Source organism: Schistocerca cancellata, chromosome 10 (assembly GCF_023864275.1).
Source record: "Schistocerca cancellata isolate TAMUIC-IGC-003103 chromosome 10, iqSchCanc2.1, whole genome shotgun sequence".
Lineage (NCBI taxonomy): Eukaryota > Metazoa > Arthropoda > Insecta > Orthoptera > Acrididae > Schistocerca > Schistocerca cancellata.
The window spans coordinates 62,998,406-63,070,494 of NC_064635.1; the positions used below are offsets into that span (position 1 = coordinate 62,998,406).

General features: G+C 41.9%; 1 protein-coding gene across 1 annotated transcript; it reads right to left on the reverse strand.

Annotated features, from left to right (window-relative positions):
• Nucleotides 1–19,802: 19,802 nt before the first annotated feature.
• On the reverse strand, nt 19,803–45,971 carry LOC126106821 (dnaJ-like protein 60). The gene is made up of 6 exons (XM_049913216.1): nt 45,612–45,971; nt 45,443–45,536; nt 41,153–41,337; nt 31,336–31,509; nt 26,677–26,958; nt 19,803–21,940 (listed from the first exon to the last, which is right to left on the reverse strand). Exons 1-5 carry the CDS (start codon nt 45,683–45,685, stop codon nt 26,679–26,681), a joined length of 807 nt encoding a protein of 268 aa, XP_049769173.1. The 5' UTR covers nt 45,686–45,971; the 3' UTR covers nt 19,803–21,940; nt 26,677–26,678.
• Nucleotides 45,972–72,089: the final 26,118 nt, after the last annotated feature.

Genomic DNA, 72,089 nt, shown 5'->3' on the forward strand with positions numbered 1-72,089 from the left:
TTTTCATTTGTAGGCACCTTATTCATTTTTAATTACAGGTATGTCATGTTCATTTCCACAAGGATGATGTTATTTGGGAAACACACATTGTGGACAAAAGGACTGGTCATTTATTAAAAGCCCCCCCCCCCCAAAAAACCACATTCAAGACCAGATGCAGGTCCATCACTACTCCCAAACTGTCCTTCCTACCTTTCAAAGGAAGAAAGCAGATGTGAAGGGCCAGAGGAGAAAAAGCAGAGGCTTGAAAATCAGCAGTTAGCTGCAGTGTTACAATATAGTTAAGCATCACAGAAGGACTATGAACACACTTTCAGCTTCAGTTCTTTAGAAGAGTTGATGATGCGTATGATGGAAGTGGAATTGCCCAAAGAGCGGAGTGTGATGGAAAAACAGTGATTTTGTGCGTTTTTTGAAGATAACAAGAAAACCAGCACCATTAATCACACATTCTGTCATTATAGATAGTAATTTAAATGTTTCATTGTTTAAGAAAGATGTACAAATTAAGACATTAAGAAAAAGATCTTTTCCTGTAATTGTAACCAATATCCATGAAATTGTCAGTATACTGCAGGAGTTTTCAGAGACAGATTGTGGGCACTCAGACACTTCTATAGATAGTGGTTGTAGAGATAGTTAAAGACAGTATAGGAGTGCTGAAAGACAGTGTACAGGAGAGTGAAAAGGAGATGGTTGACTTTATACATGAACAAGTTAGTCTCATAAATGTCAAGAAATTTAATCATAGATCTAGTTCTACATTTATGATACTGTGTTGTTTGTTATTTTCAATTTCATCTCATGCTTATAATTTTTTACGTAGCAGTTCATTAATGAAAATGCCACATCTGAGTACTCTGTGTAGGATCTGCAGCAAATTTAATGTGAATCCATCTCGTGAAAGGTTTGGGGGAAGTAATTTCCTGTCCTATGCAAGACAGAAATTTCAATACTCGAACAGCAATGATGTCGATGTTGTTTTGAGTGTAGATGAAATTCGTCTAAATTCTTATTTGGAATATAAAGGAGGTAGCGTTTTGGGCATATCATATAACTCGGAGCATGCTGCAAATTCAGCGTTTGTATTTATGTTGCAGAGTGTCAAGTCTGTGTACAGGGATGTTGTTCACATTTTACTGGTGAAAACCATTTCATCTAATGCATTATATGGTGTGCTAATGGCCATAATAAATGGCCTTGAACTAATAGGCTATAGGGTTTTTTGTGTGGTAACTGACAACAACAAAATCAATAGCAAAACCATGTCCATGTTTTCTGTGGATAAAGCTGTTAATATAGTTTTTAAACATCCATCTGATCCTAATCATCCACTTTTTTTTAATTGATGCCATACACATGGTTAAACGCATAAGAAATGTGTGGTTGAACCAAAAAAATGATGGTAAAGATATGTTTTATCCTCAGTTTCCATTTAGAAAAGAAGTGGAAGAAAATAAGTTTCCTGTAGCTTCTTTTAAAATGCTGACATGGATTCCAGTTCTTTAGTAAAATATTGTCACACATTCTCTCTCAAATCGCTTTGCCCTACATCATTAGAAAAACAGAGCATGAAACTAGTGCTTCAGATATTCAGTCGGAATGTGTCAGAGGGCCTTGAGGTAGCTAGTGATAAATTTGATTTGAGATATGCACCATCAACAGTGGAATACATTCGAATAATAACAAAACGGTTTGATGTCATGAATGTGAAATCAGTGTCGAAAGGGAAACACAAGCAGATTCCTTATATGGATCCATTGACAACTGATAGTGTTTCTATGCAATTTTTGCTAGATTTTCTAGACTGGCTTGACATGTGGAAAGCAAAGGGTCTGTCAAGTGGGTTTCTCACAAAAGAAATATTTTTTGCTATTCAGCATACAACATGTGCCATTGCAGAAATTGCTCAATATTGTACTGAAGAGCTAGGTATGAGCTATTTATTGACAGCCAAGCTTCAAACAGATATGCTCGAGTGAAGTTTTAGAAAGTATAGACAGCTTCCAGGTTCCCAATACAATGTTTCAGTGACACAAGTCTATGAAGCAGATAAGAAGCTTCAAATTCAAAGTGTAATGCCTTTAGTTTCATGTTCTCCTTCCTATGGCTATATCACAGTAGGGGCCATAAAATTTTTTATGTTTTCTGAAGTTGAAGAAACAGACGCATTAGACATAGAATTCAGTGTAACTGTAGACGATGTTCTTTCAGTGAAAGATATTGCAACGTCTTTAACTTTCATTGCAGGCTACTGTGCTCATGCAGTGATTAAGAAGCTGAAGTGTGAGAGTTGCCTTAATGAAATTGTGATTGAAAAGGAGTTACCAATAAACAAACATTTTAGTTTGATACAAAGACTTCACCATGGAGGACTAAAATACCCATCAGACACTATTTTAAATATGATTGTCTACACTTATACTGTCGTCAGCAAACTTCTCAAATAACATGAAAGAGATTTTCTTGCCTGTATGAATTATCGTGCTATTTCCTGTGCAGTAGCACTTGCTACTCTTCAATAAAAGGACTTTTTATTATTTGATGGGCTATGCTGCAATGGCCATTCATCCTGCATCCTAGGCAATAATGGAAAGTATTGTTTGGGTTGGTGTCAACATATTTTTAAATAACTACTGTAAAAATGTTACTGGAAAAAAATTTCAAAAAACACTCAGTGAAAACTGCAAACTTTTATGATATAATTTTGAAATCTTTATCTTACATTCTTTTTAAATCATTAATACAAAACCTGTCATCAGTAATATTGCAACATCAACAAATGCCTCTTAAGCTGAACTAATTAGGTTAATCTGAAACTAGTCAAGCAATAAACCTTACCAAATTACAACTTATGGCTGAGAGTTTATATAAATATTTTAATATACAGTTGCTAACAGCTATCAACAGTGATAGCCTAACTTGAAATTTTTATCAAAGAAATTAACCTTTAACATAAAGAATCCTACACTAATTCTTTCTCAGTTGAAGTTTGGGTGGTGAGTGATACATACAGGGGGAGGGGAGGGGAGGGGGTGTGGCAGGCAGAGAGGACCAATAGTAATCTTTTTATAGTATGTGAAACCTAAAAATCATTTCACTTTGTTTTCCAAGTACGACTTAAACCACTTCTTTGCTGCACACCTTATTCATAGTATTTTTAATTTGTGTAATAAAGTTAAGTGGCCCAACATGCCACATTCCTTTGACAAAGCCAAGACAATGCTATTTTGATCACCTTCCTTTATTATTTTGAGAACAACTTACACAAACTGTGCTATAGCAGACTCCACTTCTCTTGCAAACAAGATTAATTTGTTTTGGTGATAAATACAGTTCCCATTCTTCTAGAAATGGAAGAGAAGAGCAAAATTGCTCTATAGTTCTCTAAATTCTCTTCAACACTTTTCTTTGTATACTGAAGTTATTACTTTAGCTTGTGATATACACTCCTGGAAATGGAAAAAATAACACATTGACACCGGTGTGTCAGACCCACCATACTTGCTCCGGACACTGCGAGAGGGCTGTACAAGCAATGATCACACGCACGGCACAGTGGACACACCAGGAACCGCGGTGTTGGCCATCGAATGGCGCTAGCTGCGCAGCATTTGTGCACCGCCGCCGTCAGTGTCAGCCAGTTTGCCGTGGCATACGGAGCTCCATCGCAGTCTTTAACACTGGTAGCATGCCGCGACAGCGTGGACGTGAACCGTATGTGCAGTTGACGGACTTTGAGCGAGGGCGTATAGTGGGCATGCGGGAGGCCGGGTGGACATATCGCCGAATTGCTCAACACGTGGGGCGTGAGGTCTCCACAGTACATCGATGTTGTCGCCAGTGGTCGGCGGAAGGTGCACGTGCCCGTCGACCTGGGACCGGACCGCAGCGACGCATGGATGCACGCCAAGACCGTAGGATCCTACGCAGTGCCGTAGGGGACCGCACCGCCACTTCCCAGCAAATTAGGGACACTGTTGCTCCTGGGGTATCGGCGAGGACCATTCGCAACCATCTCCATGAAGCTGGGCTACGGTCCCGCACACCGTTAGGCCGTCTTCCGCTCACGCCCCAACATCGTGCAGCCCGCCTCCAGTGGTGTCGCAACAGGCGTGAATGGAGGGACGAATGGAGACGTGTCGTCTTCAGTGATGAGTCGCTTCTGCCTTGGTGCCAATGATGGTCGTATGCGTGTTTGGCGCCGTGCAGGTGAGCGCCACAATCAGGACTGCATACGACCGAGACACACAGGGCCAACACCCGGCATCATGGTGTGGGGAGCGATCTCCTACACTGGCCGTACACCACTGGTGATCGTCGAGGGGACACTGAATAGTGCACGGTACATCCAAACCGTCATCGAACCCATCGTTCTACCATTCCTAGACCGGCAAGGTAACTTGCTGTTCCAACAGGACAATGCACGTCCGCATGTAACCCGTGCCACCCAACGTGCTCTAGAAGGTGTAAGTCAACTACCCTGGCCAGCAAGATCTCCGGATCTGTCCCCCATTGAGCATGTTTGGGACTGGATGAAGCGTCGTCTCACGCGGTCTGCACGTCCAGCACGAACGCTGGTCCAACTGAGGCGCCAGGTGGAAATGGCATGGCAAGCCGTTCCACAGGACTACATCCAGCATCTCTACGATCGTCTCCATGGGAGAATAGCAGCCTGCATTGCTGCGAAAGGTGGATATACACTGTACTAGTGCCGACATTGTGCATGCTCTGTTGCCTGTGTCTATGTGCCTGTGGTTCTGTCAGTGTGATCATGTGATGTATCTGACCCCAGGAATGTGTCAATAAAGTTTCCCCTTCCTGGGACAATGAATTCACGGTGTTCTTCTTTCAATTTCCAGGAGTGTATGTGAGAAATTTACCAATTTGTAATGATTCATTAATTGTTGCTGTTGAAAAAGCTTCTGTAGTATTTATGCATTCCTTAAGTAGACAAACTTCGATTTCATGTAGTGTTTGTGGTGTTCCTCTGTCTTCTACTAATGTCATTGTTATGAGTGCAGATGTGCATGCTGTGACAATTTCCTCTCTTTCCTTCTGAGTTTACTACTTTCTCTGCAGCTGTTATAACTGTTGTTCTCTCAACATTTTCTTCTGTAGATCATGTTTGTATATGTACTACCATTACAACTGGAGAAGCTGGTAAAGGAGAGCTTGGCAGTACTTTCATGGCCTTCTTTGTGTATGATGATTGGCAGGTCTCCTCATCTAATAGTAATGTACTTGCGGAACAGCTCTCACTTCTGTTACAAGCACTATTGTGTGCCACTAATCCTCAGGTTGACTAACTACTAAGTTCTTTAAATAGATGCTTGCTCTGTGCCATAAGTGCCTTCTTGCTAGCTCATCTTCACTGAGAAGGAAAACATTTTTGAGGTGGACTGTCAGGTACACCCTCCTGTTGGCTTTTTGAATATATTTGTTTGTAAAAGAATATTCAAAAAGCTTAAGCCTATCACAACTGCTTTTCACTCACCTAATCTAATTAATGTGTCCAGATCCAACTTGTGCATTAATGATCATATACCAACACCACATGACACATTTTTGCCACATAACATACACTTACAGATGGTAATTACTTGAAATTTACAGGGTGACCTAATATAATGTCTATATGCATTGCCATTTTTCTACTACAGTGTTTTCACATGCATTCTTCCTACACAAAACTTTATGGTGCAGTGTCCCAGTTACGTAAAGACTTTCCATTACTACCCTGGAGATTATAAAATAGCAATTTATTAATTAATGTTGTTCAAAATTTATCATTATCATTCCTAATAAACTTCTGTCTCAAGAATGTGCTTAATGTTTGGACTTTGTGTTCATAAGTCTTAATTATTTTGTACTTACACAGTATTCATGCTGTAAATCTATAATTTTCTATTGTGAACCACTATAATCTAAAATTTTTCTCATCCCATGTGTTAGTGATTGACAACAAGAGTATATGGAAGATGAATAAAAGAAATAAATAAATAAATTCATTCATACACTGAATTTTTTTAACTTTCATTTGCAATCATTCATATCAGCATAGTTAGTAGATGCAACTTGTGTTCCACTTCTAAACAATTAAACTGTTCCTAATAGTTTACCAGTATATATATTTTGGAATGATGATCTGTTAATGTATTGCAACTAAATAGAGCTGAACCACCACCCCCACCCCTTTCCCCCATCTTGTGGAAGGATGAAGAATCAAAGCCACTGGTCAGTGCAGCCCAAATGTGATGCCATATGTAGGTAAGTATTCATTTTTCACAATTATTTCATCACAGGTCACATCACTTCATAAAACTTCTCAACAGACGAAATGAAAGCTTACTTCGTAGTTGAAATTTATTTATGTGTAATTCATGCAAACAGTTTGTTTCAAAAGTATATATTTCTTAGTACAGAAACATCCTTTCTTCAAAGGTATTCAGTTTAGAGCAGGGAAATTCTAACCTGGTAATCTGTATTTTGAGACCTCATATAATTTGAATACATAGATTGAAATTTAGTTAACTTAAGGACAAAAGAGAATTCATTGAAATTTGTATTGGCTTACCAAAACTTTCTGGCAATATCATTACATACTTATCTTGAGCCAGTGAGATGTTCTTAATGGAAAGACAGTTTCTTAGGGAAAGATGCACAAACTGAGAAGAGATCATATCATTCATTAGAACTGCATTTAATTTAAAAACTATTAACACAAGAAATTTCTTTAAATTTAAAAAAAAAGCATGAATACAAGGTTGCTGAATGGTGGACTAAAACGTATGTAGAACATTTCTTTCATGGCAGTGTTAGTTTTTGAAACAATTCATACAACTGCTTATTACCAGTGCCCCTCTATAGAGGGTGCTGTTATAATTTGACCACTGTTTGCCCAATCTTCATGTTTCTTTTTTTAATTCACAGGTATATCATGCAACCAGGTTTTAAAATAGATTTTGCTACATAAGGAATAAGCAGCGGCAATAACAGTGTCCGTAAAATGTTAGCTGCCAGTGTGCTACTTTGCAAAATGCCATCCACACTATTAGACCTGCGTCAAAGTGATGCAATATTTAACTAACTTAAAAAACCTAATAGAAAGTCTGCGAGAGCATACAAGAATCTTTCGCAGGTGGCTTTCAATCAAAATTTTTGTCATTAATAGATGTCTTACACAGGAACTACAAAACGGAAGAATGGTGCTCAGCCATAAAAGATAAATATATACCATTGCAGATGTTTAGATAGGCCTTTCTAAGATCTACCATTTATACTACAGCACTTACAGTTTAGGAATGGTATTGGAAAAGAGCACACTGGTGGCAAACACTTTCACTTTATATGGCTGACGATCTTTGAATGGCTAACCAGACTTTCATCTAACAAGTCGTGACAATCCCCATTAAAGCAACTTTAAAATAAACTGCAGTGAAATGGGTCCATTCATTTGAGAGTTTTGATGCCTCGGATAGTGAAAGTTATTACAGCCACTTCTTACGTTAGGGCTAAAAGGTATGCAGATTTAAGTTACAGACAAAAGAACTGTGTCATTTAAGAAAGGAAATCTTGTAATTCATGAGAGAGGTATGTCAGATTTCTTTACAAATTTTCGTCGTCCGGATCCCTTTACAGTCTATTGCTGTGGCCAAATGGACTGCGAGCACTAGCACCAGACTCTTTGTGTGACGTCACTGAGTGGGTGCGCAGGCTTTCCTCTATAGGGGGTGCTGCTGCTAGAGTCCCCTGATGGGTCACACATGGAGAATGTCTGCTCTAAAAACCACTGCAAAGTGGATGCACAGGGTGCTTTACATTGTGCCACTTATTGTAGTTTCTAGTTCCATTCATGGGTGGAGTGAATGGCTGTTCAAGACACCACTATGCACACAATATTTAGTCTAACCTTGTCTTCGTATACATGCAATGTATCCTGTTACTCATATTTAATATGGTGTCCCACACGTTTGATTGACATTCTAAGATGGGATTCTCAATTATTTTGGAAGATATTTCATTTGCATATCTGACATGAGAGATATGCTGAGATGACAAAAGTTGCAGGATACCTTCTAATATTGTTGGACCTCCTTTTGCTGAACATATGAGGCCTGTCAAAAAGGATCCGACCTTTGGACAGAAGAAGTATTTCGAATATCTGATGAGGTTGGGATCCTAACCCCTTCAAAGTAGGCCCCTTGTGCTTGCACACACTTAGCCCACAGATCCTTCCACTGCTGGAAACACCTCTGGAAGTCTTATTTTGGGATTGTGTTCAGCTCTGTCATTATGTTCCACATTATATCTTCTCTACTCTCAAAACGGGATCTTTCCAGTGGCGTTTTCAATTTTGCAAACAACCAGAAGTCTCAAGGAACCACATCTGGAGAGTAGGGAGGTTGGCGAACGGCTGTGATTCTATGTTTGGCCAAGAAATTTTGGATCAAGTGGGATGAATGTGCGGGGGCATTGTTGTGATGCAGTTGCCAGTTTTTCATCATCCAAATGTGTGGTCTTTTGCGTCGAACTGCATCACGGAGTCGCTAGGGCGAAGGCATGTTTGCGGAGGGAATGTAAATAAAACTTAATGGGGTCTTTGTGGGGGTGTTGTGAGGGTGATATGGTACTAGAAGGTGGAAAGTGTAACATGAGGCTGAAATGAAAATGAAAATAAATATAAAAAATATAAAAATAAAAAAATATAAAAAAATATTTTTTATATTTATTTTCTATTCAGCCTCATGTTACACTTTCCACCTTCTAGTACCATGTCACCCTCACAACACCTCCACAATGACCCCATTAAGTTTTATTTACATTCCCTCCGCAAACATGCCTTCGCCCTAGCCAGATTACACTCCCATATTTTATTTTCTCAGGCTTGTCTGACATTCGGCATCACCCCCAAAGGCCTCACACTTAAAGTTCCCATCTCTGGCTGCAACCCTTCTTTCTATCAGTCCCTATACCAGTTCCAAACTGAACAATCCATTGCCCTCACCCACCTAATCCTTCACATACACATCCACTCAGCCAATCAACACACCCATCAACTCCTATCCTTAATAAAAGTCCTCAATCTTTCCTCTCCCACATCCACACCGGCTGTTCAGAGCATCCTCCTACAGGCCAACCGCAAATTAGAGCAGCATGCCACCTTAAAAAACTATCCAATCTCCTGTTTTCCCACATCCGGAAAGGCAACTCACTCCCCCTTCACAACCTTTCCAGCAAACCTCAACCTCCTCTCATTGCACACAAACCCAGTCTCTCCCATCTACTCAATCTCCCACTTCCAGCTCCACTCCCTCCAAAACCTCAAAATTCCAATCAACACAATCTGGAACCACAACACCTCAATTCAGTAGTTAACCTTTCCTCCAAACCTCTCTCCCAATCCGAAACCTCTGTCCTATCCAAAGGCCTCACCTTCAGCCCCACTCCCAGATTCAACCAAACAGCCCTCGTCAAAGATTTACTGTCCTACACCCGTACTCTCTGCTGGAAATATCACTTTGCCACAAAGAAAAATGATCCTAATCCTACTCCTAATGATCCAACTCCCCAAGACACTATCCAAATTGAACCATGCCTGGAACAGTTCCGTCCTCCATCACAGCGGGACCCACCTCCTCTTCCTCAAAATCACCCTCTCCTAACCTTCCAGGAATTTCTGACTTCCAGCCTTGCCTCTCAATCCTTCTTAAAAAACCTTAATCCTACTCCCAACATCACCACTGCTGAAGCCCAGGCTATCCGTGATCTGAAGGCTGACCAATCCATCGTCCTTCTTCCGGCAGACAAGGGTTCCACGACTGTGGTACTTGATCGTCGGCAGTATGTGGCTGAGGGACTGCGTCAGCTTTCAGACAACACTACTTACAAAGTTTGCCAAGGTAATCCCATTCCTGATGTCCAGGCGGAGCTTCAAGGAATCCTCAGAACCTTAGGCCCCCTACAAAACCTTTCACCTGACTCCATCAACCTCCTGACCCCACCAACACCCCGCATCCCTACCTTCTACCTTCTTCCTAAAATTCACAAACCCAATCATCCCGGCCGTCCCATTGTAGCTGGTTACCAAGCCCCCACAAAACGCATCTCTGCCTACGTAGATCAACACCTTCAGCCCATTACATGCAGTCTCCCATCCTTCATCAAAACCACCAACCACTTTCTCGAACGCCTGGAATCCCTACCAGTCTGTTACCCCCGGAAACCATCCTTGTAACCATTGATGCCACTTCCTTATACACAAATATTCCGCATGTCCAGGGCCTCGCTGTGATGGAGCACTTCCTTTCACGCCGATCACCTGCCACCCTACCTAAAACCTCTTTCCTCATTACCTTAGCCAGCTTCATCCTGACCCACAACTTCTTCACTTTCGAAGGCCAGACATACCAACAATTAAAGGGAACAGCCATGGGTACCAGGATGGCCCCCTCGTACGCCAACCTATTCATGGGTCGCTTAGAGGAAGCCTTCTTGGTTACCCAGGCCTGCCAACCCAAAGTTTGGTACAGATTTATTGATGACATTTTCATGATCTGGACTCACAGTGAAGAAGAACTCCAGAATTTCCTCTCCAACCTCAACTCCTTTGGTTCCATCAGATTCACCTGGTCCTACTCTAAATCCCATGCCACTTTCCTTGACGTTGACCTCCACCTGTCCAATGGCCAGCTTCACACGTCCGTCCACATCAAACCCACCAACAAGCAACAGTACCTCCATTATGACAGCTGCCACCCATTCCACATCAAACGGTCCCTTCCCTACAGCCTAGGTCTTCGTGGCAAACGAATCTGCTCCAGTCCGGAATCCTTGAACCATTACACCAACAACCTGAAAACAGCTTTTGCATCCTGTAACTACCCTCCCGACCTGGTACAGAAGCAACTAACCAGAGCCACTTCCTCATCTCCTCAAACCCGGAACCTTCCACAGAAGAACCCCAAAAGTGCCCCACTTGTGACAGGATACTTTCCGGGACTGGATCAGATTCTGAATGTGGCTCTCCAGCAGGGATACGACTTCCTCAAATCCTGCCCTGAAATGAGATCCATCCTTCATGAAATCCTCCCCACTCCACCTAGAGTGTCTTTCCGCTATCCACCTAACCTTCGTAACCTCTTAGTTCATCCCTATGAAATCCCCAAACCACCTTCCCTACCCTCTGGCTCCTACCCTTGTAACCGCCCCCGGTGTAAAACCTGTCCCATGCACCCTCCCACCACCACCACCTACTCCAGTCCTGTAACTCGGAAGGTGTACACGATCAAAGGCAGAGCCACGTGTGAAAGCACCCACGTGATTTACCAACTGACCTGCCTACACTGTGAAGCGTTCTATGTGGGAATGACCAGCAACAAACTGTCCATTCGCATGAATGGACACAGGCAGACAGTGTTTGTTGGTAATGAGGATCACCCTGTGGCTAAACATGCCTTGGTGCACACCCAGCACATCTTGGCACAGTGTTACACCATCCGGGTTATGTGGATACTTCCCACTAACACCAACCTGTCAGAACTCCGGAGATGGGAACTTGCCCTTCAGCATATCCTCTCTTCTCGCTATCCACCAGACCTCAATCTCCGCTAATTTCCAATTTCAATTTGCCGCCGCTCATACCTCACCTGTCTTTCAACAACATCTTTGCCTCTGTACTTCCACCTCGACTGACATCTCTGCCCAAACTCTTTGCCTTTACAAATGTCTGCTTGTGTCTGTGTATGTGCGGATGGATATGTGTGTGTGTGTGTGTGTGTGCGCGCGAGTGTATACCTGTCCTTTTTCCCCCCTAAGGTAAGTCTTTCCGCTCCCGGGATTGGAATGACTCCTTACCCTCTCCCTTGAAACCCAAATCCTTTCGTCTTTCCCTCTCCTTCCCTCTTTCCTGATGAGGCAACCGTTGGTTGCGAAAGCTTGAATTTTGTGTGTATGTTTGTTTGTGTGTCTATCGACCTGCCAGCGCTTTTGTTTGGTAAGTCTCATCATCTTTCTTTTTAGATATATTTATTTATTTATTGTTCCGTGGGACTAAATTAAGGAGAAGTCTCCATGGTCATGGAACGAGTCAATACATGAAATTATAACACGATATTAGAAACAGATAAAATGAAATATAAAAAAAAAAAAAAAAAAAAAAAAAAAACCATATTCAGGTGACAAGTGGTAAGTTTAAATGAAGACAATCAACAATGTAACACTGGAATTTGCTTAATTTTTTAGCTCTTCCAGGAGCTCCTCGACAGAATAGAAGGAGTGAGCCATGAGGAAACTCTTCAGTTTAGACTTAAAAGAGTTTGGGCTACTGCTAAGATTTTTGAGTTCTTGTGGTAGCTTATTGAAAATGGATGCAGCAGAATACTGCACTCCTTTCTGCACAAGAGTCAAGGAAGTGCATTCTACATGCAGATTTGATTTCTGCCTATTATTAACTGAGTGAAAGCTGCTAACTCTTGGGAATAGGCTAATATTGCTAACAACAAACGACATTAAAGAAAATATATACTGTGAGGGCAATGTCAGAATTCCTAGATTTTTGAATAGGGGTCGGCAAGAGGTTCTCGAACTTACACCACATATAGCTCGAACAGCCCATTTTTGAGCCCTTTTTGAATCAGAAGAATTACCCCAAAAAATAATACCATACGACATAAGCGTATGAAAATATGCGAAGTAGACTACTTTTCGTGTTGAACTGTCACTTATTTCAGATACTGTTCTAATGGTAAAACACACACACACACACACACACACACACACTCATATTCACTAGACAGTAGGATAGTGTTGTTGTTATAATGTTAATATACACACATCAAAAAAGTTTTGCATCACCTCAGTTCTGAGAGTTCTGGAACCTGTACAGAAAACTGGGATAGAGATAAACATAAACACCATTTCCGTCCTTTTTATTGCTCATGAAAACCACACACTGCATGTTGTACCACCATACAGTAAGACCTTCAGAGATGGTGGCCCAGATTGCTGTACACACTGGTACCTCTAAGACCCAGTAGCACGTCATCTTGCATTGATGCATGCCAGTATTCATCATGGCATAGTATCCACAACTTCATCAAGGCACTGCTGGTCCAGATTGTCACACTCCTCAAAAGCAATTTGGCGTAGATCCCTCAGAGTGGCTGGTGGGTCACGTCATCCATAAACAGCTCTTTTCAATCTATCCCATTCATCCAGAATGAGATTTTCACTCTGCAGCAGAGTGTGCGCTGACATGAAACTTCCTGGCAGATTAAAACTGTGTGCCTGACCGAGACTCGAACTCGGGACCTTTGCCTTTCGCGGGCAAGTGCTCTACCATCTGAGCTACCGAAGCACGATTCACGCCCGGACCTCACAGCTTTACTTCTGCCAGTATCTCGACTCCTGCCTTCCAAACTTTACAGGAGCTCTCCTGCGAACCTTGCAGAATTAGCACTCCTTCTTTCACTCCTTCTTCAGGTTTTTGCCTGATATCAATACTGGCAAGATATCAAAAGATGTGGCAAGTGACTGTCTCATTTGATTGACAACATTATGGAATGGGTGTATTGCAATTCAACGTATAAAGGTGTTGAATTGCACACAGGCTCAACAAAAAGACTGCTATAAAATTGATATGGCTTCAGGGCCACACACAGTGGTCATGTGCGTATGAGAGTTGTGCTTGTGTGAATGTGCATCTTTTCCATCTTAGGAGAAGGCCTTTTGGCCAAAAGCTCACTTTTATAGCAGTCTGCTTCTTGTGCCTGTCTGAGACTCAACATCTCTGTATGGTGAGTAGCAATCTATACTTTTTTTAATACAGTTGTTATTCCATTCTGGAGTGTTCACTGTTTGATTTCATATCTTTCGATTGCATTGACATAGAATTTTTACACCACTAAGAGACGATAGTATGTGACAAATTTCAGCTTCGTACGTCTACCCATTCATGAGATAAGGGTTCTTAACATACTACCACACACAGATACAAGGACATGCAACAATGTGATCCTACACGGGTTCCGTTTTCACCAATTGTGGTATGGAGCCCTATAAATTGATGCAGTAAACATATATCTTGCAACAAACAGTTCACTCTGTTCATCTATGAAATTGAGTGCCATAGGTACAGGCATCAAAGCTGATGCCATGTTCTGGACTTCCATAAGGAATTCAGTACAGTTCTGCACTGTTTAGTAAACAAACCGTGAGCTTCCCGAACACTGGACCATATTTTTTATTGGATTCAGGATTTTTGAAGAGACAGAATTCAATACGTTATTTTCTTGATGTGACGAAACAAAAGAAGTAAATATAATTTCTGGAGTACCCCAAGGAAGTGTGAAGGGACTGTTATTGTTTACAATATATATAAATGATCTAGTGGATGTCAGAACCTCTGAGGCTTTTTGCAGAGGATGCTGTTGCCTGTAAGGAGGTTTCTATACCAGAAGAACTAAATGTAAAAAGACCTGCAGAGGATAGATGGTTGGTGTAGGCACTGATAATTGACACTGAATGTAAACAAATAAGGAGCATAAAGAGATTCATTACTGTTAGATTGTGCTACTGGTGAAAAATCACTGAAAACCATAACAACTGCAAATTTTGTAGGGGTAACTGTCTCGAGCAACTTAAAAGTGGAATGACTACATAAAAGTAATTGTAGCATAAGCAGATGCCAGGCAGGATGAGATTCATTGCAAGAATCCTAAGAGAAGTGGCTTACATTTTGACCAATACCAAGCAGAATCACCAGAAAAGATAGCAAGCAAGCACATATCATGCTCACATGACTGCATGGTGGTCATGTGTGCATGAGGTGTTCTTGCTTGAGTGTGTGAATGGTGTGCGTTTCTCTTTTTCTGATGAAGGCTGAGGCCGAAAGCTTCGTGTAAGTGTCTTAATTCTGCCTGTCTGTAACTTAACGTCCCATCTTTACGATAAGTGGAAATCTATCTTCTCCTAAGTTGTTGATGTTCTTACCTGACACTTCCATTGTTTAATTCAACAACATTACTTATTCCTACATATGTTTCATGAGATTCAATCATTCTACCCAAATTGCATTTGTAAATAGAACAGGAAAAAGGGGAAAAGATAGTGGTAGCCCCAAGTGCCCTCTGCCACACACAGTAAGGTGACTTGCAGAGTATGATGTAGAGTAAGAACAAAAGACTGCGAGTTTAGGTGTGCATGTTATTTTCTCCCATAACGAAAAGCACTTATGAGAAAATAAGAAATAGAACATAACTGAAAATTGTATAATCTATTTCTCTATTCGTCCATCACCACACATCTGTGAATCCTTCTCAATATAGGGTCCTAGTGACATCTTTCTGTGCCTTACTCGACCAAGCCCCTTTTATTTGACTGAGGATTGGAATATACATGTTCCAAAAATTAGGATTAATATTTTCTACTATGGAGTGTTTCTATCAGCAGTACAGAGAGTGTGGCTTGGTGGTACAATGGTAAAGTGCTTGACTGAATCTTGTAACGCCACAAGTATATGTCACACAGTGTATGAATTGTTCCATTCCATTTCATTTTGTAGAAGTTATTTCATTATTCTCCGATGTAACTAAAAAAAAAATACGATCAGTATAGTTGTAAAAACCTGTATAAAGCAAGCAGTGAGATGATAGAGATGCCATCTAATGACAGCAGGGTAAGGTAAGGTGCTCCCAGAGCCTGTGATGCTGTCGTAACAGGCGGAGAGGTGGTGCTTCGACCTGGCGTGTCCCCGTGTGGCAGATAGGGCGGGTCAGTTTGCCAGCGGACTTAAGCGAAATAAAATAGCTCTTGCGGACCAAACACACACCCTCTGGATTAACAGTCCAGTTGTATTGCAAGCAATATTTGGAAAGCTCCACCATGCCAACCTTACAAATTTTATGGATTATGAGAGGAAAAGAAAACAAATTACCCCAGGGAGTAAAATCTCTCAGCCTCAGGTCGCAAGCAGGCATTTCAGATTCTGAGGAGCCTGCACTTTCTGCTCTTGTTTTATCGAAAGACCCTGAAAAACTCAAATTTAAGAAGAAATACAATATCGGAACACTGAACATTAACTCACTGATCAAAACAGGAAAACATCAAGAACTGACTCAAGCACTTTAACACCATAATATCCAAATTCTGGCAATTCAAGAAACTCGCTATACTGATGAAAATGCTTTTGAAACGGGCAACTACAGAATTTATAAAGGAAAACCAGCAGAGTATATCTTTAGAAAATGCCCTCTATTAGGTACAGCCTTTATTGTTAGAAGAAATACAATGGAGTCCGTAACAAACTTCAGCTCTATGCCCAAAAGGCTCTCACCATTGATGATCAAATGTAAAAACAAAATGTATACGCTAGGGAATGCTCATGCTCTAGCAATGCTCATGACAACAACAAAAAAATCCCAACAAAGTACAGACTAGAAGACACGATTCAGAAGATTCCAAAGGAAAATGTCATCATTCTGCTCAGGGATTTTAATGCACAACTTGGCAAGGAGAAGAAATACAAAATCATCACCGGAGAATACCCAGTGCATAAGAGGACAAACAGCAATGGAATAAGACTTCAACCTCAAAATTATGACTACACACTTCAAGAAACATCTGAAGAAGAAGAAGAAGAAGAAGAAAGAAGACTTGGAAAGGACCCAATTCAACTCCTTGGAGAGTTCCAAATTGACCATATAGCCATTTGAAGAAGAGAATTTAAGGCAATTCAAAATATTGAGGTACAGAATGGAGCCAAAATAGATAAGGACCATTATCTTGTTAAGTCTAAAATTGAATTCATCCCAAATTCAGGAAGAAATAATAAAGAGCCAAGAATATTGAGGCAGATACTCAAAATTATTTCAAATCAGAATTGCAAGGTGAGACATGGGACGAAATGAAATCTCAAATAATGAAAGCTGCAGAAGAATCTCTTTCAACCAAAACTAAACAGAAGAATATCTGGTGGAATGAAAAGTGCAATGAAGCTTTGGAAAACAGACAAAAGCTTTGGCAAAAATTTAAATCAAATCTGACACAAAACAACCTGGAAAGGTTAAGAGAAAGTAGAGAAATAGCCTCCTAAACAATCAGAAATGGAAAGAGACTGTATTAAAGACTATCCCTTCGACAAATGCATGTCTACTTCACTCAAAACAAATCCAGAGACTTTTGACCAATCTTTCAAAAGACACCTGAAAGGTTACGAACCACCCTGTTTAAATTTTCATGACAAATCAAGGAAATTAGGTACAAATGACCAAGAAAACTGCAACATTTTAGGATACTATTCTGAAGACCTTCTCAACTGTAAAGTACCTCCAGATAAACTGGAATTCAAAACTCCATAAGAAATCCCTGAAGAGTCACATCCACCAACTCTAAACAAAGTCTGGCAAGCTATAAAATCCCCCAAGAACAACAAATCTTCTGGTGAAGATGAAATCACAGCTGAACTTTTGAAACTGGGTGAGGAAAAAGTAGCACTACACCTCGGTACAATTATTAAGGAAATTTGGAGAACCGAAAAGATCCCAGAAGACTGGAGGACGGCACTTATACATACACTTCACAAAAAGGGTGACAGATGTGAACAATTACAGGGGGATATCCCTTTGCATCCGTTCCATACAAGGTCCTTTCCCAAATATTACTAAATAGGATTTAACAAGTTCTCGATGCACAGATAGGAGAATACCAAGGTGGATTTAAAAAAGGAGGAGCTGTTCGGAGCAAATTATTAACCTTAAAAACATAATTAGAACATGTGCTGGTCAACCACATGTTACGATGTTTATTGATTTCAGGAAAGTGTATGACTCCATAGACAGAGAAAACCTCATTAGAACTCTGGAGGAATATGGAATTGACAGAAAAACAAGAGAGATAGTAAAGCAAACACTGACAGATACCAAGTCCAAAGTCAAATTTCAAGGCAAGATTTCTAAACCTTTTAAAATCCAAACTGGTTTGAGACAAGAAGACGGACTCTCCCTAATTCTGTTCAACATCACTTTGGAAAAGATTATGAGGGAGACATTGGAGGAATACACACAACAAAAAGTAAAGGGAATTTCTTTTGGAGGATCTGTTAAAGGCCTCAAGATACATGCACTAGCTCTTGCAGATGATATTGCTCTCCAATCCACAAATATAGCAGATGAAATTAAACAAATAGAAATCTCAGCAAAGCATGTAGCCAAATTTGGTTTAGAGATATCACAAGAAAAAACTAAATTCATGTCTAATAAATATAAGAAAATCAAAGAATTGCACACAAGTGTTGGATGTATTGAAAGGGTGAAACACTTCAAATATTTGGGAGAAACAATAACTGATACGGGCATAGAAAAAGCTGTCAAACTTCGAGTAGTTAAACTTAGGAGGGCACACATCTTAACACAGAAGCTGTACAATAAAAATGCAAAGTTATTACACTACAATACAGAGACGAGAACAGAAGTTTAATATGCAGTATAAATTCTCTCCCTCAAGAACAGAGAGATCGAGAAAGAGAGTAATTCTGAGGAAGATTCCTGGTGGACACAAAAAATTGATGAAGAATGGGTAAAGATGAGCAATGAGTAGATCTACCAATTTATTAAACCAGTCACAACAGAAATGAGTAAGAGAAGGCTGATGTTCCTTGGTCATCTGGTGAGAATGGATGATGGCAGATTAAAGAATAAAATATTCAATATAATTAAACAGAGGACAACACCCAAGTCTTGGTTGCAAGGAATAAAAAAAATAACCTCGGTGAACTTGGAGTAACAGAAATAGACGCAATGAATAGGGACGAGTACAGAAAGGCAATAACTGAATTCGAGGTTTTTCACGAGGCTCCAAAACCAAAGAGCAACAGGAAACTAACAGCTGAACACTAGGCAAAAATGGCAGCAAGCAGAAGAGCAGCCCAAGAAAAGAGACAGAAAAAAGTGAACATGAAATAGAATTTGTAACGCAGTCCTTAGTTGGCCAATTCGTGAAAATAAATAAAGATATCTATATATTGTTAAGTAGATCTTAGTTTTTAAAGTATTACGAACCTTTGTTAACTAACGCTGTAACGAGTCATGGCTGTAGGTTTAAGTTAAAATCTAAAGGGACTTCCCTGCAGAAGGATAAGGCAGGACAAACATTGCGACAAAGTTCCAGAACAGTGCTCTTTGTGAGTTGGAAGGGTTGTGAAGTAGCATGTGGTGCTCCTTAGAAGCCACTGTACTGTATTATGTGGTGATTAAAATGAGCATAATCATTGTTAAACTGCCTCATATGGATGGGGAATTATTGTTACACTTAATTCTACAGTATTCAGCAGCTATTTGTCAACCAAGCAGAAGTGGCAATGTTATTACGAGGACCAGTGGGAAGTCATCATTTGCTGTGGAGGCAGCAGACATGTTGCAGCATTACCCACTGTACCAGCCAAATATTACAATGGGAATTGAGACTTGGAAGGCACTATGTAAAAGCTGCTAAACCATCCATTGGTAGCAAAATCTTGTCAGAAGTTGCAATACATTGCTCATCATCACAAAAGGACTGAAGTATTTATTTCTGTGAAGTTCAGTATATTCTATTTTTCATAGTGACAGACTTATTGTAAAAGTCATGATTTGTTGCCCCCTTGCACAAGTTAAGTGTTTAAAAGCAACGAGGTTTATCACAGTTTTACTATTTCAGTAGATGTTTAGTGTGCTTTTCACATACTGTGATATTTAATCAGCAACATTTTCAGATCATAAACAGGTTATACGTAGGCATGTATAAAGTGCTTAAAATTCTTATTGCCATAGTAAACAAAGCACCAGACTGTGTACAAAGTACCAGCTATTTTTTTTAAAATGACAAGCATAATAATAGCAGATGTAGAAGAAGACGACAAAAGGTATTGTGCACATTTTCATTACTAAAAGAAAGATTACTACTGTGGTGTTCAGAACATATGATTTTACTGATTGATGATGTGTGACAAACTAAATTTATGTTTCAACAAAAGTGCAGTAAATTGTTCTTGTTGCATTGCATTGAAGTACTATCAGATCAAGAAGTTCTTCACATTAAAAATTACATGGTAACCTCAGTGTAAAAACTCATTTTCGGTAGTGGTCAATCCTGTGTGAAGACGTTTCTTACAAAAATTACAAATAACGCCATCACAGTAGCCTCTCAAAATTAATGCTTAGAGCATTTAGTGAAATAAACACTGAGGTCTTACTGCATTTGAGTGTCTGCCCACTATAATTACAAGTCCAATCACCACCCACAGTCATTTATAGACAAAAACTGATCCGTATAAGGAGAGAACTGGGTCGGGCATCGCAATCTGAAGGCATCAGGTCCATGGTCAGTCCTACAAAACTTATCATTCCTTTCACTCCTGGTGAAAAAAATGCTGAGTGCCATTACAGGTCAGAGTCCACTTTAAATAGCAAGCACTGTTTAGCCAATGGTTGGATACTCGCACAAACCAGGCAACAGCTTCTCAATCTCCAGTAGGATCACACCTACTAAAGCTTCTTGATGGTCAAACCAACCTTTGGGTTGGTGAAACTTTTAATTTTACCTCATGGAGGTTAGTACTCCTTGTAGTGTAATAGCTTTCTCAAATAAAACTTGGAATCGATCTAACTAAGAACTACTTATGTACCGACAATAAGTGTACAATTTTGAAGACTAATACTCCATGGATATTCCTTCTTTCTTTTCACCTAAAAATTACGTAGTACTGTAATTAAAACATGATGATACGTAGTCTTCTGCATTTCTGACATCATACCAACAAGATGGCTTACAAATATCTGCAACAATGTGAAACATCATGCTCTACTACAAAAAATGCTTTCACAGTAATCATAAAAGGGAAGTGAGATTAGATCTTAATTTCCCACTAACAACAGGATTATTAATAGACAGAGCAGAAGATTGGATTAGAAAGGAATAACAAAGGACATTTGCAATGTCTTTTCGGAAGGTACCACTCAAGGCATTTACCTAACACAATTTAGGGAAATCACAGATAATGTAAATCTGGATAGCTCAACAATGGCAGCAAAAGAGAAAAGAATGATGTTCCATGGGCAAAAAGGTCAAGAGCTAGATTTGTTACCAGTAGGTTCGAACAACATGCAAGTATTACGGAGATTTGGGAACTGAGATGGGAATCACTGGAGGGAAGACAAATTTAGAGAAACGCTGTTTGAGGCCGACTGTAGAATGATGGAGACTTACAGAGAGTTTTTCCCTCACTACATTTGCAAGTGAAACGGGAAAGGAAATGACTAGTGGTCATACAGGATACCCTCCATCACACACACCACATGGTGGCTTACGGAGCATGTATGTAGATGTAACACATGCTTGGATTGAGGAAGGGCGCTAGCCGGTACTTTCCAAAGACGCCATCCTGGTGATTGTCATGTTGTTTAAGGAAACTATGGAAATCTTAAAACCTAGACAGCCATACAGAGATCAAAGAGAAGGAAAATGGGATGAATATATACAGTAACACAGCCATCTTCACTACTTAGTAGTAGTAAAGAGACAAGATGTCTGAGCATTAGTAACAGAGAGAGTCCCACTGTACAATTGTAATAATCATAATTTCTTTTGTGTTAAAGTATCCTTATTGTTACATGTAGCTGCACTAAGTAATTTCTTGTTTACATCACAGTAAGATAACAATATTTTGAGCAAACTCAAAATGTTACCTATTGCTTTTCACTTACAAAATTATCACAGTTCATTGTACTAGGTTTCAGTTTCGTGTGTCTTGCAGTGACATATAACAGCAAAAGAACTAACAACCAATATTTCAACGTCTTTACATAAAGAAAAATAAATCTTCATTTAAAATTTCTATGCTTCAAGCATAAATAAAATGAATCATCAGCAGGGCACTGTGACATCAGGCATTAGACCACATCCGGATCTGAAAATTAAAAAGGAACTATCAGTAGGAAAAAAAAAGGCACATTCAGAAACTGCAATTTAATCAGCCAACCCAATAGGCATGCATGAACATCAAATGATAAAAAGTACATCTTTTATATTGTTTCTCACTGCTAGCTTTGAATATAAATTAAATTAATTTGCTTTAAGTTATTAATATGTTGTAATAATTATCACATACACTATGTACATTTTGCGATATTTCATATTGTTACATCAAATGTCGCACACCAGATAATACTGAAAAAAAATAATATTTTTTAACTTAATCTTCTTTATAGTCTGATCCTAAATTGACATCAGATTATCCATGTTAGCCATTATCCATGTTAGCCAATATTGAGTAAGTTTTTGTAACAGGCTTTTTGTACTTATATGTATGCCCATGTTTTAATGATTTGTATTTTCCAAACTTGACAGACTAATCTCTGTTGAACCTTAGTTCAGTGCAACAAAATATTCCAGTTGTGCAGCTGAATACTGATTTCATACTGAGGGGGAGAAAAAAAAAAAAAAAAACAAATTTCAAAGCAATAGCAACATCTCAGCACAACCATCTATTGTTGTTGTTGTGGTCTTCAGCCCTGAGACTGGTTTGATGCAGCTCTCCATGCTACTCTATCCTGTGCAAGCTTCTTCATCTCCCAGTACCTACTGCAACCTACATCCTTCTGAATCTGCTTAGTGTATTCATCTCTTGGTCTCCCCCTATGATTTTTACCCTCCACGCTGCCCTCCAATACTAAATTGGTGATCCCTTGATGCCTCAGAACATGTCCTACCAACCGATCCCTTCTTCTGGTCAAGTTGTGCCACAACCATCTACTAGCTGTCTGTAAACCAAAGGCAACTATTGTATCATTCCAGGGCTGTGACTGTTTCGTTAAAAAGACGTTCCTGAGATTTTCAGATATTCCTGGCTGAAATTCTAACTTTCTTTGAACCAACTTTTGTTGTAGAGTTCCGTGAGAGCAAGTTTTACTACTTTTCATGGGCACACACAAAATTTGAGATGTCATTTCATTTACTTATTATTTATTTCAAGTTCAGTTAAGATTTACAGTTTTGTCAGGAACTGTATTCTATAGTTCCCAGTGGTACTTATTTTTAATTTTACCTTTGATTTTGGTCAAATTCAAACCATTTTTTGATGGTGGTGTGTATCACCATTACAGTGATTAAACATTCTGAAAGGTTGTATTTCAAATAGCCACAGAACAGTGTTAAGATGGAAAAAAATACTCTTCAAGTTGAGCTGAAGCTAGCCCATGCCCTAATCTAAAGAATCAGTCTGCTGTTGCTATTACCAAATTAAAAGAATAACTTGAGAGGCATTCAACTTTATTCTCTGAGTTGGTTCTTTACCTTCATGTAAAATGCTCTGTAATTATTTCATCCTCATAGAGTTAGGCAAGTCTCAAGCAATCCAAGATAAAAAAAAACTGTTTTGTATATGTTAAAATGAATTAAAATGTAAAAATTGTTGAACATAAAATTTCATAAATTGTAAAGTGACCTACTCAGAACAATAAGCAAAATGATGTCCTCAAACTAGATTGTTTTAGGGATTGTGTTTGACTATTCAATGTATTATTATTATTATTATTATTGTTGTTGTTGTTGTGTGTTACAACAAACTTGGCCTCTGCCTTGCAATGTAAACATTAATGTGCATGTTGCAAGGCAGATAACATGACAATGTTTGCGTTGCACAGCAGAGGGTACTTTTCAATAACATATTGTACTTAAACAGAACATTTCAGAATAATTAGTCATTGCAGTTGTGGAATACAAAATAAGCTGAATTTGTCTGAAATCAACAGTCTAATTAGAGATAGTAAATATGGCTGCAGTTCCTGAATCCATGACAGATTACCAACACTCTCAACACAAAATATTTACAGTTTTATCAACATTTCAGTAAGTTATAAGCTCTTGTCACCCCCTGGAAACACCTACATTACCATTGTCCATCACCAGTCCACATCATGCCGTGTTACTCTACATCTACATTGTGCAATAATATTGAACATATGAGAAATCTTTGCAAGAATAGCTTCAAGACATTGTCATTGGGACGTAACATCAGTAGCCCTTGATAGAAATTTGAACTGAACACTAATCACACTACGGTTATTGTTGACTTTTAAGCACAACACTGCAATAAAGTCAGCAAAATTTGAAAAAAGAAAAATGAAGACCAGATATTGAATGCTGATCTACAAAACATTAATACTCGTGCACAGCTTCTCTGCTTTTTAAAATTGGAAACCCACCTTTACTTTTATGTTAATGACAAATTCTCACATGCATGTTACAATCTGTAACACTCACAATGAGACAATGGAAAATGGGTCTGGGCCCCCGACAATCCACCAACAGTAATGGAGATTCCAGAGGCTGGGGAGTGCCAGTGGTAACCATGGAAGATTGACAAAGAGATAACAATTCAAAGCACCTCTTTACCTGTCCTTATGTGGCTCCAGAAGTGATTGTTTCTGAAGGAGACACTCAGATTTGTAACAAAATGATCCTGAACATATTCTAATGTCAACACGTAGTCCAACATGTCCTATAGTATGTCAGAACACCAACCAAGTCTTTCCCCTGATTTTTACAGTTATCTCACTCACTTTCAGCACTTTAGTGGTATTTAGTGCTACATTCTCACTTGGATAGGTCAACCAGGGCAGTATAATCTGCTTACTGTCAGGAACTGTTTGTGCACTTACCTTGACACCGTGATGAGCGGGCGTGGACAGGCAAACTGCAGAGTGAATGGAAAGCATTCTGTACCTTGCAGTTTGTTAGAATACATATTTTTTTCTGTCAACTACTTTGTTTTCTGCTTCACCACTGGAGTGGAAATGGGGGGAGGGGAGGGGGAGGCAGGCAGCAGATTCACTCACACCACACATTCATTGCTTATATAGATGAACATGTGCAGTAACACTGAGGAGTTAGCTACTTACACAATATACTGTCCACTACATTATTTAATTAATGATTAATAATAGTAATATTTTGTTTAATGAAAAAAATCATGAAATGTCTTAAGTGAGGAATGATATCTCTAGTTTCAAAACAGTTCACCAAGATGCATCAGCAAAGCAGCCTTCTGACATTTTGAAAAACAGAATGATCTACTAACTGAAAGTAGATTAGACATTTATTGCAATTACCTGAAAGCAATCTTTAAGTATATTTGTGTGGGCTACATTCAATTTTAAATTTAAACGATAGTGTATGAACCTGGACATTGAGAAGGCAGATCATGGTATAAAAAAAGCAATATATGGGAAATCGGATGGCTGACTAATAGAAGAATACAGGAAATGTAACATGGGAGTGAGAGTGGCATAAAAATAGGAGGAGAGATGAGAGAATAGTCTGAACAGAAAAATGGGCTGAAACAAGGGATTGCACTACCCCTTCTACTTTTCATAATCATCATGGATGAGATAATGAAAGGAGTGTTGGTGTGTATAAGAGATGAAAATATGAAAGCAAAGGTGTAAACAGATTATTTAATGGTGTGGGGAAAGGGGAAGTACTGGGACAGTATGGATTGAAATTTAATGCAAACAAGTGTGGAGTGATGGTGAAATGGCAGTAATAACAGATGTAAGTATCAGATGGCAAGTACTGAAAAAAGTGGAACTTTTCAAGTACCAACAGAGGACAGTAGGAGGAATGACAAGGAGATTAGTGAAAGAGGAAGACAAGCCCATGGTTTCCTCCAGAGTATAAGAAGCCTCTTCTGGAACAAGCATGTACCACCAAAAAGCAAACAAGTGTTGTACCAAGCATATTACGCTCCAACACATATGCATCAGAAATGTGGGTAATGAAGAGAAGGCAGGTAACCAAGGTACAGGCTTATGAGGTGAAATTTCAAAGAAGCAGAATAGGACTTACTAGAACAGATAAAGTAAGGAGGCAGTGAGAGAAAGTGTGAAATAAAAGCCTGTGCAAGCAACAACAGATGCTGTGGACATGTTAAAAGAATGGAACTTGGCAGGATATAGAGAGAGGCCCATGAAGTGACAATAGGACGCAAGAGACTGACAGACTCATCCGTTGGAGTGAAGGAAAGTGAGAATAAGAGAGGAGATGACTAGTACAGAGTGGAGAGGGGACACCTACTGTTCCAAACAGACCCAGCCAGGGTCTGTAAACTGCACAAATTGGAGAAGGACAGGAAAGAGAAGATGAAGATGAAGGTGGTGGTGGTGGTGGTGGTGGCAAAAATCAGCAGTTCACAGAATTTATCTGAGAAGATGAAGGTGAAGGAGGTGGTGGTGGTGGTGGTGGTGGTGGTGGTGGTGGTGCCAAAATCAGCAGTTCACAGAATTTATCTGAGCACCAGATTAAATTTTATCATTGGTTGTTTGAGCAAGAAACAGAAATTATATGCAGATAGCTACTGATGAAAGGCTGTTGAAAAGAATTTTTCCCTTCTCACCTTATTCTTCCCCATATGAGGTGAACCTACAAACCTTCACAAAATTAATGATATACAACCAGAAACAATTAAATATTGGAAGTAGTTGTGATGGAGATGAGAACCCATTTCACCACAGACACACAGAAACCAGAAGATCAATTGAAAAGTTGAGAACACTAAAAAAATATCAGTATTTTGAGGTTTTCCAGACTAGTTGCTAACCTGCACTTAACAAACAGCTTGATGGAGGACATTAAAAAATATTTTACCTTCAGCCGATTGAAGCAGCTTTTGCATCCACTGCTGGAAGATCATCCACAACTTTGATGGGTGATGGCGGCTTTTCCACCGGTTGCTTTTCTGACGGCTCTCGATTGCCATCTTTCATGAGGAGTGCGAAACCCGCACTGGTGCCACCGAGACGCGAGTGCATCATGCGCAGGTTGTTGTGGTTGCCGGCGTCGTGCGCCTGCTCCTGCATCTTTGTGTGAAGCACGCTGTGGCGTGCGCTCGCCTCATCCAGAGCGCTTCGGCGCAGTGTCATCGAGTGCCTGCACAGGGGAGAGCGACCGACAGTGAATGCCGACACGTAAAACCACAAAGAGTCGAGTGTAAGCAAACACTAGCATAAGGATCGGTGTTAAGTAGAATACTGTTTAAAGCTAATGAAATAAGTAATAACATATATTTATATAATTTGCCATCACTATGAAATTAAATATATTTATGTTTAGCATTTCCACTGTTTTTCCTTTACAGTGAGGATCCAATACACTTCATTTAAAAGTAAGTTGTTTACAAGAAAGTAAATTTTTATGTACGGGGTGTTGTTGGTATCGTGTAATATAGAGCTACAATAATTGTAGATTCTAACTCTTTAAGGGAAGTAATAAGAAAGTGAATCTGTAATATGTAGACTGAAAGTATTTGGGCATATAATTAAATTCACCAAATGTTGTTAGTAATAAAAGGCACAACCAGTGAAAATTGTTATACTTAGCAATAGCACAAAGTCATCATACACTCTCTGATTACAATAACTGCTGCATCATAACATTTTTCACATATTTACAGGTTCTGGGGCACCATCTGCTTTATGGTGACAGACATGTGTAAGGTTGGTTGGACACATCAATGGATAGAGCAGTGAATTGCTGGTAGAGGACACCTGCGTATGTTACTTCTAACATTATACAAATACTGGTCCTCGTCCTCTGGGTCTATTGAAATTCACATTTGCTCCTGTGTCCACATACTAGCCACGTTTTCTGCTAGCAGTATATATTGTACCAAACTGCAGATAAATCATCCAAAGAGGTGGACAGCAGTCTTGCAATTCACTGGTCCATTTTTTCTTCTTATTTCTGCATTATATAAATGCTGCAGCATCTTGCAGAAAACATGAGGGTGAATTTAAAAAATATTTGCTCAGAATAGAACATGAACAGCAACTCTTCAGTTAAGAGACAGTGTGTGTAACCATTATACTGCCATTGACAGATGTTATTCAAGTCTATTTTTTAAATCTTACAATGTCCTAAAGGCTTCAACTACCAATATGCTGTTATCTGTAATTTAACAGTAACAGATCATACCAAAAATGATGCACTTTTGATAAGTCTTCAATGAAATGGTGTTCTGAAGCCGCTTACTTCCACAGTACGAAAGTTGTAATTCGAAAAGCTATTAACCATCGATAGGTTCTCTGCACAAATGGTACTAAAAATAACACACTTTCAAGACATCTGAAGTTTGCCAATGACTTGAAACAGCACATGTTCATAGCACACCTATTAAAATATAAAAACAAACAGATATTGATTTCAACTAGAAATAATTAATCCAAAATTACATCTCCCAAGTCCCACTTGTGATGTAATAAGCAACACTGCGGCTCACTGGCGACACTCTCAATGCAGCAAAAATCTGACGCACCTTATTCTACGAATTACATTTACAATTGCTCCACAATGTGAACAGTGATGTTGCAAAACTAATCAAGTTGCATGCCCACATTTGCTTCCACATCCCGTGTGAGGTTGGCTTTTTGTTCAGATGTCAATGTACTTCCTATCTGATGGTATTCACAATTACCATATGAGAGAAGGAAAGTTGCTACTCACCGTACAGCAGAGATGCTGAGCCGCGATAGGCACAATAAAAAGATTCACACATCATACCTTTTGGCCATTAAGGCCTTCGTCAGCAGTAGGCAAAAGACTGCTGACAATGGCCTTAATGGCCAAAAGTTATGATTGTGTGAATCTTTTTATTGTGCCCATCGCAGCTCAGCATATCCGCTATATGGTGAGTAGCAACTTTCCTTCTCTTGTATTGTTACATTCCATCCTGGTATTCACAGTTAATAATATGAGTGAATTGAAAGTGAATTGTGAAATTCACAGTCAAAATGATTTCCATATAAACTGTGGATCTCTGGCTAGGGTTCAGGAACGAATTTTATATTCCGGTGAAAAAGCCTATAAAAGGATGCCACCAATGATCATAAGACATGAAATTCGAAATCCCCAAGTATTCTGCCTGATGGCAGCCAGCAGCCGCAAAATTTTATTTCTGTGATCATTTTATTTCAGTAAATATACAAGGTAACTAGATACAAGGTAGCCTTTAAGGTAAAGCAATCCTCAATCAGATCATTTTTAAAAAAGTATTGCTTTTCTACATGTGGACCTGTTGTACACAGTATGCCCTTGCCTTCCTCCAGCTTTTGAACTGACTTACCAAGGTAGCTATAGGAGAACATACAGTTTAACACTGATCCGTAACTATGCCACTGTTCCTGTATCGCAAGGTAAACTATACGTTATGCTGTAACGTAAGAAACTTATGAGGATCGCAAATAAGGAATGACTTCTAGAATTACATAACCAGCTACAAATGATGGCACTTTAGTGTATGACTATTTTTTGAGCTTTAACTATATTCTTAAGTAATGATAAGTTTCATGAAAACTGATAAACCATTGAGCAGTTTGCTTCTTGCATTGCATTGGGAAATGCCAAGTGACGCGCGCGCGCACACACACACACACACCCACCCACACACACACACACACACACACACACACACCTTCATTTTGTTTTCCAGGGGACATGAAGGAGTTTCACAGTTTCTGCACCCCAGCTGAGTGCGAGATTACACATGTGGTAAAGACTAAATTGCCCATGCATGTTGAAACTTGTCACAATGTACAGACACAGCTCCAATTTTGGGGTTGATAGGGGCGAGGGGGAAGCACCCCCTCAAACACACACACCCATACATAAAAAAAACACACATACCGTATTTACTCAAATCTAAGCCGCACTCGAATCTAAGCCGCACCTGAAAAATGAGACTCGAAATAAGGAAAAAAAAAAATTCCCGAATCTAAGCCGCACCGGAAATTTGAGACTCGAAATTCAAGGGGAGAGTAAAGTTTTAGGCCGCACCTCCAAATCGAAACAAAGTTGGTCCATTGTAATATGAGACACAATTTAGGTCGAATGAATGACGATACAGCTACAGTAGTTTGGTTCGAGTCGTAAGCTTAGCAGTTAAGCTTTACCAGGTAGCCATTGCTATGCGTCAGGCGCTCCGTCCGTGTTTATACGGGTACCCTTCCTTTTTCACGTGTTTCGTCTGGTTTGAATTGATTGCTTATTTTTCTTTGATCTGATAAGTGCTGTTCTCTTTGTTAAAGGTGTTCGCGTCACTCTAAGCTGAAAATGCATTACTGTACTGTGTCACGCATTGTTTGTCGCATTCTGATAGTGCGTGTTTACGGCCTGTCGCCGCTCGCGGCATGGCTTGCTTTTGTGCGTGCTACTGCCGCTTACAATTAAAAAAAAAAGAGAGAGTAATCGTCACACTAGCGAAACAATGGCAAGAGACTGCTATTTGTTGTTACTTACACTGCTGCTTTCTTTGATAATGATCAACAAGAACCAAATAATAGACTGCGTACGATAGAACATGTTCTGAACGAGAGTTAGGCGAAAATGTTTCTCCGTTTGAAAATCTTCTTTAGTACATCAAATTCTGCACAGAAATTAGAGTCATCTTAGAATTAAAAATCTAGACAGTTGCCGTGCTTCATTCCTGACTGTATCACTATTAGCATAAGAATATTACGAATATAAACATGACACGATACGTATAATCTTCCGCGTTTGCTGTTGTCTCACTCTAGTTTCGTAGTTTATTAGGCAGGCAGGATTTAAATGAGATAGCAGCAAACACGAAAGAATACATGACAAAATGTTGATATTCGTATTATTCTTATGGTGAAGAGAATACTGCATGTGATTCACATTTCATCAGGTTCCTATTAGCAACCATCTCTTCTCACAGGTAGGAAAAAAATCAGAAAGTAGAGTTGGCCATATTGACAAACATCCCAAACAGTCTTGCCAGTCGGATTTTCGTAGTACATTGAAATTCTGCTACATTCGAAGATGAACAATACGGAATTTGTATTTACTTCGTCGGATAATGTATGAAAATGCAGTGGTCGAAACTCGGGGCGGAGAAAAAAAAGCTCGTCTTCCACCTTTTTTTTTTTTTAATTTATTCACTGACGCGGAGGTTTTGGCGCCAGTATTTATCTTTGCGCCTACAAACAAAGCATGCCTGTGTGGCGCTACTTATATTTGACGGCAGAAGTTACTTGTGGCGGCACCTACCAACATTTTTCAGAACTTCCACTTGCTTTGCATTCGATTCTAAGCCGCAGGCGGCTTTTTGGATTACGAAAACCAGAAAAAAAGTGCGGCTTAGATTCAAGTAAATACGGTAGTTACTTAGGTACAGGAGCACTCTACTGTCTCTCCCTCTCTCTCCTCCCCTTCCTTCCTCTCGACAATTTAAATATCAGGGAAAAGTGTTAGGAAATGCTTATTTCAGGAGCAAGGAACTGGCTCAATAACCTGATAGCTACAGCTTGCAGAGCAACACCGACAGCAGTTACAGCAAACAGGAAGGCAACCAGCCACGAGTTGGGCAGCCGGCCCAGCTTGCCGATGCCGTAGTATGGCTTGCTGCGGTTCTCATCGTCCCGGCTGCGATCACGGTTCCTGAAGAATGATGGGTCCTTCCATGGGCTGCAACACAAAATGAAAATTGTAAAGCCTAGTTACACAGAGGCATTACATTGAGAAACGGAGTTTGGGAAGTGTGCTGCTCACCACTGCACACGTGTGACCCATAGTGGGGAAAGTTGTTGGTGAAACTATTTGTTTTTGAGGTACCCAAACTTTTATGAGACAGAACTATGTTGCAGTTACACTATGCAAGTTGCTTGTCAGATGTTAATGATAATCTTTACAAGAATGATGTGCCCTGCAGAGCGGCACTCGAGATGAGCTGTCACAATACAAGAATTGAAGGGTTGACAATGTCAGAGTTACTTCTGAAGACAATTCTGTATGAAATAACACATCTAAAATTGATGACAATCCATATCTGCATTTGGAAACTTCTGCTGGTGCTCTCAGGATCATATGAAGCCATCCTGAGGAGATCAACTTTACTAAAAGCAGAGATCTGTAAATACAGAAGCCATCCAAAAAACATAATTTGGAGCTAACAGTGGAAACAGAAAATTTAATATGCACAATTAGAAAAGTGTGTCAAAGTAACTTATAATTTACCTTATAAGTGGTATGACAAACATCTCTAACAACCACAGCAATTGAGGAATTTGGAACACGGCACCGATACTACAGGGACACGGAGCAAAAGTCTCTGTTTGCAAAAATGCAGACAAGCCTCACCTCCACCACTACTAATATAACTGTCAAAATTTTCATCTCACAGATGGAAACGGTGCCTCAGTAGTCATAAAATGTCGAAACTGAAGTGTACACTGGGGCCACAATATAGGCGGTCATCTACAGAAATAGTTTCGCAATAATGGTTTTGAGAAAGAAGTAAACTAGGCTTATGCCTCTATACTCAGACCACGAGACTTATGTAATACAGAACAATAAAACTCTGAGGGGCAGCTCAGATGCCATAAGCTCACCCAACTACCCTTCCACTAAGAGATATTTCAATAAATGAAACAATGTAGGAAAAAATATCTTCTTGTCTTTTATTTTCTGATATTAGAGAGCATTACATCACTAAAATTTGGCAAAAAGAAACAATACCTAAAATCAAAATTGGAGGAAAACATTCAATAATAACAAACTTATTGGGGTTTCCAGATGATTTAGCTTTTGACATGGAAGAAGTTTGTGTGCACATCACCAGTCTCCAAAAAATTGCCTTAAAATAAGATTACAAATATTATCTGAGAAAACTGTGTATAATTAACTCCTCAGGAACATAAAAAAATTAACATGGTTGTACTATTTACGAGGGGTGTTCAATAAGTAATGCAACAGTTTCTTTTTCTCGGCCAATTTCAGTTTAAAAAATGCGGAATTTGTTGTGGGACACCATAGAATATTCCCACTTCAGCCCTATAGTTACAAGAAATTATGATAGGCGGCAGCGTATACATAGCTCTAAAAAAAGAGATCTGTAATGCAGGTGTGTCCCAAGCAGAGAGCTTTCACTCGATTTCTTTTGGCAGAGAACCGCAGCATTGCAGATATTCATAGGAGCTCGCAGAAGGTCTGTGGAGACCTGGCACTGAACACACACACAGTGACTCAGGCGGGACGTCATTCGTCATCACAACAACGTCAGGCAAACCTGTGCAGCCTCCCATGGAGCGGTGTCACACCACCTCTCCTCCGAAGAAAAAGTTCAAAGCTGCACCCTCAGATGTAAAGTCACGGCTACAGTCTTCTGGGACTCTGAAGGGATTATTCAGTTTGACGTCCTCCCTCAAGATAATATGATCGACTTGGAACTGTACTGGGTTACCCTCAGGAAACTGAAACAAACACTTCAGCGTGTTCATCTGCCACAAAAATGCTAACGAACTTCTCGTTCCCCACGCCAACAGAAGTCTGTGCACTTGAGAGGAGCCCACAAAACTTCATTGGACTGTTCTTCCTCATCCACACTATGGCCTGGATCTTGCATCTACTGACTTCCGTCTGTTTGGCCTAATGTGGGAAGAAGCACATGGATAATAGGGAGGTTATCGATGCAGCGAGACGTTGGCTTAGATGTCAACCGATAGTGTGGTACCGTGTGGGCATAGGAGCCCTCACAGTAAGGTAGCAGAAATTTGTCACAGTGAATGGAGATTATGTTGAAAAATAGTTTTATAGCTAAAAGAGGGGGAATAATATGGCATACTGGAATCCTAAATAAAACCAACCTGCTTTCCGAAAACAAATGTGTTGCATTACTTATTGAATGCCCTTTGTATATCTTGGAAAAGTCGTTAAGCATAGTTTAAGTGAGAAAGAAAGGTGGAAAAAGAGAACCAATATAATGAATATAGCTCAATTTCTGTTCTGGTCAACAATAAGGAATGCTTGTCAACAGACAGTATAACCCTAACACTACCAAACTGTAATTCTCCTGGAAGCCATTTGTGCTAGCGAAATCCTGATCCAAACAAAACCTGAAAGAACAGGTCACTCCTCAAAACTGAAACAATAAGCATCACAATTTGCATTCATAAAAAACACCAGGTCAAAGGAGTCTGGAGAATCCTCCACAACTGACCAATGACACAATCACCAGCTCCAAGAAGAAGAAGAAGAAGAAGAAGAAGAGAATCTCCCACTTCTTTCACATGTTGTGACTGCTAGGAAACAGGATTTTACAATAACTTGTGGTGAGAAATCTTAGGACAGTGGATCCGAGAAATTCAGATAGCAGTTGGACTTCAAATACCACATGCAGAGAACATAGAGAAATTATTATTCTTTTTCTTAATAACCAAAACTTTTCAGCAGGAATGATAAATGGAAGGGCTAAAGAGGTTTCAGGTGAACTGACAAAATTACAATTGGAAAGAACAAAATGGTGTTGGGCAGATCGCAAGAACCAAAGAGTACAACCTTCAGAGAATAACTGGAAACGGAATGACTCGAGTGGTCTAGTGCGGCCAATAAAGTTAACAAAACCATCATTTATTGCATTAATGGTTCTTTAGAGCCTACAGCAGAAAAACAAAAGAAATAACTACACTACAAAAGGAGAAACACCAATCTAAAAAATTATAACAAAACATCACAAAAAGCATGATAAAAAAGAAGATCAATCTGTCACAGCAGAAGAGAGATCTGCTGTAGATGATGTTCCATCATTGCCAGTCTCTAGCTTCGTCTTCCAATGCTGTCAAGTCCATTTCTTTAAGGATTGTTACTACTCCATATTTCCATCACATTCTTGGATGAACCCTTGGACATTTTCTAGCAAGTTGAGAATGGAAGATTTGGTTCAGGAGGGGTCTACCAGGTGTGGCCAAACCAGTGTAGCCTCTTGTGCCCTAACATTTGGCTATGTGTGGCTCTCCAAAGCACTGCTACAAGTCTTCTTTCATACTTCATTGTCGTCTATCTTCCACAATATTGTAGACAGGTCCACAGACCTTTCAGAATACCTTTCTCTCAACGGCAGAGAATGCTTCTTCAGTGTTGCTGATGCTGCCCACAGTTCACAACCACATAAACATATACAGCTGATTCTTATTCTTCTGTGATACCAATCATGACTTGAATAAATTGTTCAGACTAAAGAACATGTGATTAGCATTTACCATTTGTTGACACACTTCTTTTGTTACTTCACTTTTATTGGTCATTACAAAATTAAGGAACTTGAATTCTTGAACTCATTCAAAGTTATGCCCACCAACAATGCAAGGAAGAAGAACCTGACGGTGCAATATGAGATCTTTGGTTTTATCGTAATTTACCACACTCTGCCACTGTGGGGAAACTGGGATGTAATCAGCACGTACTTAATAAAGTGGATAGTAAATTAAAGTCAAACAAAACATGAAAACTAAAATTTTGGGGTGTTTGCATAATGTGTAACCCAGGGCCAGCATTCAACCAGATAAATGTAGGAAAGCTCCCAAAACAGTGCTTGAATTGGCTGATACAACTGGCTTGACACCTGAGGACGAAGCAAGATGTTCCTTGTCCTCCACAATTTGACACATTGTTGAGCACTATGCCAGATGGGTTGCACTGTATTACTGCATGTTTCACAATATTGCACTCCACAGAATTTGAGATAATGCCAACTACTGGACGGGACATCTTTTTCACTTCAACATAGCAAATTTGTTGTTCTCTTTTCTAATACACAAAATTTCTTTTTGTCTTTACAACCACTGTATTTGGGTTCACACACAGAGCAGAGACAAAAACCTACAGTATAAAATATGGCTGTTCTAAATGAAACTAAATGTATCCTGACCAAGCCACTGAAGGCCTTGTTTTTGCATAAAGAAAGGTAAACTACTGGTGTGTTTCAGTTCTGGGGCAAGGAGGTGAGGAGCATCCTTACATGAATGGGGAGTGGGGAGAGGGGGAGGGGGGGAGGGGGAGAGATGCTGGCCAAGTACATGACATGTGTTCAAAAAGAAACCAAACTTTTGCTGTAACATCTTAACTGGTTATTTTACAACATTTTAAGCATTGCCTCTCTCAAAATAGTTCCCTCTAGTGCAATACATCATTCCCATAATTTGGTCCACTTTTGGACTACAAACTGTGGGGTAACTCAACGTTTTTCGCGTTAACCCTTTGACTACTGACACAAGTTAACTCGTTATGCCTTACTGTTCCCCAAGGTGCTGCTGACAAGTTTTAAGTGTAGTGTCTCTGTTTGCCTTCAGCACAACTGACAGGTTAACTCAGGCATTCTTTCCAACCTCTGAGCACTAATGATCTCAGGTACACGAGTGCTGTTTACAAGTTCAGGTGTACAGTGGAATGTCCACCCCCATGTATCACAAACTACTCATTGTTCTGGAAGCTAAGTGGTGTATGGATACTTTATCTGTTGTGAACTCATTTTCCCAGATCCCACTTCACTTTATCTCTTACAGTTCATCAGAATTGGCATCACGAAGTTTTTACCATCATCTGTTCTACTACAAAAATGACAGGTTGCTGTGGCTGCACTGAGGGAGAGTTGCCAGAGATACTCACAGACAGTGCCAGTGAGGGTGAATTATTTGACACTGACAAAGTGACACGATGTATAGACGAGAGTGCCTACAGGAAGCGAGACAGGACTTTTCTTGTTCTCTATACACAAAAATCATGTGATGGATAGGCTGATTAGCAATCTGCGACTGTTTGCTGATGACACTGTCGTGTACGGGAGATTGTCAAGTGACTGTAGGAGGATGTGGGAAGACTTGTGTAGAATTTGTATTTGGTGTGATTAACAGCAGCTTACTGTATATGGATGGGGAAAATTTAAATTAATGCAGACGAGTAGGATAAACAATTCTGTAATGTTCAAATACATTATCGTGAGATGCTCCTTGACAAAATAGACATAACACTGGAAAGGGTAAGTAATGAAGAAGTAGTCAGTAGAATAAGGGAGAAAAATTTGTGGCAATACCTGCCTAGAAGACGGGATCAGTTGATAGGACACATCACCAATTTAGTATTGGAGAGAAATGTGGGAGGTAAAGATTATTGAGGGACACCAGAAGATGAACACAGTATGCAGATTCAGAAGATTTAATTTGCAGTAGTTATTTGGAGATAATAAGGCTTGCACAGGATAAAGTAGCATGGAAAGCTGCATCAAACCAGTGTTCAGAGTGAAGATCACAACATTGCTGGAAAGCACTATAAAATGGAACGACCATCTAAGGTCAGTCGTACAGAAGGCAAGTGGTAGACTTTGGATTTGTGAAATTTTAAGAAGGTGTCATTTATGCTGCTCAGAGATGTGCTGCTACACTTGTTACTGGTGGGCTCAATCAATGTGCAAGTATTACAGAAATACTCCGTGAATGCAAATGGGAATCCCTGGAGAGAAGATGACATTCGTTTGTGGAACACTACTGAGAAAGTGTTGAGAGTTAGAATTTGTGACAGACTGCAGAAAAATCCTACCGCCACCAACATACAACTCGCAACAGGCTGTGAAGACAAGTTACGAGAAATCAGCGCTTGTATGGAAGCACAAATAAAGTCATTTTTCCTTTGCTCCATTTGCTAGTGGAACAGGAAAGGGAATCACTAGCGCTAGTACAAGGTACCCTCTGCCATGCACCATATGTTGGCTCTAGTAGTGTATATGTAGATGTAGAAGTGATAACTCCTCCATGTATTCTGAAAACTACTTTCCGAAGCCCTCTATGTTGGCAGGTGTAACACTTCACTACTAAGTTTCAACAAGAGATGTAATTGACAGTCATTCTGAATCTGAAACTAAGAGCAACTTTTGGAATGGATTACCAAAATCAGATTAGAAACTACTTAAGAAATATCTATATTTACATCTCTGTAGAATTTGTGACAATGTTCAATTCACAGAGACGCTTCGAAGTCAAAAATTCAGTGACAGTGACAGAAGAAAACATCGCAGAAAGTGCGCAGCACAGGGCAAGGAAGGACACTCGGGTAGCCCTGCTCCAAGCAGAAGCCCAAACGCTGGCTACTTACTGCAGGTAGGTGCATTAGACAATAATAACATGTCCTCAGCTCGGCATGTTGCAAGCACGTTTTCAGCAGCCAAAGGATCAACAAACACTGCCAGTAATGAAAGAACTGAGAAGTGACTGACAATAGTCCTAAGACTAATGTACAAAATCAGACAATGGAAAATCTGGGTCCGGATAACAACACAAAAAGGTCAGAGGGCAAGGGTGTTGCTTGAACGAAGGACACATTGAGGCAGAGTTCCCACCTGTGCGGTTCAAACGAGCTGGTTTCAGTGCAAAGGATCCAGATGGCACAAGTTGTGAATCTGTCATTCACATTAAGCACATTGTGTCGGGTGGAATACTCAGCATCTAGCTGGCCCAACTGTCTCTCGGCCACAGACTGGCAAATATGATTGAATTTCTGCAGTCTTAGCTGGCACTGAGTCACAAGAGGGGTTTGCTTTGGCATCCGGATTTGGTACAGTGGTGAATAAGTGGAGTGACAAGCCACAAGAGTTCTTTTTCTGGACTAGGTGGGAAGAGTAATTTCAGTCACAAAGGTCTCAGTGAGACTACTGGTGAGCCGTGCACGGCTCACGTTTATCCCATTTATTGTTTGTCATCTTCTATTACGGTGCTGCCGCCTCGTTTTCTTATTCCATTTACTGGCTTCACTAACTTCATGCATTACTTGCCCAGCAGCAGCAGCAGCAGCGTGTATCGAAAAGTGCACTGTTGCACCATCTCTGGAGCGACCGATAGTATTTCTGGGTCGTCGTGTGTCTGGCAGTCAGTTGGAGACGGACCAGCAGTGCAGTCGGGACACAGCAGCAGTGAAGTCGGGGTCTGAGCACCGGTGAGGCTCCGGCAGCCAGTGCTCACCGACCACTGGCAACACATATGAACTGTCTGAGGGATATTGGAGTGGGACAACCGTCGGCCGGTTGTCTCATCGGCCGACGTATATTTGGTCCTTTGACCATTTCCGGGCCTGGGAAGTTGGTCGGTTGGCGTGGAGCAGCGAGGAAGTCTCCGTGGCGGGTGTCTGGCCAGGCCCACTGGCGGCGTCCACGCGCAGTCGGAGTGTGAGGGACTGTTCCCATTGCTACGAGGTCCGTGGCTCACCAATCTCCCGACACGAAAGTCGAGTCTTTACTTAATCTACCAGCCAGCCCCAACTGTTCACACTGTGTTGTTTGAATTTCGTTGTGGGCTGTTGGGACATTCCCGCGAGCAACAACGTGCGTTTTCAAGTTGCCGAGATTCTAGCCGCCCTCCTGTGGAGTTTAACTTAACTTGTTTATTTCTGAATTGAAGTGCACCAGTGGAATCTTCTACCTTGTGGCAGTTAACATCCCAGTTACCTGCCCTGGACATTGACATAAATTCAGGCAGTGTATTTTCCTTGTTGTGGCTGTCCAGCACGGCGTGTAGTTTGGCAGGCGAATGTGTAATTCATTGTGGGCGCCGATACCTTCTGCGTTGTTCCATTGAACTCCCTGTTGTGTGCTGGTCGGCTGGAGCAGAAGTTATCCTGTCACCTGGTCCGTTGACTGTCTGTCGGTTGGGTTGCCGTCAGATTGAGAATTGTTGAGCCGACTGCCTGTCTCACCTAAGTGAATGTTAGTGTTTGAATTCCAGGCCGACCCTCGGAAACTTCTGAGCACCATTTGGTGCGCTGCCTTTCTTATTTGTCCTTGTTGTTTATGTATGACTTCTAGCCGATTTTACATTAAAGTTGTTTTGCCCTTAAGATGTGAGATTGTTTGGGCCCTCAGCCTGATTTAAAGAAATTTTAGGATAAGGCCTTCTGCCTTTTAAAATTCAAATTCCTGTTTTGAGCCTTAAGTTATTGACTTTCAGCCAATTTTAAGTCAAAGATGTTTTGTCCTTAGGGTATGAGATTGTTTGGGCCTTCAGCCTAACTTAGAGAAATGTTTTAAGATGAGACCTTCTACCTTTTAAAATTCAAATTCCTGTTTTTGAGCCTGAAGTTATTGGCCTTCAGCCGATTTGAAATTAAAGTTGTCTTGCCCTTGAGGCACGAGATTGAATGGCACATTTAGCCGGGAATTAAGTTCTAAAATTAATGTTTGGCTTGCTCTGTTTTTAATGTTTTCTTTACTCTTATAACGTTTGTCAAATGAATAAAGTAGTACGTTCAAGTGCAGCTGACAGCCACTCATTTTGGCACTTTTCCACAAATTAAAGTATCTCTGCTGTCCTGTGGGTATAGCAGGGGATCTCAATTGGCATACTTGGAGAGCATCTGCTCATCACTATAGATGCGACAGCCAAAGGTGGCTAGGCTTAATGGGAGGGAATTCCTGGAGTGGTTGGGAGGGCAGCTGTTGAAATGGATGTATTGTCAGAGGTTGGTAGGTCTCATATGGAAGGATGTATTGATGTAGCCATTCCATATGCAGAGGTTGGCATTGAGGAAGGTGGCTCGTCGGACTGATTAGGACCAGGAGGAGAGAATGAGGGAGAATGTGTGGAGGCTCTGGAGGAACACGGATAGGGTGTCCTCACACTCAGTCCAGATCGTGACGATGTCACCAACGAATCTGAATCAGTTGGGAGGGTTCGCGGTTCAGAGTAGTTAGGAAGGAGGTGATTGCAACAACAGTGACGAGCAAGAAGCTGGACAGTAAAGGAGCAGGAACTGCTGTCGGTCAGTACAGAAAATAGTTGGAGTTTTTTTTTACACAGGATATATGCTGAAGGTGCTGGTTCACAAGGGCAGATATTCTCTCTGTGGGGGTACAGTAAACAGTCACAATGGGGAGTCCTAAGTGTTTGGTTTATGTAATACAGGCAACATGCAGAGGGTATGACTGTGGGGAGTGGTGGGGATGAGGAGGGATACAGACTTAAGGGGAGCAGTTCTGGGATGGACGTAGGGATTTATTGAGGGACTGGGGATGGTAATGGATTCCTGGACTGTGGTGACTGCTAAAGCCATTTCCTGTTGTGCTTGGCAGTTATAAATCTGTTGTTTGATGGAATCACAGTCCATTATTTCTAACAATGGATGAGAATTATGAATTGAATTGAAAGCCCCTATCCTAAATTATGGGAGTGGCCAAGTGCTACATCTTGTGGAAGCATGAGGATACATGTAAGTTACCACTGCAAGATACAACAATGAAGAAATTCAGCACTGACTAGAGAGATCAAGTTATAAACAGCATTAGTGCAGTACTTACTCCTGCTGGAGGTCATTCTCGTATACATTGGGGCCACCAGTGGGGTGTGGTGACGGGTGAGCAACCTGCAAGCTGAGGTCATACTCCCGCCTCTTGTCTGGACGACTCAAGATGCTGTACGCTTCATTCAGTTTTACAAACTCATTGTGAGTGTCTGGGTTATTTTTGTTGATGTCTGGATGAAACTGCAACAATTTGTGAAACCAATAAGTAAACAGAACTGAGGTGCTGTGTTGACTGCAGCATAGTGGGCATAACCAGCTTAAGCAGGCTGTCAATGCTTGTATCATTTCAACTGTCACTGGGACAAGCAAGGCATGAACCAGAGAGATGCCAAGAGGGCAGGGAGTTGATACCAGTAAAAAGAGAGCAGCAGGGTGAGCATATGATTATGCCAAAATGAAAGTAATGGCTTGTTATGATAAAGGATTCATCAGCTTAGTACAAGGAAAGATTTAAGTCAAATATATACACAAATTTCTCTCCTGTGCCAGTCTCTTCATCTCACAGTAGCTCCTGCATCCAGTGTCCCGAATTATTTGTTAAATACAGTCCACCACTTTTACCCTTTGCGGCTTCCTATACTACCATGAAACTTATTTGTTGATGTCTTGACAAATGTTATATCATCCTCTCCTTCTTCTTCTTCTTTTTCTTCTTCTCGTCCTCCTCAATGTTTTCCACGTGTTCCTCTCTTTGCCGCTTCTGTGAAGAACCTCCTCATTCCTTATTTTGTCAGTTCACTTAACTTTCAACATCCTTCTGTAGGAACACACCTCAAACACTTCAAGTTCTGTAACTTTCCTGGTTTCCCTATACTACACCATTCACTTCCACACAATTTTAGGCTCCAAACATAAACTCTCACAAATTTCTTCCTCAAATTAAGGCTAATATTTGACACAAGTAAACTTCTTTTGTTCAGGAATACCCTCTTTGCCTGCACTAGTCTATTTTTTATGTCCTCGTTTCGTCCATCACCCAGTATTTTGCTTCTGAGGTAGAATTCCTTCTTTTCAGTCTGATGTTAATTTTATTACTAATGTCATTTGTGCTACTCTTCATCACTTTCATGTCTCTTTGGATACTTTCAGTCCTTATTGTGTGCTCAGCAGACAGTTCATTTCATTCGGTATGCTCTGCAATTCTTTCTGTCATCCACTGATGACGAAACACCGTCAGCGAATCTTATCACTGATATCCTTTCAACCTGAATTTTAATCACACTTCTGAACCATTCTTTTATTTCGAACACTTCTTCACTGTACAGATGGAGCAGTAGGGGCCAAAGACTACCTCCATATCTTGTATCCTTTCTAATCTCGCACGTCCTTCTTCAACTAACATAATTATTTTTCCCTCTTGTATATTACCCATCTTTCATACATCTTACTCCTATTTTTCTCAGGACTTCAAATATCTTGCACCAGTTTACACTGTCAAACACTTTTTCTAGGTGAGTAAATTGTATGAATGTTTCTTGATTTTTATTAAATCTTGCTTTCATAACCAAGTGCAATGTCAGAACTGACTCTCTTGTGCTTTTACTATCCCTAAAGCCGAAGCAATCATCGTGTAAGAGATCCTCAGTTTTCTTTTGGATTTTTCTGTATACCAGAATAGCATAAACCTGCACCTCTCAAAGTGGAGATAAGCAACTTAACAAATGCACTACCTCATTTGGTTCTACCTTGCACACAATTCTCTTTTGCTGGCACATATTTAGAACAAGTTAGCTTAATGAAATAAAAAATAAAATCTTCCTTACATTGTGCTTCACAGAGTTGATAGAGGACTTTGTTATGTATGCCACCAAAAACTTCTGAAAACTGTATTACGCTGCAAATTGTTGCGACAATTGAAGACCTCAGTGCAGGAAGGGGACAGCTCACATTTCACATATCCGACATTGAACACAAATGATGGTCCCATTAATGTGACTGGACCACTATGTTCAGCGCAAAATAGGAATATCTCCAGTATTCATCCCTTTCTTCCACCGAAGTGAAAAAGAGACCAGATTCTACAGCTTATGGAAGCTGGTTTGTGTTATGGAAAAAAATGGAGTTAGCCCTTCAATTTCTGGCAGACTTTAATGGTTAAAATGGTACATACCATGTGTCCATTATTTTAAAATGTGCAACATACCTAGTTAAGCAAGTTAGCCTTGTATTTGGTAAGATAATTCTGTAGCTAAGAGCTAAGTGCACATAAGAACAGTAATTCCATATGGGGGCACTGGCTGTGACGATAGAACCCTGTGGTTATAGCACACTTATGAGATTCCGTTTGCCAATATCGGCCATATGTTCCTTCCATTTCAATGACAATCAATATTCATCCCTAAAATTTGTGTGTGTGTTACACAGACTATAGATTTATCATTTGTGTTGAATATATCAGTAGGCCACTACTTACAAACAGTGAAACAACTTCACAGTTATAGTTTTGCATGGGTTTGATATAATTACTAATTCCAGAAGCTTTATGTTACAAACAGCGGGAGGCAAGTAAATTCTGAGTCAATACCAAATGTAACAAAATATCCTTTCAGAGTTCATACTATGTCCTTCCCGACTGTTATAAAAAGGTTTTCTTCTCTCTCCCCCCCCCCTTCTTTAATTTAATACACAAATTGGTCTTAATTATGATGGCAATTACTCATTTAGGCTTACTGTAGCCTATTTATAATAATTATGTTATCAGTACTGTTTTGATTGCTGCATTACAATTCTCATTTTGGTATTTCTAGATTTAATGTACTTATATAGTTTAAATCTTGTAAAGAAAATTGCTTACTGATGTAATACAAGGACTGTGCATATAATTATGTCTGGGGAATACTTTTAATAGGGACACATGGAGGCAGACAGGACAAAACAGCATTGCAAATTGTAAGGATGGGAAAGATGTGCCAATCAATGCAGTAATATTTCCACACAAGTTCAACCTGACCTCATGTAAATCCCAGTTGTGCAATGTAAAGACTTCGTGTGGGTTTCTTAATTTCCTGGTGACTTATTTTCAGATGCACAAACTGAGACTTAAAACATTTTTCAATGATGGTCTCTACTTAGGATTGGAATAGAGTGAAGCTACTTCACTATCATAAATATTTCCACAAATGATTAGTGGATTTACTGTTACTGAAAGTTGAAAATTTAATCTTGTTACCATTAACACTGTGAATGAACAAGCCAAAAGTTTGAAACACTGGTGATGCACCTCCATGCAATCGAATTTGTAATTATTGACCACTGTGCCTACAGTTAGTTGCTCACTAGTACGAGTTTACACTCTTGTTTTGTATAAATAAACAGTAATATGGAAGATTGATTCATCTCGTTTTGTCTGAAGTCAGTTCAACCACAATCCAACATTTCTATAATTTAATTCTGGCTTCAGCGAAACAAATAAATTCAAGAAAAATGTGGCAACATATGGTCATGTTGAGTCAACTGAGCTAACCTATACTGGATGTCTGCTTCATCATATGATGTAAGAATGATGTGGCATGTGAAGTTGACCAAGCACAAAAACGAAGAAAACAGAGCACTGATAATATTGTTTCTGTATCTACATTATTTCGGGAAATTAGGGTGTAGTGAAACATTGCTCTTTAGCATAGCCTGAGGTCTATGTTACATTGAAAATGACAGTTTCATTGCGAATTGGCTAAGTAGTCTCAAATCTTGAGTTAATTGTCAACTTTTTTGACAGTCAGCAAACCAAAATTAATCACAATGGCCATACACCATTCCACTTGTCTGAAAAGATGAATGTACAAAAGTAAGAAAAGAATAACTTGAGAGAATAACTATCAAAATAGAAGTGTTCTTGTCAAGTTTCCTAAGTTGATAAGAAATCCATTGACCTTGAAAGAAGTTTAGACCTCATAATAATAATGCCTGGAATGCAATGTAGGTCTCTTTCATGTGTGCATATCTTTTACGCTTCAAGCAGCTTTCTACACTATACTACACCACTCTGTATTTTCAGAAAAATATATAATACGTCAGTTTCCGTGTAGCACAGACATTGTGAAATTCATGCACAAAGAAACTCAGCCTCCAGCTGTAATGAAGAATGGAAAAAAAAGAGGAATATATAGTGAGTTTAAGTGAAACAGTTGTAACAATACATGAATATTCGTTTCTAGCCGGCACACAAACTCTGCTGTTAATTATAAAACTGAAAGCTCTAAGAAGCTTCTACTATAAGAAATGAAACATGACTAACACGATTTAAAAGTATCGAAATTTACATAACATTGTTCAGGCGATTACTCACTTTCTTCGATAATTTAATGAATGCCTCCTTGATGTCCTTATTTGAGCTATTTCGTGCAATTTTCAGAACTTCGTAATGGGTTTTCTGTAAATATCTGAAAATGGTATGTACGGATGTAAGACAAGAATAACTTGATTACATAACTATCAAACTCTATCTCGCGCGTTACCTTGACGAGTGGAAATTTCGGAGTGCAGCATTGCATAGATGACAAGCAAACGAAGCAAAACTGGAATTTTGCATCGTTATATCTAATGTTTTCGAAGAAGGCAAAGGTATCCGTCCTATGCCTCAAACATCTGTGTAATCACTTTTATCATTATCACGTTTAGAATGATGGCTCAACCGGTCACACTTGTCCTTGGCAGAAAAGCACATAGGCTTTTGCAACACAACTGTCACTTACGTATTTATTTGCTTCACATTGTTTTTATTTACGTCACTTCACGCACTTCTGCTGTCAACCCCTGCACCACATTCAAGTCAAATAATGTAATCCATAGATGCTCCCACACTCGGCCAGAGTTCATTCACGCTCCCAACTACTCTTACGCGCTGCCAACTGCTAAAAGCTTCGCATTCCGCACATATAATTAGCGAGTGGGAGTGTCGAAAATGCGTCTGCTAACAAAGTTACTAGCAGTAGGAGAATTCAAACATCATGCGCAGACAAACTTTTCATTGTTCGAATTAGATGTCTGACTCAAGAAATTTCTCACGTAAGGACCTGTAGAAAATGTACGAAATAAAATTCTCTGGTCTGGCTGACTGATCATATGGTCTGGAAAGAAGGTCTTACAGCTTGTTATGTAATTCAGCAATGTGGCACTCCTTACATGGTACATTTGGCTCTTGTATTTCAGTGAACGTTACATAAGACATGTCTGATTCTGTGATTAGACACAATCACAATGGAACAATCCAAAATGGAAACAATAATAGCTGATGATACAGAAGATTGCAAAAATCAGAATATCAATTACTGTTCGCACAATCGTGTGAATCTTACGGTACATCAATGGACGAAACAGGAATAGTTTCTTATAATATCCCTAAAACATGTACAATGTCGTTTCATGTCTTTGGCAGACTGCAGATGTATATACTTTTAAGTAAATTAGATTTTATGCTTTCAACATGTTTCAACAGACGCATGGACGTCACGGGTGCGTGTTTACAACTCTTTCCTATCAGAATGTTACTATGTCTCGTGTTAATGCACACACAGTAAGCCTACACACTTATCGTTGTGCGCGAACAATGCGTGTATGCACGCATAAAATAATGCACGTGCGTTGTTGTGCTGTTGGAAATGTGTGACCACGCGCGAAGTTGCATAGGGGAAAGACATCGTATGGACGCCCATTGTGAGAGTAGCAGCGCCGTTCAGGAGTACAGTACCAGTAGTAGAAAGACAGACGATATTGAACCACCCAATTGAGAACCTAGCCTTACGTCACATAGGAATGAAGGTAGTTGAGTCTGCGCACAGGAATCAAATGTCTGACGAAAGGTAGTTTAAAGTAGCTTCTCATCGACAGCTCCTTTTACAAAAAGAGCTGATTCTTAAATGTTGCTCTACATCTACACACATTCTCTGCAAATTGGTAAAGTGCAAGACAGAGGAGTACTTAGCATCGTACCACATGATTAGGGTTTCTTCCCGTTCCAATCGCTTAGGAAGCAAAGGAAATGTGACTGCTTATGAGCACATTGTAATTAGTGTAACCTTATTTATACGGGCCCTGCAGAAGCGGTACTTCTGCTTTGCAAGTAGGTTTTTGCGGTGCAATTGGCGTCTGTCTTCTAGAAACTCTCCTATGAGTCAAACAAACCTGTCACGGTTCGTGTCGCCTTACTTGGTATACGTTCTGTAATATCTCCTTACTTTCCACCTCCAACGTAGCGACATATAATATCTATATCTAAATATTAAATATTTGTGCAGTAGCCGGCCGGAGTGGCCGTGCGCACTAGGCGCCACAGTCGCAACGGTCGCAGGTTCGAATCCTGCCTTGGGCATGGATGTGTGTGATGTCCTTACGTTAGTTAGGTTTAAGTAGTTTTAAGTTCTAGGCGACTGATGACCTCAGAAGTTAAGTCGCATAATGCGCAGAGCCATTTGAACCATTTGTACAGTGAGTAAATAGCACCTACGATGAAGCAGGACAAATCCTCCCACTTTGTAGCAATGATGCAAGCGATCGTGGTATGCTTTCAGTAGGAAAAGTCAGTCTAGGTTGCAACAATAGCGTAAGCTTTATTGATGCATTTCGCCTTTTCGAGACGCTTCATAACACGTATAGGAACTGCGGGTAATGCATTAGACACAAGTAATCGAAGTTTTGGCGTGCATCTTCGGCGAAGCACGAGGCTATGCTTAAGCCGTCGTCGCACGGACCGTGCTGTCGGCACACGGACCGTGCTGTCGAACGTTAACGTTGAGCGTGCCAAGTTCAGCGTGCTGCTGAACGCTCAGGAACGATGCGACTTGTGCATACGGTACGTGGGCCCCAACGTGGTATAAGCGATCGCAACGCACTCCAGCGGCAGTTGATGGATGTTTCTAGTTCGTAAATCACACTGTTTACTCAACGGGCGCGCGTAAATTTCCCACCTTAGGTCTTTTAAAACGCACATTTCCTCCATCGTCCACAAAAAGGAAAGTAACACGTCCAATCAATAAGGACACACGCTTATAAAAGTTCCTTTAAAAATAGTGCGATACAAATTTGGAATACTTCTCCGCATAAGATAAACATTATATTTCATCATTCCCACATTTTAGTAAAGCCCCAAGGTCAGTCTTACTTGATCACTGTTCCTACCCAGTATCAGAATCCTTGCAACATGTGAATTACGAAGCGTAAAAGAAAAAGGAGCAAAATATCTATATACAAGTAGCGCAAGCTGTCCTGTTGATTAAGCACAAAGTCACGCCTCAAAAAAAGGTGAACTTGTATTTACATAATATTATAGTCTATACTTATATTAAATTAATAATAAAGTATCAGAACCTAATAAAAACGCGAATGTTAGGAAAAAAAATTGGTTGTGTCAGGACTGGAACCACCGCCCCAACAAAAAAAAAACTCATTAATGGTCGGTGTCGCTATTCATTAAAACCAACATCACAGCTTTGTCTCTTTTCATAGAATCTTACCTTTCGCTAAAAACCTTAATCGTGGTTATGTTGCTAATTGAAATTTAATTATAACACATTGTACCAAGAACAATGCGTTTTGGGTGGATCTTCAGTCTGTCGCTGCCTTCAAATAGCCTACTCTCATAATACGCAAGTTACAACTAATACGCCAGTTACAATTACTCTTTTGTTACAAATATGATGTTTCTCATTATTTTATTGCAACGAATCACAAAGTTAACAACGGGTTTTCCAGTGATTCTCAGTTTGGTGGTGCTCAGAAACGGCGTATATACATATAGGCTTGAAATGAATGGCAATATGACGCCTCACAACTCTGTACTGAAGGAGATGGCGAGCGTGTGACGTAGGTGGCGTTGTGCCATCTCATTGGCCAACGCTCAGACGCACGCTCAGAATATCTGACATGCCAGATATTGCTCTGCACGTTCGGAAAGACTCCCGAACGTGCTGTTCCACGCTATGACGTCAGAAACTCGGCACGCTCAACGCTCAACGTTCGGATGCACGGTCCGTGTGCCGACGGCTTTACGCTAAACCAACAACAAGCTCCCTGTGCTTAATCATATTGTGTTACGCATTGCTAAAAACGTTAATCGTAGATAATAATGTTACTAATTGAAATTTAACTATAACAAATTGTACCAATAACAATGCGTTTTGGGTGGATCTTCAGTGTGTCGCTGCCTTCAAATAGCCTACTCTCATAATACACAAGTTACAATAATTCTTTTGCCACGAATATGATGTTTCTCATTATTTTATTGGAACGAATCACACAACTAACAACGGGTTTCCCAGTGATTCTCAATTTGTTGGTGCTCAGAAACGGCATATATACATATAAGCTTGAAATGAATGCCAATATGGCGCCTCACAACCCTGTACTGAAGGGAGACGGCGTGCGTGTGACGTAGGTGCCGTTGTGCCATCTCATTGGTCAACGCTCAGAATATCTGACATGCCCAATATTGCTCTGCACGTTCGGAAAGACTCCCGAACGTGCTATTCCACGCTATGACGTCAGAAACTCGGCACGCTCAACGTTCGGATGTACGGTTCGTGTGCGGACGGCTTTAGATAGGAAGCGTGGCAGTGTGGGGCTACCTAAGCACAACTGCATGCCTTCAACTAAGGTGCACACCAGAATGTCAACTACTTATGTCTAATGGGTTACCCGCAGTTCCTGTAAGATTACTGACGATGCCTTAAAAAGGCGAAACGCGTCTTTAAATCTTACGCTATTTTTGCGAGCTAATCTGATTTTTTCCTATTGAAAGCAGGGCAAGGTTCACATTGCTCTGTGTGCACTCTTTTGTGTGCCTCTTTTCATAGACGGAATCGAGGACAGAGAAGTTTATTACTAGAAGTAATGTGACACTTTTTGTTCACTCGTTTACTATTATGAGGCGATGTTATCCGCCATTACAAGAAGGCATACGAAAGGGGAGGTACATTATATACACACGTATGTGTATGTGTGTGTGTGTTACAAACTCCGTCTGAAACCACTGGACTGATTTCAACCAAACTTGGCACAAATTTCCCTAACTGTCAAGCAACAACCGCTGGGGCAGGGGGAGTGGGGGTGGAGGTGGTAATGACCACTTAACTTCCAAAATTCAGGGGATATGACGTCACAAACATTGAGAGGCGTGGAAAAACGGCGGCATCACACGTAACATTTATATTCATTACTTCTGTGCTACCACATCTATTAGCAATAAATTTCGCAGGCAGTATCCACATATGCCGTGAAATGCACCTACAAAATAATGTTACGGTGCTACACATGGTTCAGGACATATGACTCCATAGACACTGAGGAGCATGAAAATAATGTCGCAACATGCATGCCGTTTAAATTTATTACTTCTTTGCTCCTAATTCTATTCGCAATAAATTTCCCTCGGACATGGGTGTGTGTGTTGTCCTTAGCGTAAGTTGTGCGTAAGCTTAGGGAGCGATGACCTCAGCAGTTTGGTCCCATAAGTCCCTACGACGAATTTCCGAAATTCCAGTACCTACACAAATACATCACTTCATGACACATAGCTCAAGAGATATGACGTCATAAACACTGAGATTCGCGATAAAATGTCACACCATGCATTGATTTTTAATACATCTATTCCTTACTATTAAGACACTCCTACCGTCGAGTCAGATTAAGGAAATCCCCGATACCTGGCAGCAATTTTGACAGCTTTCAACTGCGAAGCGCTAACGACTGGAGGCGAAAACAATAGCGGCGTATAGAGATATGAAGAGGCGTTGTCACAGACACGTTTACAAAACCAAGTTGTGCACACGCGAATCAGCTGCACCTACAGTACAGATACTGTTTCATAATTTCAAAAGTGTTTTCACCAATACATGAAATTTTTTATCGGAATTACACTACAAACACGGTTTTCATTTCCAATAGAAAATTGACAGAATGAATACCCAAGTAAATCCGTATAAGAGAAGGAAAATATTTAAATAAAGCTGCATACACGGAATAATTTTATGAACAAAGGAAAATAAGTGCTAAGGTAATTTGAAAAACTATTATGTATCTTCTGTGTGTTTTGACTCCAAAACAGTTTTATGTTCTTAGAACCATGTCACAGAGGACACACAAAGTATTCTTGCTATGGTATCCAGATTTCCAAGTCAGAGGCGACATGGTACATAACAATAAAATTTAGGAGCGGGCTCGAAAAAGTACACATTACTATGGCAAACCAAATAACTTTTATTGAATGCAGATCTATGCTTCAGAGCAACACAGATATATGACACTGTTTTTGCGCACCTAGGCACACCATGTTATATGCCCCCCCCCCCCCCCCCGAGAGAAGAAAATGTTTTCAATAACTATTATCCGATCACTTCACAACTGTCTTTTTGGGTGGGAGTGCTGTGAGCTGTTTCCGTACTCTGCTATTCGTTTTTCTGAAGGACGCGTCAGCGGTCTAGTCGCGCTCAATCAAAATGTAATATGGCTCCTGCACTGTACTTGCTGTACGGCAGCGGATAAAACAAACATAAAATGCATTGTGTTAACACATTCTTCTGTCGAAAGACAACAGAAACGAACACAAGGAAAATAATGTTTCTTTTATAGCCTAAAAATTCAACAGAGGGTGTAGGAGACAACGGATTTTTGTTATACAGGGTGATTCAAAAAGAATACCACAACTTTAAAAATGTGTATTTAATGAAAGAAACATAATATAACCTTCTGCTATACATTATTACAAAGAGTATTTAAAAAGGTTTTTTTTTCACTCAAAAACAAGTTCAGAGATGTTCAATATGGCCCCCTCCAGACACTCGAGCAATATCAACCCAATACTCCAACTCGTTCCACACTCTCTGTAGCATATCAGGCGTAACAGTTTGGATAGCTGCTGTTATTTCTCGTTTCAAATCATCAATGGTGGCTGGGAGAGGTGGCCGAAACACCATATCCTTAACATACCCCCATAAGAAAAAATCGCAGGGGGTAAGATCAGGGCTTCTTGGAGGCCAGTGATGAAGTGCTGTGTCACGGGATGCCTGGCGGCCGATCCATCGCCTCGGGTAGTTGACGTTCAGGTAGTTACGGACAGATAAGTGCCAATGTGGTGGCGCTCCATCCTGCTGAAATATGAATTGTTGTGCTTCTTGTTCAAGCTGAGGGAACAGCCAATTCTCTAACATCTCCAGATACTGTAGTCCAGTTACAGTAGCACCTTCGAAGAAAAAGGGACCAAAAACTTTATTGGCTAAAATGGCACAGAAAACGTTCACCTTAGGCGAGTCACGTTCATACTGAGTTGTTTCCCGCGGATTCTCAGTGCCCCATATACAGACATTGTGACGGTTGACTTTCCCGTTAGTGTGGAAAGTTGCTTCATCACTAAACACAATCTCTGAAACGAAAGATTCATCTGTTTCCATTTGAGCAAGGATAAAATCACAGAAATCGATTCTTTTAATCTTATCAGCTGCAGACAGTGCTTGAACCAATTTCAGACGATAAGATTTCATAACTAACCTTTTTCGTAGGACTCTCCATACAGTTGATTGTGGAATTTGCAGCTCTCTGCTAGCTCTGCGAGTCGATTTTCCTGGGCTGCGAACAAATGTTTGCTGGATGCGTGCTACATTTTCATCACTCGTTCTCGGCCGTCCAGAACTTTTCCCTTTGCACAAACACCCATTCTCTGTGAACTGTTTATACCAACGTTTAATACACCACCTATCAGGAGGTTTAACACCATACTTCGTTCGAAATGCACGCTGAACAACTGTCGTCGATTCACTTCTGCCGTACTCAATAACACAAAAAGCTTTCTGTTGAGCAGTCGCCATCTTAGCATCAACTGACGCTGACGCCTAGTCAACAGCGCCTCAAGCGAACAAATGTACAACTAAATGAAACTTTATAGCTCCCTTAATTCGCCGACAGATAGTGCTTAGCTCTGCCTTTTGTCGTTGCAGAGTTTTAAATTCCTAAAGTTGTGGTATTCTTTTTGAATCACCCTGTATATTCACTTTTAATACGTTCTTTTACACGATACCGTTCAAAATGAAAATGAAAATAAAAAAGTTGTGTTACGATCTAAAAACAGAAGCGGATGTGTCATAAATTAGAAATTAATACGTACTTTTACAAAGATGCGTTGAAAATTAATATTGAACTGTCGTTTTATGACCTAATAACTTGAATGTGTATCAGATAAAGAAAACACGTTCGATATTAATACGTGAATCTATAAGAAAGCGTAAGAAATGAAAATGAGATAGAGATTTCGTTGCACGAACTAATAACTAAATACAAACGAACTAACACAGAACTGGATTTGCTATTACATAATTTAACAGACTAGTGTGGAAAAATCAAATTTTTTTAATAATCTAATAGTTAACGTGTAAAGCATTGGGGTCTGGGACCAACGTGTTTTTGATAAACTTTTTACCGTTTTGCTTCCTGGTTTCATGAAGGAAAGAAGTTTATCCCAGCGTCCCTGCTCTTAAGGAACATCTGGCTCTGATTTGCTCAATCGGAAGCTCTTTACAGATTGCGAGGCGAACGTCTTTCTGGTCTTGACTCGTAAGCCGTGGGACGAAATTGGTGGCAACACGATGCATTCCGAGATAGTGGGTCAGGATTTCTTGACATGATCGAAATGAAATGTTACATTCTTCTGCAATCTCTCGGACAGTGAGCTTTCGGTTGGCATGCACAAGTTCGTAGATATTCCCGACATGAACGTCGTCGGCAGACGTCGTAGGACATCCTGAACGAGGGTCATATTAAACTTCCGTCTGGGCATTCTTAAACTGTGTGAACCATTCGTAACAACGAGTACGGCTTAAGCACTCATCACTGTAGGCTTCTTGCAACATTTGGTGTGTCTCTGTAAAGGTTTTCTTGAGTTTGACGCAAAACTAAAGGCAGGTGCGTTGCTCCCCTAACTCTGCCAGCTCGAAATTCGCAAACTGTGGGACTCAACGTTCTACTCAATGCAGCACTGAGGAATAACTGACAGACATACAACAATAAAACTTCGTGCAGTTACACATTAAATACAGACATGTGCAGGGATGCCAACCACATATCACTCCAACACACCACTGATGCAAAATTGCTAATGTTGTTGTTGTTTTTGGGGGAAGAGACCGAACTGCGAGGTCATCGGTCTCATTGCTTTAGGGAAGCAAGTCGGCCGTGCCCTTTCAAAGGAACCATCCCGGCATTTGCCTGGAGCGATTTAGGGAAATCACGGAAAACCTAAATCAGGATGGCCGGATACGGGATTGAACCGTCGTCCTCCCGAGTGCGAAAAAGTGCTAATGTTCCAGAACTTTTGAACAGACCTCGTGCATGACAAACTGTGTACTATGTTATACGAGATATTTCAGGTCCTTTCGTATTAACCGACAATCAGTAATTGCTGTTGAAGTATACAGGGTATTACAAAAAGGTACCGCCAAACTTTCAGGAAACATTCCTCACACACAAAGAAAGAAAATACATTACGCGGACATGTGTTCGGATATACTTACTTTCCATGTTAGAAAAAAATGGTTCAAATGGCTCTGAGCACTATGGGACTCAACTTCTGAGGTCATTAGTCCCTTAGAACTTAGAACTAGTTAAACCTAACTAACCTAAGGACATCACAAACATCCATGCCCGAGGCAGGATTCGAACCTGCGACCGTAGCGGTCTTGCGGTTCCAGACTGCAGCGCCTTTAACCGCACGGCCACCTTGGCCGGCTTTTCCATGTTAGAGCTCATTTTATTACTTCACTTCAAATCACATTAATCATGGAATGGAAATACAGAGCAACAGAACGTACCAGCGTGACTTCAAACACTTTGTTATAGAAAATGTTCAAAATGTCCTCCGTTAGCGAGGATACATGCATCCACCCTCTGTCGCATGGAATCCCTGATGCGCTGATGCAGCCCTGGAGAATGGCGTATTGTATCACAGCCGTCCACAATACGAGCACGAAGAGTCGCTACATTTGGTACCGGGGTTGCGTAGACAAGAGCTTTCAAATGCCCCCATAAATGAAAGTCAAGAGGGTTGAGGTCAGGAGAGCGTGGAGGCCATGGAATTGGTCCGCCTCTACCAATCCATCGGTCACCGAATCTGTTGTTGAGAAGCGTACGAACACTTCGACTGAAATGTGCAGGAGCTCCATCGTGCATGAACCACATGTTGTGTCGTACTTGTAAAGGCACATGTTCTAGCAGCACAGGTAGAGTATCCCGTATGAAATGATGATAACGTGCTCCATTGAGCGTAGGTGGAAGAAACTAAATTATCTAACATGGAAATTAAGCGTTTCCGGACACATGGCCACATAACATCTTTTCTTTATTTGTGTGTGAGGAATGTTTCCTGAATGTTTGTCCGTACCTGTTTGTAACACCCTGTATAATATGAGACTGATGGAGTTATAAAACCGAAAACCGGTTATGGCAAACAAAACAATTCTAGTGGAGCTCTTGGCGTGCTGAAGATGTCTTTTAATAAACACGTGTAACATACTTTTTGAAACCCCGTCGTGTGTGGGAGAAATAAAACAAAAAAATATTACTATCTTAGACGACGGGGAAACCGTGGCCTGATCAAGGAGGAGGAGGAGGAGGAGATTACTGTTTAACGTCCCGTCGACAACGAGGTCATTAGAGACGGAGCACAAGCTCACATTAGGGAAGAAAATCGGCCGTGCCCTTTCTAAGGAACCATCCCGGCATTTGCCTGAAGCGATTTAGGGAAATCACGGAAAACCTAAATCAGGATGGCCGGACGCGGGATTGAACCGTCGTCCTCCCGAATGCGAGTCCAGTGTGCTAACCACTGCGCCACCTCGCTCGGTCCTGATCAAGGAGTCCCAGTTTCAGTTAGTAAGAGCTGATGGCAGATTTCGAGTGTGGCGCAGACGGCACGAAGACACGGACCAGAGTTGTCCTGTGCAGGCTGGTGGTGGCCCCATAACGGTGTGGGCTGTATTTACACGGGATGGATTGGGTCCTCCGGTTCAACTGGACTGATCGTTGACTGGAAACGGCTACGTTCGGCTGCCTGGAGTCCATTCGCAATCATTCTCGGACTTCAGTTTTTGTGATGACAAGGCGCCATGTCGCTGGGCCACAATTGTTCGCTAATAGTGTGAAGAACACTCTGGACAATTCGAGCGAATGATTTGGCTATGCAAATTTTGCGATATGAATCCCATCGAACATTTGTGGGACAGAATCGGGAGGTCATTTTGTGAACAAACTCCTACAGCGGCAACTCTTTCGCAATTACAAACGGCTGTATAGGCAGTGTCGCTCAATATTTCAGTAAGCAACTTCGAGCAGTCTGTTGAGTCCACGCCACGTCCAGTTGCTGCGCTACGCCAGGCAAAACGAGACGCCACACGACAATAGGAGGTGTCCCATGATTCTTGGACAACAACTCTAAGTAGGCTGTTTAGATTTTTATATTGGTAATGCCACGTAGCGCTCTGTATGAAAATCACTGGCTGTGCTGTGTGCAGTCTGTGGCTAGTTTGCATTGTTGTCTGCCATTGTAGAGGGGCAGCTGGATGTTAACAGCGCGTAGCGTTGCGCAGTTAGAGGTGAGCCGCCAGCTGTGGTGGATGTGTGGAAGGAAATGGCGGAGACATGAAATTTGTAAGACTGGATGGCATATATATTATGATTATTAAGGTAAATACATTGTTTGTTCTCTATTAAAATCTTTCATTTGCTAACTATGCCTATCAGTAGTTAGTGCCTTCAGTAGTTTGAATCTTTTATTTAGCTGGCAGTAGTGGCGCTCGCTGTATTGCAGTAGTTCGAGTAACGAAGATTTCTGGTGAGGTAAGTGATTTGTGAAAGGTATAGGTTAATGTTAGTCAGGGCCATTCTTTTGTAGGGATTTTTGAAAGTCAGATTGCGTTGCGCTAAAAGTATTGTGTGTTAGTTTAAGCTCAGTCTTGTATAATTTTTCAAGGGGGACGTTTCATACAACTTCTGATTTATACTAAGATGGTATCCTTTCTTTCGGATATGTCCGAAAGAACAGATACCATCGGTGACCGTGCAGCTCGTTAGAATGAAATTACAATGAACTGAACACCCTTAGCTGCTTACAGGCGTTGGCATAATGGGCATCTGTCCCCGCTGACGTATGTCGACGCCTGTAAGCAGCTAAGGGTGTTCAGTTCGTTGTAAGTTGTGATTTTTTAAAGAAATTCAGTTTATCATTAAACCTACTAACCGAGGAGTTAGAACTGCTCTCTCCAAAACGAGATGGGCCCATGAGGGAAGTCCTGCAAATTGCAAGTCTTATTTGAAATTTGAAAAAAAAATTATCTGTGGGAAACTGCGCACAGAGTAATAGCACAGTTTTTTTTAAATTTAACAAAATAATAAAATGGTGGACGTTTGAGACAAAGTGGTAGTTTTGTCGTGTGTTTTCTCGGTCACATTTGTTGTAGTAACTAATGAATAAATTAAAATAAAAAAGTAGCCTATTATTCCTTGCGGACATACCTGAAGAGGAAATTCAGAAAGACGTATTTATTAGTGCCCCGCATTTCATTGCGTCAGCTCGTGATACAATATATTGGTGTATTTTAATTTATTAATAAGTTATTGAAAAAAGAGTGACCATAAACACACGACAAAACCAGATCTTTGTTTCAAATGTCCGCCATTTTATTGTTTTGTTAAGTTTAAAAAAAAAGTGTGCTATTACTCTGTCAGTAATATTCTATAGATTAAGAAAATTGTTCTTTTTTATTTCGTATAAGATTTGCAGACTGCAGGACTTGGAATCATGGACACACCTCATTCAGGACAGAGAAAATTTAACTCCTCGGATGGGGGAGTGGGGTGCTTAACGATGACTGAATTTCTTTAAAAAGTCAGAAATTGTTGTCCAAGGATCAGTAAATAACGTCCAAAAAGACTGACGTTGATTGCTTCATTCTCATTTCGAAATAAGTCGTAAAAATTGCTTATATTATTGGCTGGCTGAGAAGAATGGACCTTTAAACGCATACGCGAGAGTTGTAATTAGCCTAATATAGTGCGAAACTGGCAAAGGAGGATCCCGAAAATTCGATGGACTGATGAGGTAAGGAACAAGGAGGTTCTGCGCAGATTCGGAAAAGAATATATGGAACACATTGACAAGGAGAAGGAACAGGGTGATGGATATGTATTAAGACGTGAGAGAATGACTTCCATGTTACTAGAGCAAGATGTAGAGGGGAAAAACTGTAGAGGAAGACAGAGATTGGAATCCGCCTAGCAAATAATTGACGACGTAGGTTGCGAATGCTAGTCTGAGATGAAAAAAAAAAAAAAAAAAAAAAAAAAGCAATACGCAAGAGCTCCAGCCTATTCGCAGAGTCATCAGTGAAAGGTGGTTCTTACAACTTTGTATGTAGGCTTTGGCGAATGCCAGTTCGTGTCCTTCCCCGACTATTTGGGATTCGCGCCATCGCGCCACCTGGTGTACTTGCTCTGTACTCCACAGAATGTTTGACGTCCTTTGTCCGCGCGTTGCCGTGGTGGCGCTAGCTGCGTCCTCGGTGATCGCGAGGTGTGGTTTCTTTTTTTCTTTTTTTTTATGTGTGTGTGTAGTGTGGACTGAAGAGATCATCCTTGATGACTTATTCTTCTAGGATGGGATGTAAGGATAAAAGGAAAACACTTTATTCATTACGCATTCAGTTAGGCTTGGGCACGCAATGGGTCCTTTAGCCTGCTGTCTTTGGTGATGTCTATCTCCTGTGGAGGGTGAAATGTGTGAAGGCTGTTATGTGTGACTGCTTCCTCGTGTTATGACAGATTGCCTATGGGGGGTGAAACGTTATTGACTTCGGTACGCGATACTTGTGCCATCTTGCAGGGTTTACCGTTCCTACCGATTGTAATTGTCGAACTTCGTCCCTAAGGGCATCGATCTTGTCAAAAACTCGTAGAGCCTTGTCATGGACCTTCTCTTGTATAGTGGTCTCGTGGAGTGCGGTGCGGATGTCGACGTTTCTTGTCCACCATGGAGCTCCTGTGATCCATCGATAGCAAATGTTTTGCAGCGCTTGGAGTTTGTTGTAGTTGGAGACGCACGTAGTTCCCCGCGAGGTGGAGCCATACAACATTGTGGGTTCCACCGTTGCCTTATACAATTGGAGTTTAGTCTTAGGGTTGAGATCCTTACTCTTCAGGAACGGAATCAACGACCTGGCCATCTTCTGGGCTGCCGTCTTCTTGTCGTCAATATGCTGCGTAAAGAGTAGTTTTTTGTCAAGGACGATACCGAGATACTTCACTCCCGGTGACCATGGGATAAATTGGTCAGCTAATTGGAGTCGGTCGTTCAGAACTGGTTTCCTCTGTGTGAACAGAACTGCTGCCGTCTTCGTCGGGTTGATCGTTATCTTATTTTGCAGCGCCCAGCGTTCCATCACAGCAAGTTGCCGTTGCATCCTAGCGATTAGCTGGTCCAAGTGTCGTCCAGTTGTCAGAAAGGCCGTATCGTCCGCATAAAAACTCGCCGTAACAAGGGGGACTGTTGGGATGTCATTTATATATAAGTTGAAAAGTAGAGGCGAAATGACAGAGCCCTGCGGAATTCCTGCGGAGACCAGTTTCATTTCGGAGTTTTTATCGTCGACTCGGACATACAGTTTTCTGTCCTTCAGAAAGCTGTCTATGAGTCTAACGTAACAATCCGCAATAGGGGTAGTGCGATGCAGTTTCACGATAAGGTTGGGCCGCCACACCTTATCGTAAACTCTTTCGATGTCAAGGAAGACACCAATCGTGAAGTGCTGCTTGTTGTATCTTTCTTGTATCCGTTCGGTGATCCGTAGAAGTTTAAGTTCGGCATATAACTTGTCCTTGAAACCGAATTGTTCAGGTCGTATAACATCATGCGCTGTAAGCGTGCGAGGTGTGGTACTACACGCTTGGGCCGAGTCTCACTTCCCTACCGTCCGTGTTTACGAGCGTACCGTGGGCCAGGGTTGTGGATTCCGATAGCTCGGCCGTACTCTGGTGTCGCTAAGCACGTCGTAGTATGTAGAGTCCTGTTGCTCTCTGTTTCTGGTGGTTGCACGGGCCACGATCGAGGTACAGGCTCGCGCGATTTGTAGCCAAGAGTGGTCGGTCTCTCCCTGTTGTATGTAGCTTCACCGTTGGCAGCAAGGTGCTTAGTGGAGCAATAAGGCGGTGAAATACGGCTCGAAAAGGTTTACTTCAAGTTATAAGAAGGAAACGCCTGATATAGCACGCCGCCGTCGAGAAGTTGTGTGGTGCTGCCGTTGTGGATTACTGTAAAGCAACGTCGGTTGTTTAGGTCTGTTATTTGCGGTGGAGTGCTGTAGTGCATAGCTGCCGTCGTAAAGTGACGGAAACGCCCGTTACTGATTTACTGGTCATCTCTCGAGAACGTGGTAGGCGTCTGTTTCCTGTCTTGCTGCCGCTATCGGGTTAATCAGAAAGGGAACAACTTGTGGGCTGCCGCGGTGGTACTGTTTCCAGAATGGTGATACGTGACGCGTCCCTGTGGTTTGTTGTCAGAGGGTCAGACTGTTCCCGACACTGCACGGCGTTGTGAGATCAGTTTTGTTTGTAACTGGTATTGGTTTCGTTGAGTTGATTTTAAAAGGTTTTATAGTGTTGTTTTTCTGTCTTTTGTGTCGGTTGTTACTGCAGAGCGCGTTTGTGTCAAGTAGGGCGCTTCGCTTGTGTAGAAAAGTGATGTTACTGAAGTGTGCCTGACGGTCGTACTATCTTTGTGGTTACGTTTATCTACATTTACAGGATTAATCTGTTATCCACAATTAAGTACCTGGCAGAGGGTTCATGGAACCATTTTAAAGCTATTTCTCTACCATTCCCTTTCGTGCACCGGATCCAACGCTCTCTTCAGCAGCTGGTGGACGTCGGTTCTCCGGTTAGCTTTATGTGGGTTCCTGGCCATGTTGGTATCCCTGGGAACGTAGCTGCAGATGCCGCGGCCGAGGCTGCGGTCCTCCAGCCTCGGACAGCTTCTTGTTGTGTCCCTTCGTCACATTGTAGCAGGGTCATTTGTCGGCGCATTTTATCGCTGTGGCATGCCGATTGGGCTGCACTTACGGACAACAAGCTTCGGGCCTTGAAACCTCTTCCCGTGGCTTGGACGTCCTCCTCCCGCCCTTCTCGGCGGGAGGAGGTCGTTTTGGCCCGGTTACGAATTGGACACTGCCGGTTCAGCCATCGCCATCTGCTGACGGCTGCGCCGGCGCCGTTCTGCCCATGTGGGCAATTGCTGACGGTCCGCCACATTTTAACGTCCTGTCCGGATTTTAACACACTGCGCTTTGATCTTGGCCTGCCATATAGTCTAGATGCCATTTTAGCGGATGACCCACGAGCAGCTGCTCGCGTTCTTCGTTTTATCAACTTGACCAACCTCTCTAAGGACATTTGATTATGCTGTTTCTTTTTTTTTTAATCCTATGCCTGTCAGTCTGTCTTTTATCGTGTTTTCCCTTTTAGTTGTTGCTTTAAACTTGTGCCTCGCGGTGCATTGTTAACGTTGTCAGGGCGCTAATGACCATTGAAGTTGTGCGCCCTAGAACCACAAAAAAATGATGATGATGATGATTTCTCACTATTTATGTAGGCACCAAGAAAACATTTTCACACTCTGTGGAGAGAGTTGGTGATTGAAATTTCATGAGAAGGTCCTGCCGCAGCGAAAAACTCCTTTGTTTTAATGGCTGCTACCGCAATTTATGCATCGGCATCTGTAAGTGATTTTGTGATTCTGTGGACTACTAGGCAGCCTGTGTAGCAGTAACTGAGCGGAGTACTTACGAGCTCGGCCAGGCACACTTTTTTAAAGTATAGTAAGTTTTGAAAATTTTGTTACTAAAGCCTTAGCTCTGCTTCTCCTGACTGTTAGAGTTCGTTGATGGTGTTTAAGCCACCTGCCGCCTTCCACGTCTGTCCCAGACAAGCACACATGAAGTTGTTGGGTTCCTGGTGTTGGTACCGCATACCAGAGGCCTTAAGGATAGGTTAATTACCTGTTTAATGAACATTAAACTCCTGTGTCTATGTTAAAGGAACTTTAATTTCTCGCTGTCGTTTTCGGCACCACGTATTTAGTCTGTGCTAAGTCAATTGCGTGACGAAAGTAGGAACTGAGGTAGCAGTTTCAGGAGTCCTGCTGTAGCTTGTTGCAGTTTCGGCCAGAGTCAGGTCTCACCAGCAGGTTCTGTGGCACCCCCCCCCCCCCCCCCCCCCATGAGATTCTACTGAGATTCAGAATTCCGCCAGCAGGGCCAAGAGGGCGTCTTCAATCTCTCCACCACCCAGTGGGTGTCGGGCGGCGGTCATCCTGGAGAACTTTATCTTTTATATGGAACTGTTCAAAGAGATTTCATTTGATTCAGCGTAGACAATTAATACCCCGTCCTCTACTTCCATCGAGATTAGGTTCAGGGGGAATTGTTGACCTCTGCTTTACGAGGCCAGTTTCATCACTACCTCGGTGACACTTTCCCACGGATCAAACAACCCTCTGACCAAGTGCGCTGCTCTTCATTGTGTGTTTCAGCATCCCCTGTAGGTCCTATCTGGTATGGGTCCCGCATACTTCAACAATATTTTACGCTGGGTCGCACGAGTGTTTCATAAACTCGCCCTTTTTTCATTTGCAACGGGGTTTTGCATTTCATACCTCCAGGTATTCCTGCAACCACGTATTTGTACGACGTGAATCAGTCCAGTTTTCACTGGGTGACATTCTAGTCACAGAATACCCGTTTTATGAATTTTGTGATGTGCACCGTTGTACATTTCTGAACAATATCAAATGTTATCAACTTCTGACAAAACATCCGTGCACCTCTTTTCAACAGTACTTCGTTACACATTGCGTCATCTGCAAAATGCCTGAGGTTACACCGAGAGAGGTGGCGCAGTGGTTAGCACAATGGACTCCCATTCGGGAGGACGATGGTTCAATCCCGCGTCCGACCATCCTGATTTAGGTTTTCCGTGATTTCCCTAAAATCGCTCCAGGCAAATGCCGGGATGGTTCCCCTGAAAGGGCACGGCCGACTTCCTTCCCCGTCCTTCCCTAATCCGATGAGGCCGATGACCTCGCTGTTTGGTCTCTTCCCCCAAACAACCAACCAACCAATCTGAGGTTACAATTAGTATTGTCTAACAGATTTCTTTGACTCGAGGACGTCAGGGAAACATTGAAAGACCTGAAATGGCAGACTCTTAAGAGCTATACACCAATTATCCCACGTAAGCGGTATTCCAAAATTCCCAAAGAATCAATATTAAGCGAAGAATCTACAGGATGCTAGACTGTTACGGATGGGTTGAAGCTGAGGTTAATGAAACAAGCACATAATCACAATAAAAAAAATTGTTTCCTCGTTACGATGTATTAAGGGGCTCCGGAAAGGCTCAAAATCATGAAAAGTTCAATTTTTACTTTTTTGCGTTTTCTGAATCTGTAGACTATTACCTTTTAATAGATATATAATTTATTCAATTCCGAAGACAACTATTTTTAAATTTTTTTTGAATTGTGTTCTACATGCGCGTGACCCACTGTGGCGCTGTTAAACTGCTGTCAAATGGTGTTATTATTAACGTCCGTGTTCATGAGGTACATTTTAGTGATGTGAGATAAAGTATGTGTTGTGGCTAACCTGTGATGGTTCAATATATATCGCTGGTGTGATTGTCGATTGTTTCATGTTTATTTACTCTGTCGTTATCTCGAAAATATTCGTAATTAATTCTGTTTCTTGAGTCTCTGTTTTGTTGAAGTATAATAATGAGTAAAAGTAAAGTTGCTGTTGCGACTTTCAATGATGGCAACATTGTAAGGTGCAAGGTATTTAGAAATATGGGAATGAAGATAGGTTCTAACATGGTACGAGCGATGCTTGCTTTAGACAAGGAACGCCTTCGGGCTGCAGACAGGGCTGTAAAGAGTCTAGAAATACAAGCAAGAGTAAACAGGAGGAGGAACAAGAGGAAGCTGGAGGAGGAGTTTGCAGAGGATGAAGATAATCCATCCTATGGACCTGGAATGCACTAAAAAGTTAATCCAATCTTTGTCGCTCGATTCCCGAAACTTTTATTTTCTTATACTAATTACATGTTTTCTAAGGATCTTCCAAACATATGTTTCAAACTTTCAGTAAATGTTACACAGTATCTTCTGCATAATTTAACACAGCCTTTTTCCAAAAAACTGTATATTTTTGAATATATAAATAAAAAATTGCAAAAAAATGTTGTGAATTTTCATTACAATTGAAAAAAAATCATCTTTAATAACTGAACTAAAATTTTGTAAAATACCTGTGTTAAGTTGTAGCCCATATTCCAATAAATAATCTGTAAAAAGTTCAACTTCCTACCTCAAATACTTTGTGAGGAAAGATGTAATTTATAAGCGTTATTTTAACATTGCAAGTATAGGGCGTTCTGGAGCCCCTTAAGACACAGTACATCGCCATGTACTGACGCTGTTGGAAGCCAGTGAGACGACTCCAAGTGTAGAGGACAGGCCAGGCCCAAGTGGTACCGCTTGGGTTACACGAGATGAACAGTAGTGGCAGTGGCCTACAAACTTCTACATCTACATCTACATTTATACTCCGCAAGCCACCCAACGGTGTGTGGCGGAGGGCACTTTACGTGCCACTGTCATTATCTCCCTTTCCTGTTCCAGTCGCGTATGGTTCGCGGGAAGAACGACTGTCTGAAAGCCTCTGTGCGCGCTCTAATCTCTCTAATTTTACATTCGTATAAGTAGGGTGAAGCAATATATTCGATACCTCATCCAGAAACGCACCCTCTCGAAACCTGGCGAGCAAGCTACACCGCGATGCAGAGCGCCTCTCTTGCAGAGTCTGCCACTTGAGTTTGTTAAACATCTCCGTAACGCTATCACGGTTACCAAATAACCCTGTGACGAAACGCGCCGCTCTTCTTTGGATCTTCTCTATCTCCTCCGTCAACCCGATCTGGTACGGATCCCACACTGATGAGCAATACTCAAGTATAGGTCGAACGAGTGTTTTGTAAGCCACCTCCTTTGTTGATGGACTACATTTTCTAAGGACTCTCCCAATGAATCTCAACCTGGTACCCGCCTTACCAACAATTAATTTTATATGATCATTCCACTTCAAATCGTTCCGCACGCATACTCCCAGATATTTTACAGAAGTAACTGCTACCAGTGCTTGTTCCGCTATCATATAATCATACAATAAAGGATCCTTCTTTCTATGTATTCGCAATACATTACATTTGTCTATATTAAGGGTCAGTTGCCACTCCCTGCACCAAGTGCCTATCCGCTGCAGATCTTCCTGCATTTCGCTACAATTTTCTAATGCTGCAACTTCTCTGTATACTACAGCATCATCCGCGAAAAGCCGCATGGAACTTCCGACACTATCTACTAGGTCATTTATATATATTGTGAAAAGCAATGGTCCCATAACACTCCCCTGTGGCACGCCAGAGGTTACTTTAATGTCTGTAGACGTCTCTCCGTTGATAACAACATGCTGTGTTCTGTTTGCTAAAAACTCCTCAATCCAGCCACACAGCTGGTCTGATATTCCGTAGGCTCTTACTTTGTTTATCAGGCGACAGTGCGGAACTGTATCGAACGCCTTCCGGAAGTCAAGAAAAACAGCATCTACCTGGGAGCCCGTATCTAGTATTTTCTGGGTCTCATGAACAAATAAAGCGAGTTGGGTTTCACACGATCGCTGTTTCCGGAATCCATGTTGATTCCTACATAGTAGATTCTGAGTTTCCAAAAACGACATGATACTCGAGCAAAAGACATGTTCTAAAATTCTACAACAGATCGACGTCAGGGATATAGGTCTATAGTTTTGCGCATCTGCTCGACGACCCTTTTTGAAGACTGGGACTACCTGTGCTCTTTTCCAATCATTTGGAACCTTCTGTTCCTCTAGAGACTTGCGGTACACGGCTGTTAGAAGGGGGGCAAGTTCTTTCGCGTACTCTGTGTAGAATCGAATTGGTATCCCGTCAGGTCCAGTGGACTTTCCTCTGTTGAGTGATTCCAGTTGCTTTTCTATTCCTTGGACACTTATTTCGATGCACTTGCAGACGATTAGGGTAGCTGTCCCCAGGCCAGAAGTTTCAATTCAGAGGATTTGAAAACTTCAATGGGATTTTTTTTTTTTGCTTAAATTGCACTTTAGGATCTCTACCTGATTGAAGTGTTCGTTCCAAGTTCGTTATTGTGTTAAAAGGGAATTTGTGAAAACCATTCCGGGTCTATGCTTATTACGATTATGTGCCTGTTTTGGTGTCCTCTGCTCAGTCCTTTCCTTTGAACCTATAGTAGTCAGACACGCTGTAGAGGTACTCTTCAATCCTCTATGTACTGCTGCAGCAGAATAGGGACAAAATAAGACTGAGAGGCATTCAAGCAATCGCTTTTCCTGCTCTCAATCCGCAAGTGGTAGTGTATGGTACCAGGTTATGTTCCCTCTGTCACCCCGCTGCGGGTCTGGAGGTTAGACTAGGCCCGCAGTATTCCTGCCTGTCGTAAGAGGTGACTAAAAGGAGTCTCAAGCGTTTCGGCCCTTATGTAGTGGTCCCCTATTGGGTTTGACCTCCATATATCAAAATTATTCCGAAGAGCGAGCCGATTGCGGAAGGGCGTTTTATTTGGTCCGTTGTGTCCATTGTGTGTTGAAACCTTGGTTCAAATGGCTCTGAGCACTATCGGACTTAACATCTGTGGTCAACAATCCCCTAGAACTTAGAACTACTTAAACCTAACTAACCTAAGGACAGCACAAACATCCTTGCACGAGGCAGGATTCGAACCTGCGACCTTAGCGGTTACGTGGTTCCAGACTGAAGCGCCTAGAACCGCACGGCCACACTGGCCTGCCTGTTGAGACCTTTCGCCAACTTCTTCGTCGTTGCATTGCAGTTCTGCCCACTCTCCATCTCTTGGCCACGGATACGTTCCTGCGTGCACTTTCCGCCATGCAATTTGCAGTGCCGGTTTCTGCACTGACGATGACCATGGACTACTTGTCACCTAATATCCAGCACGGTAGCCAGTCCGTTGTGGTGGGGCCGCCATTTACCCAGTTGGTTGTAGCCCCCTGACAACACAGCGATCACTCTACTGATGCCTGCGCCGTTAACTCCCCACGTATGCCAAGGAGTCGATGCCCATCTCCCTGGGGCGTCAGGACTCCTGGCAATGGCCACTCTGCCAGGTCGCCCTTGCTGTGGCTGGGTGGCGCCCGTGGGGTGGCCCCTTGGTCGGAGTAGGTGGCATCAGGGTGGATGACACGCAATGAAGCGTGGCACATCTTTTGCTGGTGGACAACCACCAGCAGTCTCTAAGCGTTCGAGGGCTCATTTTAAAGCTAACATGTATGACCCCAAATCGTTTCCTGCCTCGGCCACACCGTGGGAGGAACGGAGGGCTATGAATGACAGTGAAACGTATTTGCCCCTGTATCTCGTCTGTACCAGAGCTGAGGGGGAATCCTTTGTATCCATGAAGCCTCAGTTCTTTGTAGAGCATTTAGAGGACAAGTTCGGGGAGACGGAGGGCTTGTCCAAAATGCAGTCTGAGTAAGTCTTGATAAAAACTGCATCCTCTGCCCAGTCACTGGCATTACTCACTTGTAAGAAGCTGGGGATGTTTCTGTTACTATCACACCCCATAAAAGCATAAATATGGTCCAGGGCATCATTTTCCACAGCAATCTCATTTTGCAGTCCGATGACGAGCTGTGCATCAACTTAGAACGACGAGGCGTCCATTTTGTCCGGCGCGTCCACCAGGGTCTGAGGATCATAAAATTGCCACTGGTGCCTTCGTCTTGGCCTTTGTGGGTGACACATTACCTGAGAAGGTCAAGGTGATGGTCAACCGCTGAGATATCAAGCCATATATCCCTCCCCCGATGCGGTGCTTCAAGTGTTGGAAGTTGGACCATATGTCTTTCCGCTGTGCTTCCAGTCTCATATGTCGTGATTGTGGTCGTCCATCGCATCCTGATACTCCATGTGCCCTGCCTCCCATCTGTGTCAACTGCGGAGGTCACCATCTCCCTTCCTCGCCAGACTGAAAGATTCTACAGAAGGAAAGGAAAATAATGGAATACAAGACCCTGGACTGACTGAGGCTAAGTGAAAATTTGAATGGCTCAACGTCATCTTATGCCGCCACTGTCACTCCTACTACAGTTCCATCAGCTGCACCACATACAGCCAGCTCTCAGAGTAGAAGGACCACACCTGCCCCCCTGATGGTGGCCCCCCTGCGGGTTTTGGGGGTTAGAATAGGCCTGCGGTGTTCCTGCCTGTCGTAAGAGGCGACTAAAAGGAGTCTCAAAAGTTTCGGTCTTATGTGATGGTCCCCTCTTGGGTTTGACCTCCATCATTCTAAATTCTTCTGAAGAGATAGTCAATTGTCGACGGGCGCCTTACATGGTGCACTGTATCTGTCGTGTGTTGAGACCTTCAGCTGGCTTTCTCGTCGTTGCAATGCTGTCTGATCACGTGCTGCTCGCCAACTTAGAGTGCCGAGGTGTTCATCTCGTCTGGCACGTTCATTGGGGTCCGAGGGATAATCAGGTTGCTACTGGTGCCTTCATCTTGGCCTTCGAGGGTGATACATTACTGGAGAAGGTCAATGTGATGGTCTACCATTGTGACGTCAAGCCCTATATCCCTCCCCTGATGCGATGCTTTAAGTGCTGGAAGTTCCGCCATGTGTCTTCCCGCTGTACTTCCAGCCTCACATGTCGAGATTGCGGACGCCCATCACATCCCAATACTCCATGTGCCCCACCTCCCATTTGTGTCAACTACGGAGAGCATCATTCACCTTGCTCGCCAGACTGCAGGATCCTACAGAAAGAGCGCAAAATCATGGAATATAAGACCCTGGACCGACTGACCTATTCTGAGGCTAAGAGGAAATATGAACGACTACATCCTGTGTGAATGACTTCCTCCTATCCCACTGCAACAACTGTGTTAGCACCATCTGTTCTGCTATTTCCAGTCGGGTCGCCGAACCATACAACACCTGTCCCCTTGCCCGTAGGCGGAACCATCCCATTTGTGGCTCCAGTGCTGCCTACCTCAGGGGCAAAACCCCCGCACACATCGGGAACATCAGTCCCTGCTTCTAAGCTGGAGAAGCATCCCCCTTCTTCGGCTGCTCTCGCTCGCAAGGGGACCGTTGGGTCCCATCCTTCCCTGGTTTCCACAAGTGGGAAGGCTGACGCCCGACAGTGGCGTAAGTGCCCACAACCAGCTGTTTGTAGGGTTTCGTGAACCTCCTCCATCCCGGAGTCTGAATCAGTGAAGCCCTCCCAGCCAGTGAAACCCAAGGAGCAGCGTGAGAAATCCAAGAGGAAGACCTCTAAGGCCAAGGAACTTGCGGTGGCACCCATCCCACCGCTACCTACAAGCTCAGCGTCTGAGAATGAGCCCCCTGCGGGGGAGGCGTAAGAGGCGGCTAAAAGGAGTCTCAGCTGTTTCAGCCTTTAATGTGATGGTCCCCATTGGAGTTTGACCTCCATTTTTCCAAATTCAACAGAAGTACGAGCCTTTTGGGGAAGGACACCTTACGTGGTGCCCCTTCAGTCCTCTGTGACCTAAGACCCTGGCACTCTTTATCGTCTTGGCGTCGTAACTACACCTTCCATCCCTTATTTTGGGCATACACCCCTGATGGATTGTGTAAGTTACATCATTAGTGCATCACCATCTGCACCCACGATACCTATGGACTTCCCATGGCATCCAAAATCCACCTCGGTAGCCAGCCCGTTGTGGTGGGGTTGTTATGTACCCTCTAGGTTGTAGCCCCCTGACAACACAGGGATCATACTGCCGATGCCTGTGCTGACACCTCCCCATGTAAGCCAAGGAGTAGATGCTAGTCTCTTTGGGGCATCAGGACTCCGGGCAACAGCCATCCTGCCAGGTGGCCTTTGCTGTGGCTGGGTGGCGCCCGTGTGGAGAGCCCCTGGTCGGAGTGGGTGGCATTGGGGTGGATACCCCACAATGAAGCGGGTAAAGTCTCAATCCGGTGGTCGCACGACCACCAACATGCGCGGTAAAGTAGACTTTAATGCTGTGGCATATAACCCCAAATCGTTCCCTTCGCTAGCCACACACTGGGAGGGACGCAGGGCTGTGGACAGACAGGAGCCGTATTCACTCTGATACCTTGTGTGCAGTAGAACTGATGGGGATTCATTTTTGGGGACTAAGCCTCTGTTCTTTGTGACCCATCTTGAAGATAAGTTTGGGGAAGTGGCATCACTTTCCAAAATGTGGAGCGGGGCCATTTTGATACAAGCAGCTTCCTCTGCACAGTCAAGGGCGTTACTCGCCTGTGAGAAGCTTGGTGACATACCCATTAACGTCACTCCCCATAAGTCATTAAATTTGGTCCAGGGGATTATCTTTCATAAAGATCTTCTGCTACAGTCTGATGACGAGCTACGGGAGAACCTGCCACGACGAGATGTACACTTCGTCGTGTCTTTAGGGGACCCAAGGATAATAGGATCGCTACTGGTGCTTTCATCCTGGCCTTTAAGGACGACTGCTTGCCCGAGAAGGTCAAGGTCATGATCTACCGGTGCGACGTCTAGCCCTATGTCCCGCCCCCTATCCGATGCTTCCAGTGCTGGAAATTCGGACACATGTTCTCCAGATGCACTGCCAGCCCCGCGTGTCGAGATTGTGGAGGACCTTCGCATCCTAATGCTCCATGTGCTCCGCCTCCCAAATTCGTTAACTGTGGGGACCATCATTCTCCCTGCTCACCAGACTGTGCAGTCTATCAACGAGAGTGGAAGATACAAGAAATTAAGACCCTGGTCCGTTTAACTTATCAAGAGGCGAGGAAGAAATTAGAATGGCTCAACCCCACACTTATGTTGAGGAGTTATGCTGCTGCAACTCTGCCGCCACCAGTTCCTGCAAAGACTCCTTTCACAGTTGGCCCACCGAACAGTCACGTTACGCCTGCCCCACCACAGGTGGGGGCTACTCTCTCTTCCACTACTCCCAAAACACCTAGTTTGGAACAGGACGCCCCGAACAACTGGGGACGTCAGTCCCCACCTCTCAGCCAGAGAGGCGACAACCCTCTCCGGCTGCTCAGCCAGGGATGCAACAGCCTCCTCCAGCCTCAATTGTTCGGAAGGGATCCCTTGAGGGAGTCCCTTCCAAGGACTTCCCCAGTGTCTCACAGGACACTAGCCAGTGGCTGAAGAAGCCACCAGCTGCTGGTCAAAGGGCTTCATGCTCTTCGTCTGTTCCTGATAATGCGACAGGAAAGCCCTCCCAGCATGCAAACCCTCCTCCCAAAGACAAGAGAGAGAAGAGGAAGCTCTCTAAGAAGGATAACGACCCAGTGGTTCCCGCACCACCGCTTCCTGTCAGCTCAGCCTCTGAGGATGAGGTCGAGCTCTTTGTGTCCCCTGATGACCTGGATCTCGCCATCTCCTCAGAAACGATGGACGTAGCGACGTCCGTCACTCAGTCGATGGCAGCATGTGACCCTGCGAAGTAATTTGCCTTTTCAGTGCCTGCATGGCCCTACAGGACACGCTTTGTACAATCCTCCAGTGGAATTGTCGCGGTTATTTTAGCCATCTACCTGAGTTACGTCAGCTTCTAAGCATGACACCTGCTTTATGCATTGCCCTCCAGGAAACCTGGTTCCCGGCAATGCGGACTCCTGTCCTTCGTGGATACAGGGGTTATTACAGCAACCATAGCACTTACAATTGTGTGTCAGGTGGAGCATGCGTGTATGTCCTTACCTCTGTATATAGTGCTCCTGTGCCCCTTCAAACATCATTTGAAGCTGTGGCTGTCCGCGTAAGGACTACCGAGGACATAACCGT

Coding starts and splice junctions, on each gene's coding strand:
- LOC126106821 (XM_049913216.1), bottom strand. CDS start 45,685: ATGCAAAATTCCAGTTTTGCTTCGTTTGCTTGTCATCTATGCAATGCT. Junction 45,537..45,611: donor CGAAATTTCCACTCGTCAAG/GTAACGCGCGAG, acceptor TACCATTTTCAG/ATATTTACAGAAAACCCATT. Junction 41,338..45,442: donor TCATTAAATTATCGAAGAAA/GTGAGTAATCGC, acceptor AAATTGTTGCAG/TTTCATCCAGACATCAACAA.